This window comes from Capra hircus, chromosome 6 (genome assembly GCF_001704415.2).
Source record: "Capra hircus breed San Clemente chromosome 6, ASM170441v1, whole genome shotgun sequence".
Classification (NCBI taxonomy): domain Eukaryota; kingdom Metazoa; phylum Chordata; class Mammalia; order Artiodactyla; family Bovidae; genus Capra; species Capra hircus.
The window spans coordinates 117159221-117229089 of NC_030813.1; the positions used below are offsets into that span (position 1 = coordinate 117159221).

The 69869-nt window shown below is 54.9% G+C and overlaps 2 protein-coding genes across 2 annotated transcripts; both read left to right on the top strand.

The window, feature by feature from the left end:
* Positions 11612-15190, top strand: SPON2 (spondin 2). The gene is made up of 6 exons (XM_018049875.1): positions 11612-11860; positions 12233-12458; positions 13028-13251; positions 13363-13554; positions 13690-13864; positions 14862-15190. The coding sequence occupies exons 2-6, from the start codon at positions 12236-12238 to the stop codon at positions 15044-15046; spliced, it is 999 nt and encodes a 332-aa protein (XP_017905364.1). The 5' UTR covers positions 11612-11860; positions 12233-12235; the 3' UTR covers positions 15047-15190.
* On the top strand, positions 23249-51878 carry LOC102187580 (transmembrane emp24 domain-containing protein 11). The gene is made up of 5 exons (XM_005682009.3): positions 23249-25446; positions 36741-36841; positions 49914-50039; positions 50730-50876; positions 51649-51878. Exons 1-5 carry the CDS (start codon positions 25323-25325, stop codon positions 51796-51798), a joined length of 648 nt encoding a protein of 215 aa, XP_005682066.2. The 5' UTR covers positions 23249-25322; the 3' UTR covers positions 51799-51878.

Here is a 69869-nt window from a genome sequence, read left to right on the forward strand (position 1 = left end):
CTGCTGGGGGAGCCGGGAAGAGGCGAGGGGCAGCTCACACCCAGGGGGCCCCACCCCGGCACCCTTGTCCTGGGCTGGGCGTGGAGGGGCACAGGTGAGGGTCCTGTGGGTGAACTTCCTCCCGGCCCCTCACCTGCTCTGAAGCGCCCTCCCGGCTTGGTGCACATCAGCCGCCTGGAGACACCCTGGGAGCCCGTGTCCAGCTGGCAGGTTGCACCGGGCCTGGGGGCTGCAAACAGACCTGGGCCCTGGAGCCCCTTCAACAGGCCACGCTTTGGCCCTGGGGCCTGGTGACCGCAGAGCTGGCTTGTCCCTGCGGGGCCTGGAGGCCTGGGTGGCAGCCCCCATTCCCCCAGGGGCCGCCAGCCCCCCATCCCCGTGTCGTCTAGGACCACACCACCCCCGTGAGAGGTGGGGTCTACTCTCCTCCCCGTGACCGGCGCTGTGGCTCCGCGTCTCACGAGGGCAGGTCCCTTCGGCCATGCAGCCTCCCCCGGCTCCTGCTCTCAGGACGCCTGCCCAGGTACCAGCCACCATCCGAGTGGAAGTGTGGGCCGGGCAGAGCCCGCGGGCAAAGGCTCCAGGCCCTGCCAAGGCCCCAGCCCAGCTCAGGCCCCGGCCCTGAGCTAAGGGGCCTCTGGACGACTCCAGCAGTGGCCTTCCTGCTGCCCAGTGACCCCACGGGGAGTGGGATCTGCTGCCCACGGGGCCCTGCCTGTGTGCAGGTGTGTGGGCAGAGCAGACAGTGTGGTGGGTTCCGGGCGCCAGGTCCCCAGTGGCTGGTCAGGCACCAGCCGGGAACCAGAGGCGACCCCAGCGGGGCCCTGGGTGTTCCCTGCTCGTGCCTACGGCTCCCTCTGGACCCTCGGGAGCCTGAGCCGTCCCCGCAGCACTGGGGGTCCAAGGGCTCTCAGGGGCCCAAGAAGGCTTCTTGCCAGGAATCCAAAGCCCCAGGCAGAGTGTCTTCCAGAACATTCTGCAGGGAAGCGTGTGGGCAGTCAGGTCTCCCCCAGAATGGTTGCCCACGGGTCTGCCGGGTTCTCACTTTTCGGAGCCCACGTGCCTCCCCCGTCCTCCACCCCCGAGACGCCCAGATTCTCGGTTACTCCCGCTGGCGGCCCTGTGCGCCCCTGCAGACCAGAGCTGCCTCCACAGGAGGAGCGGTTCTTTCTCTGAGTCTTCCCCGCGTCCTACGCTCTCTGCGAACACCAGCAGTGTTTGCAGAACCCCTGGGGCTGTCTCGCCTCCTCTTGCCTCCTCTCGCCTCCTCTCCGCAGTCTCTTCTCTGCATCTGGTCTTGAAGACCGGGCTCTGCCCTCTGGCCCGTCAGGTGCTGGGGACTCTGGCACGTGGGAGCCGCTGACTGTGCGTGCGGGCTTTTCGTCTCAGTGGTGTCCTCTGAAGCACGAATGTGTCTCATTTTGATGAAGCATAATTCACCGATTTTCCCCTCAGTCGCTTGTGCTTCGGTGTCAAGCCTAAGAAGTCGTTGCCTAGGTCCATGAGCACGGCAGCCACACCAGAGACCCCTCTCTGAGTTCTCGGGCTTCAGCCCTTGTGTTTGGCTCTTGTCTCGGGGTGAGGTGGGAGCGAGCCCTGTCTCCCGGGCACGCCTGCGGCGGGGCTGCCCTCTCCTCCAGGGCCGGCTTTGGCGCAGCTGTGGCGTCGGCGGCCCGCAGTGGGAGGCCCGCTTCCGGGTGTCGGCCGCTTCCCGCCGGCCTCGTCTCAGGACAGCGCCACCGTCCTCTCTCCTGTAGCTTTGTAATAGTTTTGAAATTGAGACGTGGGAGTCCTCCCACTTAGTGCTTCTTTGATAAGGTTATTTTGGTTATCTGGGGCACTTGCAATTCCATATGAATTTCAAGATCAGCCTTTCCATTTCTGGAGGGAAAAAAGTAGTTGGAATTTTGATGGGGGTTGTAGTGAGTCTGTGGGCTTCCCAGGCGGCGCTGGTACTAAAGAACCCACCTGCCAAGGCAGGAGACTCAAGAGAGGTGGGTTCCAGCCCCGGGCCAGGAAGACCCCCTGGAGGAGCGCGTGGCAGCCCACTCCAGTGTTCCTGCCTGAAGAGGCCCAGGGACAGAGGAGCCTGGCGGGCTGCGGTCCCTGGGGTCGCGGAGAGCTGTCTCTGCTGGAGCCGCCGAGCGCCTGCACCGAATGCTCTGCGGGTGGCTGTGGGGAGCGCCTGCGTCTCAGCAGCACTGGCCTCCCAGCCAGTGAGCGCGTCTCTCCACCCGTTTGCGTCTCTGATTCCCAGCCGTGCTCTGCGGCTTGCAGTGTGCACCCTCCCCACTTCTTCGTTTAAACTGATTCCTAAGTAGTTCATCCTTTTGTGATGCTATTGTGAACGGAGCTGTTTCCTTAATTTTACTCTCAGAGTATTCGTTGCTGGTGTATGGAAGGGCTTCCCTGGTGGCCCAGACGGGGAAGAATGTGCCTGCAGCGAAGGAGACCCAGGTCTGATCCCCAGGTCGGGAAGATCCCCTGGAGAAGGGAATGTCAACTCACTCCAGTAGTCTTGCCAGAGGAGCCTGGCAGGATACAGCCCCTGGGACTGCAAAGAGCTGGACATGGCTGAGCAGTTAGCACACAGTGTATAGAAACGCAGCTGATCTTCGAGTACCGACCTTATATCTACGACCTTGCTGAGCTCATTTACTAGTTCCAATATTTTTGTATAGATTTCTTAGGATTTTGTGTACAAGGTCATGTTATCTGCAAACAGAGATAATTTTGCTTCATCTTTGTCAACTTTTGCGTCATTTTCTTGCAGAGTTTTCCTGGCTAGAACCTCCGACATTGAATAGAAGAAACAGGAGTGGGAGTTCTTGTCTTGTTCCTAATTGCAGGGAAAAAGCTTTCTGTTCTCTTTTTTTTTTGCAATGACTTTCTCTAGTTTCAGTATCAGGGTGAAACTAGGCTTATAGAGTGAGTTGGGAAGTAGTCCCTCTTCTTTTGGTTTTGGAAGATTTAGGGAAGGATTGGTGTTAATTTTCCTTTAAATATTTAGTGAAATTCACTGATAAAGGCATATGATCCTGGGCTTTTCTTTATGGTAAGTTTTTTAAATTGTTAATTAAATTTCTTTATTATAATTCTATTCAGATTTTTCTATTTCTTCTTGAGTCAGTATTGGCAGTTTGTATCTTCCCAAGAATACGCAGAAGAACTGTACAAAAAAGATCTTCACGACCAAGAGAATCACGATGGTGTGATCACTCACCTGGAGCCAGACATCCTGGAATGTGAAGTCAAGTGGGCCTTAGAGAGCATCACTACGAACAAAGCTAGTGGAGGTGATGGAATTCCAGTTGAGCTATTTCAAATCCTGAAAGATGATGCTGTGGAAGTGCTGCACTCAATATGCCAGCAAATTTGGAAAACTCAGCAGTGGCCACAGGACCGGAAAAGGTCAGTTTTCATTCCAATCCCAAAGTAAGGCAATGCCAAAAAATGGTCAAACTACTGCACAATTGCACTCATCTCACACGCTAGTAAAGTCATGCTCAAAGTTCTCCAAGCCAGGCTTCATCAGTATGTGAACCGTGAACTTCCAGGTGTTCAAGCTGGTTTTAGAAAAGGCAGAGGAACCAGAGATCAAATTGCCAACATCTGCTGGATCATGGAAAAAGCAAGAGAGTTCCAGAAAAACATCTATTTCTGCTTTATTGACTATGCCAAAGCCTTTGACTGTGTGGATCACAATAAACTGTGGAAAATTCTGAAAGAGATGGGAATACCAGACCACCTAACCTGTCTCTTGAGAAATCTGTATGCAGGTCAGGAAGCAACAGTTAGAACTGGACATGGAACAACAGACTGGTTCCAAATAGGAAAAGGAGTACGTCAAGGCTGTATATTGTCACCCTGCTTATTTAACTTCTATACAGGGGACATCATGAGAAACGCTGGACTGGAAGAAGCACAAGCTGGAATCAAGATTGCCGGGAGAAATATCAATAACCTCAGATATGCAGATGACACCACCCTTATGGCAGAAAGTGAAGAGGAGCTAAAAAGCCTCTTGATGAAAGTGAAAGAGGAGGGTGAAAAAGTTGGCTTTAAGCTCAACATTCAGAAAACGAAGATCACAGCATCTGGTCCCATCACTTCATGGGAAATAGATGGGGAAACAGTGGAAACAGCATCAGACTTTATTTTTGGGGGCTCCAAACTCACTGCAGATGGTGACTGCAGCCATGAAATTAAAAGACGCTTACTCCTTGGAAGAAAAGTTATGACCAACCTAGATAGCATATTCAAAAGCAGAGACATTACTTTGCCAACAAAGGTCCGTCTAGTCAAGGCTATGGTTTTTCCTGTGGTCATGTATGGATGTGAGAGTTGGACTGTGTAGAAGGCTGAGTACCCAAGAATTGATGCTTTTGAACTGTGGTGTTGGAGAAGACTCTGGAGAGTCCCTTGGACTGCAAGGAGATCCAACCAGTCCATCCTAAGGGAGATCAGCCCTGGGATTTCTTTGGAAGGAATGATGCTAAAGCTGAAACTCCAGTACTTTGGGCACCTCATGCGAAGAGTTGACTCATTGGAAAAGACCCTGATGCTGGGAGGGATTGGGGGGCAGGAGAAGGGGACGACCGAGGATGAGATGGCTGGATGGCATCACGGACTCGATGGACGTGAGTCTGAGTGAACTCCGGGAGTTGGTGATGGACAGGGAGGCCTGGCGTGCTGCGGTTCATGGGGTCGCAGAGTCGGACACGACTGAGAGACTGAACTGAACTGGTTTGATATCGGTCTTTTGTAGGCAGCATGTGATAAGATCAGGTTTTATTTTCGTCTGCTCTGCCATTTGCTGTCAATTAACTGGTGTTTAATTCATATTGAATCTTCAGCTGTAAGGCAGGACTTGGCTCTGCCGTTTGCTGTTTGTTTCCCACGTGGGTTGTATCTTTTTTGTTCTTCTGTTTCTCTGTGCTGCCCCCCTCTGCATTGTTCAGAGGCTCAGTCAGGTCTTGACTCTTTGCGACCCCATGAACCATAGCACACCTGGCTTCCCTGTCCCTCACCATCTCCCAAAGCTTGCTCAAACTCACTTCCACTGAGTCGGTGATGCCATCCAACCATTTCATCCTCTATCGTCCCCTTCTCCTTCTGCCTTCAATCTTTCCCAGCATCAGGGTCTTTTCCAATGAGTCAGGTCTTCACATCAGGCGGCCAAAGTATTGGAGTTTCAGCTTCAGCATCAGTCATTCCAATGAATATTCAGGGTTGATTTCCTTTAGGATGGACTGCTTTGATCTCCTTGCTGTCCAAGGGACTCTCAAGAGTCTTCACCAGCACTACAATTTGAAAACATCAATTCTTCAGAGCTCAGCCTTCTCTATGGTCCAACTCTCACATCCGTACATGACTACTGGAAAAATCATAGCTTTAACTATACGGACGTTTGTCGGCAAAATGACGTCTGTGGTTTTTAATACACCGTCTGGGTTATGGAAGAGATCGTGGGGCAAGTGAAATGAACCACCATCAACCGCACCAAAGGCCAGTCTTCATCTAAAGAAAGTGATGTTGTGTATGTGATAGGATTGTAAGGGAATCCTATATTATGAGCTTTTTCTGGAAAACCAAACAATTCCAACAAGTACTGCTCCCAATGAGACCAACTGAAGGCACTCAACAAAAAGCATCTGGAATCAATCAGCAGAAAATGCATAATCTTCCATTAGGATAATGCAAGACAGTGTGTTTCTTTGATGACCAGGCAAAAGCTGTTAGAGCTTGCCTGGGAAGTTCTGATTCATCCAGTGTGTTCACCAGACGTTGCACCTTCGGATGTCTGTTTATTTTGGTCTTTACAAAATTCTCTTAATGGAAAAATTTTCCATTCCCTGGAAGACTGTAAGAGACACCTGGAATAGTTCCTTGCTTAAACTGATAAGAAATTCTGGAAAGATGGAATTATGAAGCAGCCTGAAAAATGGCAGGAGGCAGAGGGGCAAAACGGTGAATACATTGCTCAATAAGGTCCTCGGTGAAGATGAAAACACAGGGACTTCCTTGGCGGTCTTCGCTCTCAATGCAGGGGGCTGGGTTGATCCCTGGTCGGGGAACTAGATCCCATATGCCTCAACTAAAGATCCTGCGTGCCACAGCTAAGACCCGGCACAGCCAAATAAATAAATAAAAATAAACTGAAAAAAGAGAAAATGAAAAGTGTGTCTTTTATCTTTACTTAAAACCAAAGGGAGTTTTTGGCCAACCCAGTCTGTTTTAAGCTATTTTCTTAGCGGCTTCCCTGGGGTTTGTTGCCGCTGCTGCCTGCTGCGGTTTGTTTACTGGTGTTTCTGGATCAATTCTGCAAAGCTGGTATTCTTTGCCGTGTGGTCACTAAGTCTTGCCTCACCAGCTCAATGGTCAGCTCACGACTGGACAGAGAGCTCCCTAAATGCCTGGAGCCGGCGAGCCCCCCAGCTCCAGGGTGTGGCGTGGGACTCCATGGCTCTCGGGCCAGGCTGTCACCCCTCGGCCAGGCAGTCGCCGCCCCTCAGACTTTCCCTCTCAGCTCCCAGCTCGTCTCTTGTTCACCCCCGCGTTCTCCATCACCTCGGGCTACTGCACAGTTCATTAATGGCCTGGAAACATTTTCAGCAATCAGCTGGGAAAGGGCTTTTCATTCCTGGGTGGGCTCTGGATAGAGTCCATTGCAGATGGACTTGAAAGTGGGGTCTTCCAGGAGACCACCAGCTGGTCAGACAAACCAGCCCGTCCTAAAGGAAGCCAGCCCTGAATACTCATCGGAAGGGCTGATGCTGACGCTGAAGCTCCAGTACTTTGGCCACCTGATGCGAAGAGGTGACTCACTGGAAAAGACCCTGATGCTGGGAAGATTGAAGGCGGGAGAAGGGACAACAGAGGACGAGACGGTTGGGTGCTGTTGTTTCAGGGGATGTCGCTCTGAGGCTGCTGGCCCCACTCTTCTCTCCAGTGGGGAGCACGGGTGATTGGTTTGCACCATGAACCTGGGGTGTCGGCTTTCAAGGCTACAGAGCTGGCGAGTGGGGGATGGGTCCGGGGCAACTTAAACCCCTCACGGCTTGGAGAGGGTGTGGAGAAACTGTCCCTGTTAACAGGACTGTGAATTGGCCCAGCAGCTGTGGGAAGCAGAGTGGCAGTTCCTCAAGATATTAAAAATAGAACTACCAACTATACTTCCACAGAAAAATGGGAAAAAAAGAACCTTCATATGATTCAGCAACTCCAGTGGCGCCCAAGAGAACTGAAAGCAGGTGCTGGAGAGATGTCCCTACCCGTGCACACAGCAGCCGTGGTTCACGGCGCTGCTGTCCAGTCACCGAGCTGTGTGAGGCCCTCTGTGGCCCCATGGGCAGCAGCACGCCAGGCTGCCCTGTCCTTCGCCTCTCCTGGAGTTTGCTCAAACTCACGATGCCAACAGCCCACCGTAGAAGCAAACCTGCGTCCACTGTCGGATGGATGGATAAGGAGAATGTGGTCTCCATACAGTGGGACGTATTATTCAGCCATAAAAAGGAAGGGAACTCTATGAAAGAAGCCGAACACCGACAGCAAGTCACGTGACTAGCGTATCAAGCATGAAAAGAGGCCAAAATAATGGACAAATTTGGGAATTGGCTGGTGTTCACTTTGGGGACGGTAGTGACTGGAAATTCTTATATGTTCTCAAATTTCTATTCCTTGGTCCAATTACTGACAACATGAATGCCTTCCATCTCTGAAAATCCACTGGGCCAGATGCAAAGGAAAATGTGAATTTCTCTATGTACATTACACAGTGCAAACGTTACAGGGACATGAAAAAAAGGGAAGGAGACTCTGACACCTGCTACAAGGTGGATGGACCCACGAACATTATGCTCAGTAAAGAAGCCGGAGTCCGAACGGCAAGCCCTGCACGATTCCACACAGATCACATTCCAGGAGTTGTCAGGACGACAGACGGGCTGAGCGAGGGGGCCGGGGAGCTACTGCCGGAAAGGCTGAGTTTCAGATTCGGAAGACGCAAAGGTTCTGGAGTGGATGGCGGTTGCTCGGCCACGTGAATGTACTGGACGCCAGAGCTGTCACCAAGAACTGGCTAAGATGGCGAATAACAAAGCCTCACAGCTGTTCTCACCAAGATTCAGTTAATTTTTTTTGATTGAAAAACAAAGAACAACTCTGCCAAGACTGCTGCAGCCTGTGGTTGGTTTCCAGGGTCTCAGGAGGTCAGTTCGGACCGTCTGGCCCGTTTTCTCGTCGCTCCCATGATGGGGAGCGTTTCCCGAGGCCCTCACTCTGCCTGTCTTGCCGTGGTCCTGGCATCCGAACCAGGGTGAAGACACACGGCAAATGCCGCTGCACAGACAGGCTTGTGTTCAGGGGCCGGGCTGCTGCACAAGGAAAGAACGTCCGTGTTTCCAGCCAGACGGAGGCGGAGGTCTCCTGGGGCCTGCGGGCGGCCACGGGGCCTCCCCCGGGAAGGTGAGGCCTCCTGCAAGGCACGCTTGCTCACAGGGGTGACACCCCCAGAGGCTGAGCAGCGGCAAGGCCCCGCCAGGGCCTCCCTGCAGGAGTGAGGGGAGCCAGCTGCTTTCACGGGCTCAGCTCGCCCAGCACCGGTTCCAGTGCCCCCCTGGGTCCACAGAGGCCCTGAAGTTAAACCCTGGACCCAGCGTTCCCCGACCCAGCACAGGCCCACCAACCAAAAGTGCCGTGAAGTCTGCAGCCAGGATGGAATAGACGGGGGTAGTGCCGGGGAAGGCGGTGGCTAGCTGTGGGATTCTCGAAGCAAATCCCCGCATGTTGGGCAGACTGACCTCTGTGCAGGGGCCCTGGCTATGATCCAGGCAGGCGCCCTGTCAGGAGGGGACGAGCTGCCCAGGCAGAGCGAGCCGCAGAGCAAAGGCCCTGGGGTGCCCAGGCAGGCGTTGCTGGGACAGGAGGGTTGTTGAGGGGCCCCTGGGAGCGCTCAGCCTCAGGGGCTCAAAGCCCGTGTGGCCTCTGGCTGTGGCCTCTGGCAGGAACGCAGCCCTTGGTCAACGTCTGGTGAGTTGGCGACTCAGCAAACAAACGTGCCCCTGTCAGCCGGCCAGGCCCTGGGAGTCAGACTCCACGCTGCGCCTGTGCACTCCCAAGGAGACAGGCGGCCCCGCGGACACCCGGCCGAGCCAGCCTGGTGGCCTGTCCATCCCCAGGGCCCTGCCTGAAGGAGCCCTTGTTACCCTGGCCCCTCAGGGCCACCGGTTTCCGGGCCATGGCAGGGCCCAGCCCGGGCACAGACACGGCCGTAGTGTCCCTGTGTTCTGGCCCACCCTCAGCAGCTCACACTCCTGAGAACCGCAAGCCCCACTGGGGGCAGGACAGACTCGGCCCCGAGTCCACCGTGAGCAGCACCTGGCTGGGAGACACCTTCTAGGACGGGGCGCCTGGGAGGACAGGCCGTCGACGGCTCACCCTGTGCTTAGCACCACGTGAGCTACAGCGGCGCTGGGGTGGGGCTCTGGGGTCGGGGCCCCCGCTGTGGGAAGGGGGTGCAGACAGCGCTCTGCCGCTGGGGTGGGGGTGGGGCAGTCAGGGAGCCTGAGGTCTGCAGAGGCCTGGCCACAGCACAGCCCCGAGCTTCGGCCCCCGAAGCCACCTCAGGAGTGACTGACAACATGGGCTGACTTACAGGAGTGGACCCTGGTGTCAGTGTCCACCAAAAGCCAAGCAGTCACGCGACGACGGAGGGCTCCAGAGTGCTCCCAGCTGCCAAGTGCTCCAGGCCCCCACCCCTGTCCGATGGCTGTGGTCACTCCTGTGATTCTGATGCTGAGGCCTGTGGGGAGGGGAGGCTGGTGGGGGGGACACCGAGACTCAGGGGGGACTGGACACGTGCTGAGTGACAGGTGACTGTACGGGGCGGGTGGGGCTATGTGCAGAGGAACCTGTGTCTGAGGGGCTGCCAAGAGCGTTCCAGGCCTGACCCCAGGGGAGGTCGGAGGAGGAGCCTGAGGGTCAGAGCGTCTGCTGTGCACCCGGGACCCACAGGGTAAGCTGGGCCCCTCAGAACAGGGCTGAGGACCGACCCTCCCGGGCCCCGCTGTGTCCCAGGACCCCAGGTTCTCTCGGGTTCTCTCCACCACTGAAGGAAGGAGCTCCCTGCTCGCCCTCCCTGGGGGAGCCCTGAGCAAACAGGCTCCAGACTTCATTCCCCCACGGGCCGCCCACTGAGGCGGGGGCGGGGTGCGGGGGGCCTGGAGCAGTCCCGTGACTGCTTGGTTCTTTGGTGGACCTGAGACCAGGGTCCACTCCTGTAAGTCAGAGGCTGCCCCCGTGGACAGGTGGCTGGGAGAGGAGCCGCCTGCAAAGAGGGGAAGCCCCTGGGCGACAGCAGGCCGGGGCTGCCTGAGTGCGTCCTCACTTCCCGCACGAGACGGCCTGGCGCCTCAGCTGCCTCCACCTCCCTCCTCAACCCCGAGCCACCACCTCCCTGAAGGCAGGGCGTGAGCAGAGACACCTCTGCCATTCCGCGGGAGTTTGGAAGGGTGTGGGGACGTCCCATCCACGGGACGAGCTGCGTCCATGCACGGCCGGCCTTTCTGTGAGGACGTCAACCAGCACGACACACCCCACGGACGGGCTCGGTCTCCCAGGAAGCCCGGCAGAAAAGCACCCGTACGTCCAGCGGCTTTCTCTTTGAAAGAGCTGTTTCCTAAACCGCTGCTCTGCTAACGTGAAACAGGCTTGCTTCTCAGTGAGTCAGTAGTCTTCTGAGCTTTTCCACTCCAACACTTTGAGCATCTCAAACACGCTGAGCTCAATGGATGTCACTGTGGGGGGGTCTCGGTGACTTTTCAGAGCGTAAAGGGTCCCCAGGCCCAGGGGTGGCAGGCCACTGCCCTGGGTGCTGTCAAGGCCTGAGGACAGGTCGGGTTCACAGCCGCCCCCGTGGTGGGGTCGCTTACTTGAAATACGGGTTAGATTATCTGTTTTTGTTTGCGTTCTATCCTGGGTGATTCTGTTTATTTTTCTCTCTCTGTTTTTGGAGTATGTAAAACATTAACGTGGTTTCAAAACTCAGAATGTTTTCTTTTGAGCTTTGAAGCTTGCTGGGCGGTTCCTAAGAGCGAGACCCCCACACTGCCCTCCGGTTCGGCCCCGTGATGAGGGCTCTGGAAATGTCTTCCTGACGCGGAGCAGAGACAAACTCCAGGACCCGCTGGCGATTCCCTCCCGCCGGGAGTCTTAGCCCCTGGGGGAAAGTGGGGGGCCCCGGGGTCACCTCCCGGCCCCTAGGGGAGGGCAGCCGCGTGGCTCGCACTGCCCCCGGAGGGATGGCGTCCAGAGGCCTGGCCACTCCGTGCACAGGAAGGAGCTGTGTCCACTGAGCCCAGAGCCCCCCCCACCCCTGCCCCGGGAGTGTCCGCAGCGCTGGGCCTGACGTCAGGCCTGACCCCGGCCCCCCACGTCCCGCCCTGTCCCGAAGGCAGCACACGCCCGTGGTCCTGGCCCAGCCCTCCTCTGCGCTGGCTTTGGCAGGCCGCCCCCACCCCCCCGCAGGGACGCACCAGGGAAGGCCTGATGGGAACGGGGTGGGGGGTGGGGGGGTGGGGGAGTGGGGGGGCGGGAAGACAAAGGAAGGGGTGCGGCACGGCGGGCGCCAGGGGAGGAGTGAGCTCAGTGCTGGAGCGGCATCTGCTCCGCGTCAGAGCCGGCGGGCAGCCAGGCCAGCACGGAGGTCCGGCTCTCTCCCCGCGTCCCGTCTGCCGCGGTGCAGGGCCTGGGGCCTCATTGGCCGGCCGGGGGGCCGTCTGTGGCATAAATTGGAGCCCTGGGCTCTTGCTGGGACTTCAGCTGCCCACAGCCCAGCACCAGCCCTTCCGCCTCCTGCTGGGTGAGTATGCACGCCCTCCTGGCCCCCGGCCCCCAGGGCCGCCTGGCGCTGCCCCCCAGAAACTGGCAGTACCCGCCCCCAGGGAGGCCCCTCCATTGAGGCCCGGCCAGCGACCCTCCCGTTCCCGGGGTTCCCTGGGACGGCAGCGCCAGAGGCGCAGCGCTGGGGAAAGCCCCAGGGCACTGAGCCGGCGAGAGCCCCGTGCCAGGCATGACCTGCCAGCACCCTGGGCTCCTGTAACGTGACACGGCCTGGGACTCCAGCCGTGGGGTCTGGCCCAGCCCAAGGCAGAGAGGAAACTCAGAGGGAGGTGCCTGGCGTCCTGGGGGCCCCATGCCGGGGGCTGGGGGTGACACGTGCCCCTTCTCGTAGGTGATGGGAGCCCCGCGTCCGGTGTTCCCCCGGGGGGCCGCCCTCTGGGCCTTCCTCCTGGCCTCGCTGGGCGGCGTGGCCGGCCAGCCGCTGGGGGCAGAGCCCACGTGCACGGCCCAGCCCCTGGCCAGGTACAGCGTCACCTTCACGGGCAAGTGGAGCCAGGCGTCCTTCCCCAAGCAGTACCCGCTGTTCCGCCCACCCGCACAGTGGTCGTCCCTGCTGGGTGAGTGCAGGCCCCGCCCCGCCCCCGGGCGCCCCGTGGGGACCGAAGGGCTGGTCACTCAGCAGAGGCCCCACACTTCACAGTTCGGGGGACACCCTCACCCCTCACTTCACTGCAAGAGATATTCGCTAAGGTCTTCCGCGCACCAGCAGCTGGGCCCAGGCTTCAGGGACGTGGGGGGCAGGATCACACAGCAAGGTGCCGGGGTGGAGGGCGGGACGGTGTCCCCGGGGTGGTGCTCACTCACTCGGGCAGGCGGTGCCTCCCAGGGTGCTGGGTTTAGGGTCCTGACAGCGTCCCCAGGGTGGTGCTCACTGGTGTGGGTGAGAGACACCCCCAGGGAGCCGGGGTTGGGGGGCAGACGGCGTCCCTGAGATGCTCCTCACTCAGGGAGGTGGTGCTTCCCCCCACCCCCCACCCCCGCCCGGGTGCTGGGTTGAGGGTCCAGGAGGCATCCCTGGGGTGGCGCTCACTTAGGCTGGTGGGTGGCACCCCCCGGGATGCTGGGGTGAGGGGCCGGACGGCGTCCCCGGGGTGGCGCTCACCCAGGCTGGCGGCAACACCCCCAGGGGCAGCGCACAGCTCGGACTACAGCCTGTGGCGGAAGGACCAGTACGTGAGCAACGGGCTGCGCGAGTTCGCGGAGAGGGGCGAGGCCTGGGCGCTGGTGCGGGAGATGGAGGCAGCGGGGGAGCGGCTGCAAAGCGTGCACGGCGTGTTTTCCGCCCCCGCCGTGCCCAGCGGCACCGGGCAGACGTCCGCGGAGCTCGAGGCCCACTCCAGGCACTCGCTGGTGAGGGGGCGGCGTGGTGGGCGGGCGGGGGCCTCGGGGGCCCCTGCTGAGCACTTGCTGGTGAGGGGCGGGCGGGGTCCTCAGGGCCCCTGCTGAGCCCTCGGCCCGCAGGTGTCCTTCGTGGTCCGCATTGTGCCCAGCCCCGACTGGTTCGTGGGCGTCGACAGCCTGGACCTGTGTGACAGAGGCAGCTGGCGGGAGCAGGTGGCCGTGGACCTGTACCCCTACGATGCCGGGACCGACAGCGGCTTCACTTTCTCGTCTCCCAATTTTGCCACCGTCCCACAGGACACGGTGACAGAGGTGAGGGCCGGCGGCTCTCTGGGACCCAGGAGGCTCCCCGGGAGGCCCGCGGACGGACGCCCGAGGCGGGGGCCGGCCCCTCGGTGTGCCCCAGGTTCGGTGTGCCCCAGGTTCCGACTCGCCCCTCCCCTGCAGATCACGGCCTCCTCTCCCAGCCACCCCGCCAACTCCTTCTACTACCCGAGGCTGAAGGCGCTGCCCCCCATCGCCAGAGTGGTGCTGGTGCGGCTCCGGCAGAGCCCCAGGGCCTTCAGCCCGCCCGCCCTGGGCCTGGGGGCCGGGGGCAACGAGATCGTGGACAGCCTTCCAGGTGAGCGTGGTGCCCACCCCACCCTTCACACGCGTGATCCCGCTGCCAGGCGCTGGCACTCCAAGCGGACAGGAGCGGCTCTTGGGTGTGGGCATCACTGGAGCGGATGCTCGGACAGCCCCTGGTCCTGGGCCTCCAGCTCTGACCTCCCACCCTTAGAGACCCTTGAAAGGAAGTGTCCGCCCCGCAGACTGACCCCAGGGGGAATGCCTGTGACCTGACAGCTGCCACTGTCACCGAGGTGCCCCGGCCTCCATGTGCGCACCCCAGGGGCAAACCCCCTTCCAGGGCTCAGCTCCACCGCCAGACTTGAGTACCGATCACCAATCTGCACAGCCTGGAGAGGCGATCCGTCCATTCCCAGCCTTCTGGGGGTGGCTTCTGGGGGGCCACGTGGGGCGGGAGGACAGGTCATACCAGATGGGGCTGCTCGGCGCTCAGACGCCCAGGCCCTGGGGGTACCTGACTTCAGAGGGGATCTGGAGGGAAGCAGGTTCTGAGAGGTTTGGGAGCTGGTGCCCTCAGCTCCAAGCTGAGGAGCAGACCGCGCAACGCTTCCAGCAGCTGAAGGCCCTTCAGGCTTCTACTGCCCAGAGCGAGTGCTGAGAGGTCGCAGTGCCCGCCCCGTGTCCCTGCTGACCCGGAGGACGCGCCCAGGGGGCCCCTCTAGGTCTTCCCGGCGCCGGCGCCGGACGCGGAGAAGGGGCGAGGGTGGGGTCGCGGCGGGTCAGCTCCCCCAGGGATGGGCGCCCGAGCAGCGGAGCGGGCGGGGGAGAGCCCGCGGGTCTGCGGTCGTCAGCGCGCGGTTCCCCGCCCCTCCTCCCGCCCCCAGCGCGGATGGGGGGTCTCAGGGCAGAAGCGCCGCCCGTTGCCCCGCTGGCTTTTAGGGGGCCCGCTGCCCAGCGCGCCGAGGAAAGCGCCCGCCCTCAGCGCGTCCGGAGGCGGGCACCCCTCCCGCCCGCGGCCCCGCCCCGCTCACCGCCCCTGTCGCCCCCAGACCCAGAGACGCCGCTGGACTGCGAGGTCTCGCTGTGGTCGTCCTGGGGGCTGTGCGCCGGGCCCTGCGGGCGGCCGGGGGCCAAGAGCAGGACGCGCTACGTGCGCGTGCGGCCGGCCAACCACGGGGCGCCCTGCCCGGCCCTGGAGGAGGAGGCGCCCTGCGACCCCGACAACTGCGTCTGACACCGGCGCCCGCGCCCCCGCGCCCCCCGCGCAGGGACTGGCCCCGGCCCGGCTGCGAAATACCTCAGACCCGGGGACCCGGGCCACCGGCCTCGTCAGGGTCCCGTCCCAGCTCCAGAATAAAGACCGGCGGCTCCCACATCACAGCCGCGCTCTCGTGTGTCCCCGGCGGGGCGGGCGAGCGGGCGGGGCGGGCAGGGCGCACGCGCCACCGGCCTTTCCCCAGGAGCAGCTATCACCCCGCAGGGATGAGCGGGGACCGCTGCGCACACAGGCGCACACACACAGGACACGCTGCACACACACCACACACAGGGCACACACGGTGCACATACACCAGGGTACACGCACATACATGGCGCACACACAGGACACACACAGGACACGCTGCACACACATCGCACATACATGCAGGTTACACGCACATACATCCGCACAGGACACACACATCGCACATCCACACAGGGTACACACACATACATGGCACACACACAGGACACACACAGGACACGCTGCACACACACCACACACAGGGCACACACGGTGCACATACATGCAGGTTACACACCACACAGGGCACACACATCACACATACACCAGGGTACACACACATACATCTGCACAGGAGACACATCGCACATACGCCAGGGTACACGCACATACATGGCACACACGGCACACGCACAGCACACACAGACAGGACACACACACACACGGGGAGCTTGAAGGACCAGCAGCCTGAGGCCTGCTGCACCCCCAGGCCTCCGACCACTGAGGCCCCTGAATTCGTGGTGCTGGGGGGTGGGGGGCGGGCTGTGGCCCTGAGGCCTTACCATTGACCTGTCCCAGCCCTGTCTGAGGTCAGGCCCTGCCCTGACACCCTCTGAGCCGCAACTCCCATGTGCTTATGACCTCCAGGCCCCGCCCTCAAACCCTCTGACGTGTGACCCCCAGGCCCCACCCTCACATCCTCTGACCTGTGACCCCAGGCCCCGCCCTTACACCCTCTGACCCGTCTCCTCCGGGGGCAGCGCCTCTCTTCGCTGACACCTCTTCCGGTGAATGAACTTGACCTCAGACCCCTCACCTTCCTCTCCGCAACAGATTTCTGTCCCCAAAATCGCCCCTGATCTCAGGGACGGAGTTAAAGCAGCCGCCTGTGACCCGTTCCTCCCGGCCCACCCGGCTTGGGGAAGGAAGCCCTCTCGAGCCAGCGCCTCGATAGGCCACGAGTTCCAGGAGGAGACTCACGTGCGCAAGGCAGAGGCGCTCCCCGGGGGGGGGGTGCTGCCACACCCCCAGGGGCTCAGGAAGAACCCGGGCAGGCGCCGCCGCCCCTGCACACCGTGCCGCACCTGCCGGGCCAGGCCCCTCAGCAGGCAGGAGCGCAGACACGTTCCTCCCGCGGGCAGCAGGCTCCCGGCCAGCGCCCTGAGGCACAGGGGCGGCGCGGGGTCACCTTGGAGTGGACAGGGAGCTTGACTCTCCTCCTCTGTTTTGTCCTGACACAGAGCTGCTGGCTGGGCCCAGTGGGTGGCAGGACCCAGGGCCAGCCTGCTGCGAAGGAGGCAGGAGTGGCCAGAATGTCCACTGCTGGGGAAGGGGGGTCCTGAGACAGCAAGCAGCTGGTGCGGGTGGGCGGGCAGCGCGGGCACCGGGGCTGGACTCTGAGGGGTGACGGGAGGGGTCCTCCTTCCGAGCCGATGGCTGAACAGGTCGAACTCTCCTCCCAGTGAAACTCCACTGAAGCCACAGAAAAGGATGTTTGGAGGGCAAAACCCAGACGCCTGCCTTGGGCACCGGGTCCATCCCTCAGCCTGAGGAGACTTCTTCATTCCCGCTGTACAGCCAGACCCCAACTCCGGAGGGACACACTACTGAGACACTGCCTTTTTCATAAGAGGTGGGGCTACTCCCACCTCCTTCCCTACTTCCAAAAATAAGCACACAAGAAAGGGACCTGGGCCTGGAGCAGAGAGGGCTGCGGCGAGGCCGGATGGAGTGAGCGTGAGTCCCACAGGGCTGCGGCTCAGCTCCAGTCAGCAGCAGGGGCGGGGAGACCCGCCTGCACTGAGCTGAACTCCCAAGGTTGGCAGCGACCCTTGAATGAGGGAAGAGGAGAAACTAACCTGTCGAAAGCTTCCTAATCAAAACGAAGCTGTGAGTGCAACTCAAAACCACCAGGTAAACAAGAAAGCAAGTCATTAACATGGCCAGTCAGCAGGGATAGTGAGAAGCAAACAGGTAACCCTGGAAAAGAGGGGTCGTGCGGGATGACAGGCCCCAGCAGGTTGGACAGCTGAGCTGGGCACAGCTGGAGAAAGGACCGGTGAACTGGAAGGTGCATCACCCAGAAGGCAGCACACGTGGTCCCGTGGGTCCTATAAACAGAAACACAAAGAGACAGAATATTCAAAAAGATCGGGGATGTAGATGACAAGCTATAAAATGTTTTACATCAAACTCTGACAGACAGAATTGGGATGATGGGGAAGAGACGACGTTTAGAGGAAGACTGAGAAAGCTGTAGAGCTGGCTGAAATAAAAGGGATCTTCAGAAACAGAAAGCGCAACGTGCCTCAGAGGACAAAGGGATGAAAGCGACCCACGTCCATCGGGGCAAAAAGCCAAACACGAAGCGCCGGGGAGGCTGCTGCCCTTTTAGATCCCCGGAAGTCACTTCAGCCGGAGGGGGAGAGCATCCCAACAATGGCGGAGGCGCAGCAACGATGGCCACCCACCTGTTTGTCTGCTCCTGTTATTAGAAGCAGCGGCGAGGAGAGCACAGTCCCCAGTATCTGCTCAGCTCAGTTCAGTTCAGTCGCTCAGTCGTGTCCGACTCTTTGTGACCCCATGGACTGCAGCACGCCAGGCCTCCCTGTCCATCACCAATCCCGGAGTTCACTCAAACTCATGTCCATCGAGTCGGTGATGCCATCCAACCATCTCATCCTCTGTCATTTCCCTTTCCTCCCACCTTCAATCTTTCCAAACACTAGGGTCCTTTCAAATGAGTCAGCTCTTCGCATCAGGTGGGCAAAGTATTGGCGCTTCAGCTTCAGCATCAGTTCTTCCAGTGAGTATTCAGGGCTGATCTCCTTTAGGATGGACTGGTTGGATCTCCTTGCAGTCCAAGGGGCTCTCAAGAGTCTTCTCCACACCACGGTTCAGAAGCATCAATTCTTCGGGGCTCTGCCTTAACGCTGCAGCTCTCAATCCATACATGGCCACTGGGAAAACCAGAGCTTTGACTAGACAGACCTTTGTCAGCAAAGTAACATCTCTGCTTTTTAATATGCTGACTAGGTTGGTCATAGCTTTTCTTCCAAGGAGCGAGCATATTTTAATTTCATGGCTGCAGCCACCATCTGAAGTGATTTTGGAGCCCAAGAAAAGAAAGTCTGTCACTGTTTCTATTGTTTTGCCATGAAGTGATGGGACCAGATGCCACGATCTTGGTTTTTTGAATGTTCGTTTTAAGCCAGCTTTTTCACTCTCCTCTTTCACTTTCATCAAGAGGCTCTTTAGTTCTTCTTCACTTTCTGCCATAAGGATGGTGTCATCTGCATATCTGAGGTGACTGATATTTCTCCCGGTAATCTTGATTCCAGTTGGTGCTTCATCCAGCCCAGCCTTTCTCATGATGTACTCTGCATATAAGTTAAATAAGCAGGGTGACAGTATACAGCCTTGACGTACTCCTTTCCCAATTTGGAACCAGTTTCTGGTTTTAACTGTTGCTTCTTGACCTGCATACAGATTTCTCAAGAGGCAGGTCAGATGGTCTGGTATTCCCATCTCTTTCAGAATTTTCCACAGTTTATTGTGATCCACACAGTCAAAGGCTTTGGCATAGTCAATAAAGCAGAAATAAATGTTTTTCTGGAACTCTCTTGCTTTTTCCATGATCCAGCAGATGTTGGCAATTTGATCTCTGGTTCCTCTGCCTTTTCTAAAACCAGCTTGAACATCAGGAAGTTCATGGTTCACGTATTGCTGAAGTCTGGCTTGGAAAATTTTGAGCATTACTTTACTAGCGTGTGAGATGAGTGCAATTGTGCGGTAGTTCGAGCGTTCTTTGGCATTGCCTTTCTTTGGGACTGGAATGAAAACTGACCTTTTCCTGTCCTGCTGCCACTGCTGAGTCTTCCAAACTTGCTGGCATATTGAGTGCAGCACTTTCACAGCATCGTCTTTCAGCATTTGAAGTAGCTCAGCTGGAATTCCATCCCCTCCACTAGCTTTGTTCGTGTGCTTCTTCCTAAGGCTCGACTTCACGCTCCAGGATGTCCGGCTCCAATGTCTGTACAGGTCTTTCGTGCCACCCCGGTCCCTGTAAGCTGTGTGTAGGGTGCCAAGTAGCAGGTGTGTGGCCCCCATCTAGTGACTCAGGGTTGAGGGCTGGGTAGCCGCTACCCACTGAGAGTTCAGATTGACCCGAGTTAACTACATGTTGCCATTCAAGGCTTCCCCGGGAAGCTGCAAGCCTCCAGAAGACTCCAGAGTGTCCAGACTGTCACATTAGGGGATTCTGTCCCTGCGGCTGTTGTCCAGCTGGGAGACAAATTCTCACCTGCCAAGTGTTTCCTGCTGCGCCATCTTCCACTGTCTTTCAACTCTCGCGTCTGTTGGGCAGAATAGCATTAGTTTCTTCATATGAAAGCCTGGTGTAAAAAGTGTTTTCTACTGGGCTGCTGTTGCCTTTAAGCCTTTTCAGCAGACAGAGCTAGGAGACACTTTGGTGCTGAAGCACGTCTTTTAAAGTCCCTTGGTGCTAAAGTCTCTCAACTGTTGTCGATCTGAAAATGTATCTAAGCCCTCATTCTTGAAAGATGGTATTGAGGTCACGACTCTGGGTTGCCAGCTCGTTGCTCTCAGTATGTTAGAAGCTCTCTTGGGCTGCCTTCTGACTCCCTTGTTACTGTTGAGAAATTGCTGTCTTTCCCACAAACACCCCTGTATAAGCGATCTCTCCCCCTCCTCTGGGTCCTTGGAAAGTCTTTGCTCAGCACAATGACAGAAGTTCCTCTCTATCAGCCATTACTTTATGTGGAAATGGATTAAATGTTCTAATCAAAAGACAGACACTGGCAGAATGGATAGAAACACATGACCCAACTATATTTTGTCTGCAAGAGACTCACTTTAAATCCAAAGACTCAGAGAAATTGAAATTGAAAGGACAGAAAGACACTCGTGCAAATGGGAACCAAGAGAGAGCAAGGGTGGCTGTGCCAGCATCACACACAAGAGAGGCCTTAAATGAAAAATAGTTATGGGAAACAAAGGACGTTAAATACTAACAAAGCTTTCAATACAGCAAGGAAGTAAGCTACACACATTTACACGCCTAACAACAAGACATCAAGAATATATGAAGCAAAGACAGGGAAAACTGAGGGAAGACAGAGCTTGACAATAACAGACGGAGACTTCAGTATCCCACTCACAATAATGGGCAGAACGACCAGTCAGAGAGAAAGCAAGGAAACAGAGGACTTAACCAACACAGCAAGCTGGGTCTCACGGAGCTACAAGAACGCTCTCCCGACCACACACACACACAGTCTCCTCAAATGCACACAAGGCGCTTCACAGACGAGACCACGCGTCAGGCCACGTGTGTGTGTGTGTGTGTGTGAGTGTGTCAGTCACTCAGTCGTGTGCAGCTGTTGCGATCTTATGGACTGCAGCCCGCCAGGCTCCTCTGTCCGTGGGATTCTCTAGGCAAGAATATTGGAGTGGGATGTTATGCCCTCCTCCAGGGGATCCTCCTGACCCAGGGATCGAACCCACATCTCCTGCGTTGCAGGCGGATTCTTTACCACTGAGCCACCAGGGAAGTTGGAAATGAAATACAGCACCCCAAACCTCGGAATGCGCTGAACGCGGGGCTGACGCGGGAAACTGCAGCTGGAGACAGGGCTTCCCCAGCCCGCGAGGGGTAGAGTCTGCGTGCCAGTGCGGAAGAGGCAGGAAACGCGGGCCCGGCCCCTGCGCTGGGAGGACCCCTGGAGAAGGAGACGGCAGCCCACTCCAGTATTTCTTCTCTGGAGAACTCCATGAACAGAGGAGCCTGGTGGGCTACAGCCACAGGGCCACAAGAGTCGGACACACACACACAGCTATAAACACATTTAAAATAGGAAAGATGTCAAGTCAACAACATGTCTTTAAAATCTAAGGAACTAGAAAAAGAAGAAAGAACTACGCGCAAGGCTAGCAGAAGGAAGGAAATAATAAAGATTAGAGCCGAGATAAACAGAACCGAGAACAGAGAAACAGCAAAGAAAACCAATGAAACCGAAAGCTTACTTTTTGAAAACATCAGCAAAACTGACAAACCTTCACCCAGACGGAAGAAAAGAGACAGGAGACTGAGCTTACCAAAGTCAGGGATGGAAGCCGGAACGTCAAAATCCACATGCAGAAGAGAAAGGAGCACAAGAGTACGCGAGCAGCCGCACACAGACAGGTCAGATGGTCCCGTTGAAATGGACGAATTCCTGGAAATACAAACCCTCCCAGGACTGGATCACGCAGAAATAGAAAATAAGACTAGAAATATAACTAGTAAGGAAATTGAGTCAGTACTAAAACCAATAATAAATCTCTCAACAAAGAAACTGGACCTAATAGCTTCACCTGTGAATTCCATGAAACATTTAATGAGGAACTAATATCAACCCTTCTCAAACTTTTCATAAACACTTAAGAGGCAGGGACACTTCCTGACTCATTATTTGAGGCATTACCCTGAACCGAAACCAAACAAGGGCGCTACGGGGAAACTACACATGAATGTCTTTTATGAGCACTGATGCAAAATCATCAGCAAAACATTTGCAAACTGAATTCAGCAGCATATGAAAAGGCTTGTACACCGTGACCTCAGCAGGACCGCGAGTATCTTGGCCTGCATTGCTAGGCAACAGGACGCCCGCGCCTGTTCCTCCCAATGTGGTTCTCGGCCCAGATCGGGTGGAGCGTCTAGGAGTCAATCCTTGCCCTCAGAGCTAGTCCACAGGGCAGCAGCATCCCACTGGTCCAAGATGCCATTGAAAACTGATGTGGTGACCAACCTCGGATCTAGAATCTGCTTTAAAATACTCCAGGGAAAGTGTGAGTGTGCATGTGTTGGTTAAATGAAATGAGATTGGGGCTCATTACACAGTTCCCTGGTTTTATGTGCTTGAAATTCCATAATGAAAGTTCGGGGGAAGTGCAAGGGGTTGGAGTAGAGGTGCCTCGTTGGGATCAGTCTTCCAGGGGTCAGGCTGTGGCACAGTAACAGCAGACATTCTGGAGGGTCCCCACAACCCAGGGGTCCTACTCTAAGCACGTCACACCGGTATCACGTGGGCTTTACAGAGCCCCAGGAGGCAGAGACTACTATCACCCCAGCCCTGCGGGTGAGGAGACTGAGCCGCCTCAGTCTCAGAGAAGGCATGTGTGGACGGGGCAGCCCAGACCGGCCCGTGTCAGGCTGTGGACCCCCTCTGTAGTGCTGTCCGCAGGCCTGTGTTCAGGCTGTGAGCACCCCCTGTAGCGCTGTTCACCGGCCCGTGTTCAGGCTGTGGTCACCCCGTTTCGCTGTTCACAGGCCCGTGTTCAGGCTGTGGTCACCCCCTGTAGCGCTGTTCACAGGCCCGTGTTCAGGCTGTGGTCACCCCCCCCCTGTAGCGCTGTTCACAGGCCGGCAGGCCGACACCCCCTGTAGTGCCTGTTCACAGGCCCGTGTTCAGGCTGTGGTCACACCGTTCGCTGTTCACAGCCCGTGTTCAGGGGGGGGGGGGGGGGGCGGTGAGGGCTGTTCACAGGCCCCCGTGTCCAGGCCCCCTGCACCCCCTGTGCGCTGTTCACAGGCCCGTGTCAGGCTGGTCACCCCGTTTCGCTGTTCACAGGCCCGTGTTCAGGCTGTGGTCACCCCCTGTAGCGCTGTTCACAGGCCCGTGTTCAGGCTGTGGTCACCCCCTTGCGCTGTTCACAGGCCCGTGTCAGGCTGTGGTCACCCCCTGTAGTAGTGCTGTTCACAGGCCCGTGTCAGGCTGTGGTCACCCCCCTTGTAGCGCTGTTCACAGGCCCGTGTCAGGCTCTGAACACCCCCTGTAGCGCTGTTCACCCGCCCGACACCCCCTGTAGTGCTGTTCACAGGCCCGTGTCAGATTGTGGACACCCCCTGTAGCACTTCTCAGAGGGACAGCCTGGTGGCTGCTACGGTCTGAATCTGTATGCTAGAATCCCAACGGCCCCAGTGATGGTATCAGGACGGGACCCTGGGAGGTTTCAGCTGGGACCACTGCCGTCACTGGACGCCCCTCAGAGCTCCCTCGTCCCTCCTGCCGTGTGAAGACCCGGTGCGAGGGCAGCCATCTGTGGATGGAAGCAGGCCCTCACCAGACACCATCAGCCTCCAGGACCGTGAGAAACCAGCGTCTGTGGTGTTCAGCTGTAACGGCCCAAACAGACTGAGACAAAGGCCCGGGAGGGGCCGGGGTGCTGCGGAGGCCGGCAGGGAGCACCCAGCATGGTCCCTGAGCACAGGCGAGGACGGGCCCCAGGGCCGGGAGGGCCGGGGCCGGTCATGGTGGAGATGCTGCGGAGGACCTGTGCTCAGCAGCTGCAGCCCGCACCAGGCCCGCGTGCACCCCGCCCAGCCGCGCGCACCTCCTCCTGGAGGCCCCTGCGTGCCTGGTGCGGAGCCAGGGCCTCACCTGCACTCTGCGCTGCGGAGAGAGCCGCCCCGCCCCGCCGGACAGAAGGGGGCCTGCTGCCGGCCAGCGGCCGGCGTTCTCACGGCTCAAAGGCCCGTCAGAGAAACAACCCCATCACAGGACCTGTCTCTTAACCCAAAAGCAACGCTGCGTTTCCTCCCGTTTCTCCTGGTTTCAAGTGCTCATACGTACGTGATGTGTTCTTTCGATGATATACTCGCATTTTTAACAAACAATGCGTGTGTGCAGAAGCGGGTGAGATCCCGCGGGTGAGCCCATAGTCGCAGTGCAGCGCACTCTGCCAAGGCTGGAGTCCCGTCTCCTGGGGGCAGTGCCATCCCCTGGCCGTGGAAGAGGTCACCGCTGGGGGCTCAGGGGATGGGACTGTTTCTGCAACTTCTCGCGTCTATAACCCCTCAAAACCAAAGACAAAGAAAGAGAACGCTGGGCAGGGTCTGGGGAAGGGCAGCAGGCGCGCCAGTCGGCTGCGAAGGTGGCCAGAAGCAGCCCCTGAGGCAGCCCCAAAAGCAAGCCGGGGAGGCGGATGGAAGGCGAGGAGGAAGGAGGCAAGTGCCGGAGACACTCAGGAGCTGACAGCGTGGGCGGCGGAGAAAGGCCCCCAGCCCCAGGCGGAATTCAGAAACCTGGCAAAGAGTGAGCTGTGCTTTGAGCCTCATGACCCTTGGTTCCATGCCTCTTTAAACATCTGGATTCCCTGCCATAACATCTGTTGCTGCCTATAGCTACAATGAAGTGTCGTCTTGGAACCTAGTGTATGTTTAAGAATGTGTTGCGCTAAGTTGCTCAGTTATGTCCAACTCTGCGATCCCGTCGCCTGTGGCCTGCGAGGCTCCACTGTGCGTGGGATTCTCCAGGCAAGAGGGCTGGACCAGGCTGCATTTCCTCCTCCAGGGGACCTTCCCAGCTCAGGGACTGAACGCACGCCTCCTGCGTCTCTTGCCTCTCGCATTAGCAGGTGGGCTCTTTAGCACTAGGGCCACCTGGGAATAAACTTCTGCAAAAAAAGAAAAGGGAAAACATCGGCTGCGGAGCCGAGATGTAGGAAGTCACACCGGGTGACTGACTGTTTTAGTGAGGAAGCGGATCCTTGGAGGTGAGGACTGAAGCCCCAGGCGGGAAGCTCTCCCTTCAGCACCTGCGTCTTCCTCCACCCTGCGCGCTCACCAGCCTCCCTCCCCGACCTCCCGGCAAGCGGAAACGACACTGCTGCACAGCTCAGGCCGCCACTGGGCATGCGTTGGGTGTGGCGCTCTGGGGAGTCCTCCTCGGCCTGCCCCTTGGCCTCACTGCCTTTCATTCCCTCGGAGCACTTCAAAATCCTTAAAACTAACAGGTGCCAAGGAATTCTGATGTCGAACTGAGCGCGGCCCTGGGGCTGCCTGGGACTTGCAATCACCTGCCCAGGTGCAGCCACCACGTGCCACTTCTCACAGAAATCAATTTACAAAGAACAAACCAGTGAAATACAGACACTCCGCAGGCAGCACCGCCTGCAGTCGATCCGTTTCCAGAGCAGAACAGGGGCGGCTAAAGCAGCAGAAATGCACAAGGCGGCGTTTCTGTTGAGCTTTTGTTTTTCGCTTTCAACTGCTTTTTACTTCCACGCGGGGGAACGAGAGGAGAAATGCATAATAGAAGACATTCCGAGCGACACCCTGATAACAGGTGGGTTAAATGAGTCGCTGAACATTGAGCTCAGGATGCTGTCTTAAGGCTATTAAGGTTATTACGCTAACTTCTTGATGTACAAGTTAGTTGGCAGACTCACCCTGTACAGTTTTCTCGTGGTGTTTTTTGCATATCAAATTATACAAAACTGCCGCGAAAACAGGCTCAAGACTAAATTGCGTAATTCATGAAACAGGAAAGCCAGACGCAAGGGCACAGAACCCAGGCTTGATTTGTTTTCCGGTTGTCAGGTCTCCTTCAGTTAAACAGGCTCTGAGGCCGTGAGTCATGCTGACTGTGGCTGAGTTCTTGCGAGATGACCAAGGTCTCTAGGCTGGTTCCGTGACACAAGGCAGAGCAGCAGAGGTCAGGGTGCCCTCTGAACTTCAGCCTCAGGATCAGGAGGCCGCGTTTCCGACATAGAAAGAGAAGCAGGGGCCCAATCTAGCAGCATTTCTCACACGTGCTGATGAGGTGTTTTCACATACAACGCAACCTTACACTGAACGTTGTTGAATTCTCCTCTCAGTTTATCTTGGCCATCACACCTGAGTGTTCTGTTGCGAGGTGTCATAACTCATCCTGCAAAAGCCGCAGGAGACACAGCAAGCGTGGATGCAGAGAGAGAGACTGCAGAGTGAGAGCCTGGGGTGAGGGATGGGGAGAAGGCAGGTGAAGGCCTCTCCTGCGTCTGCAGCCGCAGTGGGCAGAAGCTGTGTCTGTGGCTGCAGGGAGTTAAAATCGCCCGGATCTAACCCCAGAGCTGCTGGGAATCGCCATCTGCCCTGGGCAAGCTCCTAGCCTCTCTGCCGCTTTTCAAAGTGGGATAAAAAATAACCACACCAATTCCTTTCTGTTGTGATGAGGACAGAACTGATACTTGTAAGGCTCCTGGAGCCCAGCAGACACACAGAAGGCACCGTGTTCGCTACTGTCCCCCGGCCCGGACTCTCTCGCCTCCGGGACGCTCTGAGCCCCTGGCTCTCCAGCAGCTGGCTGTTCTCCTAGTAACCTGGGGGGGTTCCAACCTGCACTCGCAAGGGCAGAGGAGGAGACGGACAGGAGCAGCCTGCCCACCTGCCGGCTGGCAGTCCGCCAGCTGTGTGGACTTGGCCTGGACGTGCCCGCAACACAAGTCAAGAGACAGCCGGCTCAGGTGAGGGTCTGAGGCAGGAAGGCAGGTGCGGCAGGATGGCGTCTGGCAGCTGTGTGGGAACAGGCCCGAGTCAGGGACTCCCGAGCATCCCTGTGCCCACGGACATGGCTGCTTGCACCCCTCCTTGTCCTGCCCTGCCCCCCTCCCGCCACCCGCCTCGGTCTCTGCCCCCCGCCCCGATGTCCCCTCAGCCACCACCCCCAGCAGTCACACAGAGTTAGAGTCAGCTACTCGGCGTCCACTGCAACTACAGGGAAAATGCGCAAACATGTCAGGACATATGTTTCAGTTTTTCTCTAAAACAGAATATGGTCCCAGGGTCCTAGAACATATAATATGGTAAAAGAGGAAAATGGAAAAAATACTCAATATTTTTAAAAGGCAAACAAGGGGAAGAGGAAGGAGAAACAAATAGGACAAATGAAAAGCAGACAGCATATGGAAGGGACAGCATATGGAGGGAACAGCAACATGGAGGGAACAGCAACATGGAGGGGACAGCAAGATGGAGGGGACAGCAAGATGGAGGGGACAGCAACATGGTGGGGACAGCAACATGGAGGGGACAGCAACATGGAGGGGACAGCAACATGGAGGGGACAGCAACATGGTGGGGACAGCAACATGGAGGGGACAGCAACATGGAGGGGACAGCAACATGGAGCGGACAGCAACATGGAGGGGACAGCAACATGGAGGGGACAGCAACATGGAGGGGACAGCAACACGGAGGGGACAGCAACACGGAGGGGACAGCAACACGGAGGGGACAGCAACACGGAGGGGACAGCAAGATGGAGGGGACAGCAACATGGTGGGGACAGCAACATGGTGGGAACAGCAAGATGGAGGGGACAGCAATATGGTGGGAACAGCAACATGGAGGGAACAGCAATATGGAGGGGACAGCAATATGGAGGGGACAGCAATATGGAGGGGACAGCAAGATGGAGGGAACAGCAAGATGGAGGGGACAGCAATATGGTGGGAACAGCAACATGGAGGGAACAGCAATATGGAGGGGACAGCAATATGGAGGGGACAGCAACATGGAGGGGACAGCAACATGGAGGGCTTAAACCCAACTGCACTTCACGTTACGTTAAAGATGGCTCAGCTGGTAAAGAATCTGCTTACAATGCAGGAAACCCCGGTCTGATCCCTAGCTTGGGAAGATCCCCTGGAGAAGGGAAAGGCTACCCGCCCCAATGTTCTGGCCTGGAGAACTCCATGGACTGCATAGTCCACGGGGTCACAAAGCGTCAGACACGACTGAGCAACTTCAACTTTCACTTTCAAGTGTAAATGGGCAAAACTCTCCAATGAAAAGACAGAGACTGTCATACTAAACTTAGAAAAAAAAAAACACATGGGACTTCCCTGGTGGCGCAGTGAGTACGAAGCCGCCTGCCCGTGCAGGGGAGATGGGTCCGATCCCTGGTCTGGGAAGATCCCATGTGCCGCGGTGCAGCCGAAGCTCTAGGGCTGCAGCTGCTGACCCCAGCCTGAGGGCTGTGCGCTGCAACGAGAGAGCCCCTGGGCAGCAATGAAGGCCCGGCACAGCCAAACACAAACAGGCAGCTAATTTTCCTTAAAAAAAAAAAACCAACTATACGCTGTTTCCAAACAAACCACTTTAAATACAGGGAAAGGTTGAAAGTAAGCGAATGGGAAAAGACATGCCTTGCAAATATAAACCAAACCGAAGTTGGTGTAATCAAAGGAGATTTTAAGAAAAAAAATATTACCAGAGTTAAAGAGACACAAAAATCAGAGGCCAGGTTTGGTAATAGATGCTTTGGAGGTGTTTCCTACTCTTATGATCTTCTTTTATAAGAATTTTGAAAAAATTTAAAAAAAAAGAATTTTGAACATGATGGACCATCACTTAAGTCTCTGTTCTTGTCATTATTTTCCCTTTAATTATGATCAGATCTTTCATCATCAGCCCACCTCTTTGATGCACTAAATAGTATAACAGCATACCCCCAGATACAATTCTTAAGACATCTCCCTTAAAAATCCCTTTTATAACAAACTTTGCTGCACTTTTACTGTGCTTTTGTGTTGCAAGCCCCTTCGTCTACACCTCAGCCGTCTGCTGGCCGTGTTGCCTGCTCCGCAGACGACTGTCTCCACTCCCTGCCTCGCTGACCTAGCGCCAAACCTTTGCTGCCTGTCACGTCCTGACTTTCGCTCAGCGACACTGGATCATAAGCGCACGGGTCAGGTCCTACTCAGTTACGAAGTGCCAACCAAGAACACGCTATAATTAATGCTTAGATCACCAAAGTGGAAAAACAGATGTTAAGACTTTCTGGGGATCTGTGGGGACCTGAGAACACGTCAAGACACCCCGTGGCCAGGAAGAGCCCGCGGCAGCTCTGCCTTCTCTCCTACCAACTTGCAGTTCCAAAGGGGTCCAGGGCAACACACCTTCCAGACGCCGAAGACAGGTGGCCTCGGGGCCATCTGGTCAGATCCAGACCTCAAAGTGTGTTTTGCTCCTGGGGCTAAGAATAGGCCGCAGGGCATCCGGGCAGTCAGCAGCCAGGTGCCCAGGGGAGGCCGCGAAGGGCACTGCAGGCGGGCAGCGGTGCGCAGGCGGTGACTCTGTCGCCGATGTTTGTTGACTCTGAGCCCCGTCTCCTCACCTGTGAGCTGGAGCAGCTGGCGGGCCCGACAGCCACAGGTGTGCGCGCGGGCTTCCTCCCACCCTCCTGGACTCTGTCTCCAACCTGGCCAGCTTGGCCTCCCAGGGTCTGTCAGAAGCTTCCTGGGAAGCAGGGTGGCCTCGACTCTGGCTCCAGCCCCTCCCTGAAAGGGAGGAAATTTCTGAGAAGAGCCTGGAATTCCTGTGTTGAATGTTAAAAGGGAAAGGGCTCAGAGCACCCCCGGTGTGGGGTGCAGGGTCTGAGAGCCGCCCACACCCCCGGTGTCCTCTGAGCTCCGAGCCGGGGCCTCACCTGCTCGCTCCCCCCACCTGGCCTCTCTCTCTCTCCGGGGCAGGCGCCCCTGTAATGAATCACTTGTGCTTGAGTCCTTGGCTCGGGCGGGGGTGAGGCTTCAGAGGCTCCCAGGCCTCACGCTCCCGTGCAGTGAGGAGTGACGGTCCTCCTCCTCCTCGACTCCCTCCTCCTCCACCTCCTGGTCTCCGGGAAGCTTTGCACTTGGAGGAAAGAAGCTGAAGAACCCCGGGAGCTGGCCCAGGGCCAGAGTCACGTCCAGGGACATTCCAGAAGGGAGTGACCAGGACCCAGACTTCAGTGCTTCTGAATTCTAATTCTCTTTTCTTGGCCGGGCCACGGGGCACGCAGGGTCTTTGTTCCTCGACCAAGGACTGCCCCCGGCAGTGGAAGTGGAGGCCTAAGGGCTGGACCTCTAAGGAGTTCCCTCCTTGCTTTCCTCTTAATGAATTCTCCCGCACGTGGTCACTGCGCTGCATGGCACCTCTCCCCTCGCTTGGCGCCTGCCTTTGTAGAAACTCACAGCCTGCTTTAAAGTGTCCGCAGGGACCAGCAAGTAGGTGGCCACACTGCCTGTCAGGCGGTCACGGAGCTGATGCTCCCTGGAGTCCCTCGTCCCTCTCCTCTCTCTCCCCTGAGACACCTTGCTGCCCGAGTTCACCAAAAAACCTAGAGCTTGTTTTTAAAGAGCATCGCTGGACGGCATCACTGACTCAGTGGACGCGAGTCTGAGTGAACTCCAGGAGATGGTGATGGACAGGGAGGCCTGGCGTGCTGCGGTTCATGGGGTTGCAAAGAGTCGGACACGACTGGGCGACTGAACTGAACTGAACTGAAAAATAACTGAGAGAAGCAGAGCAAAGGGACACGACAGGTTTGACTGAAGTTTCCAAACAAGCCTCTGGGGCCAGGGTTTTGTGCCGTGTGGGCTGCAGTGCCCACCTGCCTCAGGCCCCTCCAGACGCCAGGGATCCGAGGACCTAGGTCCCAGAGAAGTTCTCTGCTCCCCCGGCCTCTCCTGGGAACACCGTGATTCTGCCAGCAGAGCGGGTGTGCAAGGAAGACCACGCCTCTGCTCCCAAGGGGCCAGCACAGAGGACTGTCCCGCGGTCAGGGGAGGAGGCCTGGAATGGCCAGGGGCGGGCGGAAAGGCTCTGACTCCACGCCCGGCGGGCAACTCAAAGCCCAGCCCTAGACGCGGCTGCACACCCACGGGTCAGAAAACAGGAAGTAGCTGGGGTGTCGGCAGGTGTAGGCCCCCAGCTCCAGGCCTAGCCCTCACCCCGACACATGTGGCGCCCCCAAAAGATGAACACACGCCCAGCCTGGATCCAGGTACACGCAGGACTCGCCCAACAGAAACGCACAGGAGCTCAGGAGACCCTTAAGAGCAGCGCGACACGAAAGGGCCCACACCAGGTCCCTGGAGTGCCCAGGCTGGCGAGGGGGAGAGTCAGTCATCCGTTCACGGGACGGGACACTGCACGGCAGTGACGGGGCGGTGGGCACCTGGACCACACGGGAGGACCCTGCACGCAGGCTGAGTGCGCTCACAGGGGGACACGCACGGGACGGAGAATAGGCACAACACGCTGCGTCTTCACAGGTCGGAGGGCTGGGCGTGGTGCTGAGGGGCACCGGGCGTCTGGAGGCTGGCTGTGATCTGGCCGCAGACTTGGTGGTGACTGCTGGTTGGCTGGGCCGGACGGGGCGTGGGGCTCCCTCCCTCCCTCTGCACAGAAAGAACCTCAGCCAGCTTCACAGGCTGGAAGGAAGCCAAGGCACCTGGGAGCCTGGGGCACCTGGAAAGGGCCGCTCTGCGTCCTCGGTGACCTCGAAAGCACCTGCCTTCGGGCCAGGCTGCTCCCGGGCCGCGTGGACGGCTGGTCTGAGCAACCCCGCACAGCGGCCATCCTGGCTGCTGCCCTGCCCCCCGACACGGTGGGGCCAGTCCCTGTCTGCAGAGCTCTGGGCTCAGCGCTGGACATGACATGGTTCTCTCTTCAGCTCTCTGAACAGACCTCAGTCAAGCTACAGAAGAGCATTTAAGGACATACAAGGATGGCTGCAAAAAGCTGGTGGAAAAATCAAATCAGAGTTGTGCAGTATGACCTCATTTTTTATGAAATATACTGTGTGTCCCCGTGGGGAAAGGCTAGAAGGGTAAAACTGAGCACCAGAAGCCTGTGGTGGGGGCTTTTACTTTCTGAAATTCCCACCACGGCTGCGTCTCACTTGTCCAGCTCAAATGGCCCTGGGTGCCAGCCTCCAGGACTTGAGTCTGGAGCAGAAGACACAGCTGCCTTGGGGCAGGGAGGGAGAGCTGAGAGCCTCAGCAGGCGTACCTTGGCGGGGGTGGGGTGCGGTGTGGGGGAGGGCAGCCTGGCTCCCCGCCAGGGCTGCTGACTAGAGCACCAGGAGGAGGGGCGCCTGGAGGGCAAGGTCAGCACAGAAGGTCTGCAGGCGGGGTTAGCACCCGCCACATGGCTGGGGCCAGGAGGCTTGCGACAAGGGCCGAGCCTGAGAGAATCAGCCTGTGCCGGTTTCCCTCATTTTCAGGGCTTCCCTGGGGGCTCAGTGGTAAAGAACGCACGTGTCAATACAGGAGAGTCAAGCTTGATCCTTGGGTCAGGAAGATCCCCTGGAGAAGGGCATTGCACCCCACTCTAGAATTCTTGCCTGGCAAATCCCATGGATGGAGCAGCCTGGTGGGCTGCAGTCCATGGAGTCTCAGAGTCGGGCACGATGCAGTGATTGAGCGCACACGCTCCTGTTGCGGGCTGGAGGGCGTTGATAAGTCAGTAAGCTCTCCAGCTCACGCCCTCCTCCGCTGTAAACGTGGGTATTATTATACCGACTTTGCAGGGTTGCAGGACCTAACGGGAGTTGACAGGAAACACCGCATGTGAAAAGCCCAACAACTAAGGAATAGTTCATCGAGGGCTTGCGTCAGGCTCACCATGTGTTACGCTCGGCATTAAGCCGTGTGCCAAGGGCCGCTGGGTCGTCACACCGCAGGGGGTTGCGTCATCGAGGCGGCACGCCGCGCCCGGCTCTGCGCGCCCCCCAGCGGTGCTGCTCTCCTGCCACCTGGCGGCGGCCGCGGGGCATGACGCCTCCCGGGGCCAGGAACCCCGGGCCGTGGGCTCACGGCCGCTCAGAGTCCTTCCCTGAACACGTACCAGGGACACGTCCAGTTCAGTTCAGTTCAGTCGCTCAGTCGTGTCCGACTTTTTGAGACCCCACGGACTGCAGCAAGCCAGGCCTCCCTGTCCATCACCAACTCCCAGAGCTTGCTCAAACTCATCCATCGAGGCGGTGATGCCATCCAGCCATCTCATCCTCTGTCGTCCCCTTCTCCTCCCGCCTTCAGTCTTTCCCAGCATCAGGCTCTTCTCAAATGAGTCAGCTCTTCACACCAGGCGGCCAGAGTATTGGAGTTTCAGCTTCAGCGTCAGTCCTTCCAATGAATATTCAGGACAGACTTCCAGTCACCCCACAGACCTCACCAAGCTTCGACCTCCCTCTGCGCCAGGCAGGGGGCCTGCGGAAGAGGACACGGCGTGTCTCCAGGCCCGGGGTGGGGGCGGCTCGCAGACAGGACGAGCATGGGTGGCGAGTGTGGTAACGGTGGCCACAGCAGGGCCCTGGGGGCAGGAGGGCGGCTGCTGACGGGCCCGGGGGCAGGCGGTGGGCAGCCAGGGGCCAGGGTGCTCCTGGTGAAAGTGGGAGACCCTGAGCGGGTCGTGTGGGCGAGGTGCGAGGCACGGAAGGAGGCCCCCAGGAGACCCAGGCGCCCTGGTCCTCTGGGAGGACAGGAGCCACGAGGCAGACATATCCAGGTGCCCGGGGGCCAGGAAAGCCACCTGCCTGGCGGTGTGCTCCTCCAGGAGCACTCAGCAGCTTCAGCAAAGGTGCCAGGGCAGGCTCGGGGCTTTGTTGCCCAACTTGGTGAGATGCCCATGCACACCTGAAGCGCAATGTGTACCCTGCTGTCTGGGGAGACGCATGGGGACGCCAAGCAGGCACGGGGACGGTGCGAGTCAGCTCCTCCACGGCCAGCAGCCCCACCACGCCGAGGAGTGCCGGCAGCCCTCAGGGTGCGGTGGACTTATCTACGCCTCTTTCAGTGGTTTTGCTTCAGGTTATTTTGATGCATTTAGGATGGTTGTCTTCGTACTGAAATGACCCCTTTGTCATCACATAAGGCCCCTCTGTGTCCTTGGTGACTCTCTTTGCTGTGGGGTCTTATTTGGTATTTATGGAGCCACACGAGCTTTCTTTTGATTGTTGCAATGATACATCTTTTTTATCCTTTTACTTTTAACCTATCTCCCTTCAACTGTCCAATAACTTTTTTTTTTTTTAACACAGAAGAGAAAATTCTATTGTGGTTTCCCTTCCCTGGGGTTGACCTGCCCGTTTTTCCTCCTTCATTCCTGCTATTCCAAATTCTCTTACTATTTTCTCTGTTTTAAGAAGTTCCTTTGGCAATCTTTTTTTACAGCAGGTGTTCTTGTGAAAAGTCTTCCTAGTTTTCCTTGACCTTAAGAATACTCTGCCTTCATTCTGAAGGGTATCTTTGGTGGGAATAGAATTGTTTGACAATTTCCTCTCCTTTCAGCACTTGGAAACATGCCCCTTCCTTCTGGCTTCCATGTTCTGATGAGAGGCCTGCTGTTACTCAGGTCGTTTTCCCTCAGCAATGAAGTTTCTCTCTGGCTATTTTCCATAGGTCTTTTTTTTTCCCTTTGGTCCTAAGAAGTTTAATCTTGCCATGTCTGGTGGTGAATCTGGGAAGTCTTGCCTTGCAGGGTTGTTTAGCCTCTTGAGTCTGTGGGCGTCTCTCACCCAGTTTGGGGAGTGCTCACCCTCACTTCTCATGTGTTCACTCAGTCCCTCACTCTCTCTTCTCCTCCCGACTCACAAATCCTAGACCTTCGGCTCTTGCCCCGCGGGCTCATGGGCTCGTTTGAGGTTCTTCTCTGTCCCCATGTCTTCTCTATCCATTGACCAGATTTGATTATTTCATTGATCTAGTTTCAAGCTCGCCAAGTCTTCCCTCTCATCTCTCTTTTATTGAGTCCATTCACTTGCAGATACTGTGCTTTTTCTAAGGTTCCTTTTTTCCCTTTATGTCTCTGCTCTTTTTCTGAGACTCCCTACTTTTCCATTCAAGGGTGTTTAAGCTCACGGATGTGTTTTCATGCTGACTTTAAAACTCTTGTCAGATAATTTCAACTCTGTGTCATTTTGATGCCGGGTCTATGAGCTGTCTTTTCTCATGCAAGCTGAAGTTCTCTCAGTTCTTCGTATGGTATATAATTTTGTAGTGTACCCTAGACGTTTTGAGTATTATGCTATGACATTGGTTCCTATTTAGACATTATGTTAGCAAGTGGTCAACCCATTTACGGCTTCTCAGGCGGCACTAGTGGTGAAGAACCTGGCTCCCACGAAGGAGCTGGAGAGACAGGGGTTCAGCCCCTAGGCTCGGAAGATGCCCTGGAGGAGGAAATGGCAACCCACTCCACTATTCTTGCCTGGAGAAGCCCACGGACAGAGGAGCCTGGAGGGCTACAGTCCACGGGGTCACAGAGAGTCAGACACGACCGAGCGGCTAAACGCGCACAGCCCACTTCGATTCGTGTGACGCACCCCGACGTCGGTCTCCGGAGGCTCTCTACCACTTTCCGGGCCTGCCCTGCTCGTGTGCTGCCCAGAGGCCAACCTGAAACCCGGGTGTTTCCCACAGCATGGTTGGGTTTGCAAAGGTTTTGCTACGTTTGTTCTGGTTTGTGGCAAGCACAGGCTGCTCAGAGAGGGTGCCCAGAACACCCCATGCACAGATTAAAGATTGCTTCCTCTTGCTCCTGACTCTCTGTAACCCTCCCCTTCAAAGAGGACACGGCCCTTTACAGAGCCGGCGGGGCGCTGGCCCTCTAAGCAGTTAGAAAGCGACGTGCAACCTGCAGGGGGCCCCCCACGTCTGCGCGTCCACAGCCCCAGGTTCAGGAGCCGCGAGTCGTGCAGCAATGTAGCGTTCCCTGCACTGAAGAAATCCCGCAGAGAACACAAGCTGACCTGCATGGCTCAACCCCGTGCTGCCGGGGGTCAGCTGTCCTTTAGGCCAGTGGCTCAGCCGACAGCTGCATGACGGGCAGCCCCCTTCAAGGGCGTGACAGTGGCTGGAGGAGCTGAGGGCGGACGAGCGGCATGGACAGCATCTTCATTCTCACAGAGGACAGACAGCAAGGAAACGTAGAGCGTCGAAGACGCCACGTATGCTGTGAGAGGAAGCAAGTGGCAGGGCAGGGGCGTGGGGACGTGCACGGAGCCTGTGGGGAAGTCAGGCAAGTCTCCTCCGACACTGCGCCGGAAGCAGGTAGGCGAAGCTACAGGAGGAGGGCAGAGGCAGGAGGCCCGTCCGCAAGGGGCGGTCCTGCCACAGGACACTCACCCTTGAGGGGCAAAGCTCCTGTGGGCTCGCTTTCCTCAGCAGACCTCGGAGATGCAATGCTGAGGTCCGGAGTGGCGAAGTGACTGGTGAGCAACGATGAGAACCGCACCCCAAACTCTACATTCCAGAATCTTCCGACACCTCTACAAGAGCTGATCGCTAAGATAAGTTGCTGTTCAGTCGCTCAGTTGTGTCTGACTCTTTGTGACCCCATGGACTTCAGCATGCCAGGCTTCCCTGTCCTTCACTATCTCCTGGAGCTTGTTCAAATGCATGTCCACTGAGTCGGTGATGCGATCCAACCATCGTAACCTCTGCCACCCCCTTCTATCCCCACCTTCAATCTTTCCCAGCATCAGGGTCTTTTCCAATGAGTCAGCTCTTTGCATCAGGTGGCCAAAGTACTGGAGCTTCAGCTTCAGCATCAGTCCTTCCAATGAGTACTCAGGACTGATCTCCTTTAGGATGGACTGGGTGGATCTCCTTGCAGCCCAAGGGACTCTCAAGAGTCTCCTGCAGCACCACAGTTCAAAAGCATCAATTCTTTGGCACTCAGCCCTCTTTATGGTCCAACTCTCACATCTGTACATGACTAAGCTGTTCAAAACAGCAGCATTTTTCTGATTTGGATAATTTGAAAACTTCATTTCTCAGTAATCATGTATAACTATTAAATTATTTTATAATAAATGTCATATCTTTGAAACAGGGAGTTTCAAGATACAACAATGGGACTTAGGCAGACACGACTTCCTTGAATCTGCTCCTGGTCTGGGAATGTTTGTGACCGTTACAACTTACAGCGATGAGGTAAAACACACTTTCTGTCTTGTTACTGAAATTATTTTCTAAAAAGTCATGTGTCATGTATGCCCACAGACTTTTTAAATCTCTACACAAGTGCTCAACACCCACCATTTCATTTTTAATGAGTGTGATCCTGACAAAGCACCACACCAAAACGTGGGACGTGCCCACAGTCGAGCTGAGCAGCAGGGACTACTCAGAGTGGAAGCTCAAAGCAATACAGAGGGTGGGCCCCACGCTCATGGCCCTGAGGTTCTGCCACTCTTGCCGGGCAGAAGGAACCCACAGGCCGCATGCACCTCTGGTCTTGCAGGAGCTGCAGCCTCACCCAGACACAAGGACCACTCAGGCCACCCATCCCCCCTCCCATCCGGCGGGGTCTCTGCAGGGACGTGGCAGCCTCTGCGTCTGTCTCGCCTCCTAGGGCGCTTCCTTGCTGGGAGTCGGCAGGGGAGAAAAGGCACCAAGGTCAAAAGGGAAGAAGGTGGGCCTTGGGGTCAGGGCCAGGTGTCACTGCAGACGGCCACCTACAGGCTGGCTCTCGAGCAGCTGCCTCACTGCTTTAAGCCCCCGTTTCCTCCTGGTCCGACACTGTAGCGGACGTTATTCCCCACCAGGCCAGCTCAAGGCACAGCACTGTGGCCTGCCCTTCCAATAATTCCAGCGGGATTGTGGGAGGCACTTCCCCTTGGATTTATCTTGGGAATGCGCTCACGAGGTGGCAGGTTAGTGGTGGAGCAGGGCCCCGCAGAACAGATGGGCAAGAAGAGGAGGGTACTTGACACGGACGGGCCCAGGCTCCAGTCCTCAGGATAGCTGTGCTCAAGCCAGACCTGTGAGGTCCCCACGCACGTGGAGACCGGGAGAGTCAATCCAGCTGGACCACTGGACACCCGACTCCTGCCGGCTGTAGCAGCCTTCTCCTGGTGCCCCGGGCACCCTGTGACGAGAGTTCCCCTGGGTCCATTCTCCCAGTTCTAGCACAGCTGCCTTCTCCACCTGATACCCCCCTCCTTCACTTCCTGCCCAGTTAAACCAAAACACAAATCTCTGCTGTCCTTTTCTGTCATTTTTCGTGCTGCTCAGATGCTCAGTCGTATCTGACTCTGCAACCACACAGACCATAGCTCACCAGGTTCCTCTGCCCATGGGGTTTTCCTGCCAAGAATACTAGAGTGGGTTGCCATCCCCTTCACCTGAGGATCTTCCCGACCCAGGAATCGAACCCGAGTCTCCTGCCTACCCTGCAATGGCAGGCGGGCTCTTCACCACTAGCGCCACCAATAGCTCCACATTTGGCATGGCCTAGGAGAGAAATGCCTGGAATGTGGGAGACCCGAGTTCGATCCCTGGGTTGGGAAGAGCCCCTGGAGAAGGAAAATGGCAACCCCCTCCAGTACTGTTGCCTGGAGAATCCCATGGACAGAGGAGCCTGGTAGGCTACAGTCCATGGGGTCGCAAAGAGTCTGACACGACTGAGCGATTTCACTTCACAGGAGAGAAAACCCTTACTGCACAGCCCTGGTGGTCAGGAAGGCTCTCTCCATCGGGCAGTATGAGGACAAGACACAGATCCGGCTTTAGTATTTCTCACATGCTGCTGCTGCTGAGTCGCTTCAGTCGTGTCTGACTCTGTGTGACCCCACAGACGGCAGCCCACCAGGCTCCCCCGTCCTTGGGATTCTCTAGGCAAGAACACTGGAGTGGGTTGCCATTTCCTTCTCCAATGCATGAAAGTGAAAAGTGAAAGGGAAGTCACTCAGTTGTGTCCGACTCCTACTGACCCCATGGACTGCAGCCTACCAGGCTCCTCCACCCATGGGATTTGCCAGGCAAGAGTACTGGAGTGGGTGCCACTGCCTTCTCTGTGCTAGTACCCCCTAAAAGATGATGCTGTGAAAGTGCTGCACTCAATGTGCCAGCACATTTGGAAAACTCAGCAGTGGCCACAGGACTAGAAAAGGTCAGTTTCCATTCCAATTCCAAAGAAAGGCAATGCCAAAGAATGCTCATACTACTGCACAATTGCACTCATCTCACACGCTAGCAAAGTAACGCTCAAAATTCTCCAAGCCACGCTTCAGCAATACGTGAACCATGAACTTCCAGGTGTTCAAGCTGGATTTAGAAAGGGCAGAGGAACCAGAGATCAAATCCCCAACATCCATTGGATCATCGAAAAAGCAAGAGAGCTCCAGAAAAACATCTATTTCTACTTTATTGACTATGCCAAAGCCTTTGACTGTGTGGGTCACAACAAACTGGAAAATTCTTCAAGAGATGGGAATACTAGACCACCTTACCTGCCTCCTGAGAAATCTGTATGCAGGTCAAGAAGCAACAGTTAGAACTAGACATGTAACAACAGACTGGTTCCAAATCAGGAAAGGAGTACATCAAGGCTATGTACTGTCACCCTGCTCATTTAACTTCTATGCAGAGTACATCATGTGAAATGCTGGGCTGAATGAAGCACAAGCTGGAATAAAGATTGCTGGGAGAAATATCAATAACCTCAGATACACAGATGACACCACCCTTATGGCAGAAAGCAAAGAACCACTAAAGAGCCTCTTGATGAAAGTGAAAGAGGAGAGCAAAAACATTGGTTTAAAATTCAACATTCGGAAAACTAAGATCATGGCATCTGGTCCCATCACTTCATGGCAAATAGATGGGGAAACAATGGAAACAGTGACAGACTTTCTTTTCTTGGGCTCCAAAATCACTGCAGGTGGTAACTGCAGCCATGAAATTAAAAGACGCTTGCTCCTTGGAAGAAAAGCTATGACCAACCTAGACAGCATATTAAAAAGCAGAGACATTACTTGGCTGACAAAGGTCCATCTAGTCAAACTTTGGTTTTTCCAGTAGTCATGTATGGATTGAGAGTTGGACCATAAAAAATGCTGAGTGCCAAAGAATTGATGCTTTTGAACTGTGTTGGAGAAAACTCTTGAGAGTCCCTTGGACAGCAAGGAAATCAAACCAGTCAATCCTAAAGAAAATCAGTCCTGATTATTCATTGGAAGGACTGATGCTGAAGCTGAAACTCCAATACTTTGGCCACCTGATGTGACGAACTCACTCACTGGAAAAGACCCTGATGCTGGGAAAGATTGAAGGCAGGAGGAGAAGGGGACGACAGAGGATGAGATGGTTGGATGGCATCACTGACTCAATGGACATGAGTCTGAGCCAGCTCCGTGAGATGGTGATGGACAGGGAAGCCTGGCGTGCTGCAGTCCATGGGGTTGCAAAGAGCCGGACACGTCTGAGTGACTGAACTGAACTGAGCACCCCCTTAGGGTGTGCCTGGTACAGGGTGCTCTCGGGTGCTCACCTGATCGCATGTCCTCTCCTGTGGCACTGTGATTTTCAGGCTGGTGAGGCCGTCGGGGCAGACGATGACAAGACACACGCGTCACTCAGACTGTGCCTTGATATTCTGTTTCCCATTATTCTGTATCCAGTATTTCTACTCCATTTTGTAGAAGGGAAACCTGAGGTCCTGAGAGGTGAAATGACCTATACCAGATCACGTCATCAGCAAGCAGAAAAACCGCTTGAGGTTTAAATTCAAGCCTGTCTTTCCTCAACACGCCAAACTAACAGGGACTCAAAACATGTTTGCTGTCTTGAACATTCATTGGAAGCAGAACCCTGACATGACACTGAGGCTCAGAAATTGAAGTTAACAGGTGATGAATCATCCCTGAATGTTTTTTTCAGGAAAGAGTGCTCTGTTATTCATAAAAAATTAGAAATCAATTGGAAAATCTGACTTTTGAGTGCAGATTTAACAAAATATCCTATCAACAATCTGTTAAGTGAAATGAAGTACATGGCAAGATGCTTTAATTTTCTCCAAATCAAAATGGAAAGACTTAAAAAAGGAGAATCTTGGGTGCACTTTGCTATGTGCAACATACACCCGTTCTTGAAGTGATTTAACAGTCTTCTCAAGCAGCTTTAGGTTCACAGCAGAATCCTGCAGAAAGCACCGCATTCCCATGTGCCCTCCTCTCCCACCAGGAGCACCGCATGCTGCAGTGTTATAGCGGACAAGCTGCATGGAGGCATCCTCTTCACCAAAGCCTGGAGTTCATGTCAGGTTTCATCCTTGGGGTCATACATCTACACGTGTGACAAATGTGTCCATCACCGCTGTATCAACACGGAGCAGTTTCACTCCCATGCAAATCCTCTGGAACTGTCTCTTCATACCCTCCCCCCCCGCGCCACCCCCAACCTTTGGTGACCACTATACTGTCAGACTTTATCTTTTGGGGCTCCAAAATCACTGCAGATGGTGACTGCAGCCATGAAATTAAAAGACGCTTACTCCTTGGAAGAAAAGTTATGACCAACCTAGATAGCATATTCAAAAGCAGAGACATTACTTTGCCGACTAAGGTCCATCTAGTCAAGGCTATGGTTTTTCCTGTGGTCATGTATGGATGTGAGAGTTGGACTGTGAAGAAGGCTGAGCGCCGAAGAATTGATGTGTTTGAACTGTGGTGTTGGAGAAGACTCTTGAGAGTCCCTTGGACTCCAAGGAGATCCGACCAGTCCATCCTAAAGGACATCAGCCCTGGGTGTTCTTTGGAAGGAATGATGCTAAAGCTGAAACTCCAGTACTTTGGCCACCTCACGTGAAGAACTGACTCATTGGAAAAAAGACTCTGATGCTGGGAGGGATTGGGGGCAGGAGGAGAAGGGATGACAGACGATAAGATGGGTGGATGGCATCACTGACTCGATAAACGTGAGTCTGAGTGAACTCCGGGAGATGGTGATGGACAGGGAGGCCTGGAGTGCTGCGATTCATGGGGTCGCAAAGAGTCGGACTCAACTGAGCGACTGAACTGAACTGAGCTGAATCTCTTAATTGTCTCCATAGTTATGCCTTTCTCAGAGTGTCATATAGCTGGAGCCGTACAGGAGGCAGACTTCCCAAGCTGGCGCCCTTCACTTAGGATACGCACTCAAGCCGCCTCCATGTTTTCATGACTTGAGATCTCGTTTCTTTTCGGCGCTGAATATTATCCCATTGTCAAGATGCAAACCGTGGTTGCCTGGCGCATTCGCATGCAGCAGGACATCTTGACAGCTCCCTAATTTTGGCTATTATAATAAAGGTGCCATAAGCATGTGTGCAGGGTTCCGTGTGGACGTAAGTCTCCACCTCACTTCGGTAAATAAACAGCACAATGGCAGGTCTGCATGGGAAATGTATGTCTAGTTTTCTAAGAAACCAGCAGACTCTGCCATTTTGCATTCCCACTAGCCATGATGAGAGTCCCTGTCGCTCTACATTCTTGCCAGCATTTAGTGTTGTGGGTTGTGTTGTATTTTTGCCATTCCCATAGGTGTGAAGCATCTCGTCGTTGTTTTTAAACGGCAAGTCCCTAACGACAAGTGATGCTTGTTTGATGGCAAATATGGCGTATTTGCCATCTGTATGTCTTCTTTGGTGTGTTGTCTATTCAGATCTTTTGCCCATTTTTCAACTGATTGGTTCATTTTCTTGCTGTTTTCAGAATTCTTTGTAGATTCTAGATAGCAGTACATTATCAGATATGTCTTTTACAAATAGTTTCTCCCAGTCTGTGGCTCGTCTTGACAGAGAGATGGTGCTCTCTTTTGCAAAGCAGAACGCTTTAATTTTAATGAAATTCAATGTTTAAACAATAATGCTAAATGTTTAATGAAGTTTAATTTTAATGAATTCCAGCTTCTCAATTCTTCCATGCATCGTGCCTTTGGTGTTGTACCTAAAAAGTCGCAACCAAACCCAAGGTCATCTAGACTTGCTCCTATGCCACCTTCTAGTCTGGTCTTCGTTTTGCCTTTGGATATGCGCTCCACTTTGAGCTAATTTTTGTGAAAGCTGTAAGGCCTGCATCTACATTCATTTCTTTGCCTGTGGACGTCCAATTGTTTCAGCACCATCTGTTGGAAAGACTGCCCTTTCCCACTGAACTGCGTTTGCTCCTTGTCAAAGACCAGCTACCGCTTTTGTGTTGGTGTTTCTGGGCTCCCTGTTCTGGTTCATTGGTCTTTCTGCTTTTCACCAACAAAACCCACTTGGTTATTGCAGCTTTACAGAAAGTCTTGAAATCAAGAGTGTCAAGCCCCTGCCTTTATTCTTCTTCAGTACCATGTTGGCTATTTTGGATCTTTGGCCTCTCCATAGAAACTTTAGAATCAGCTTGTAGATATTCACAAAATTACTTGCTGACATTTTCAGTGGGATTGTTGAATCTACGGATTGAGTTGGGAACAACTGAGATTTTCACAACGTTAAGTCTTCCTGGCATGAACACATAGTATCTCTCCATGTGTTTTGCCTTCTTTGATATCTTTCATCAGGTTTAAAAATTTTCCTCATGTATCTTTCACATATTTTGTTTATATCCAAGTACTTCATTTGGGTGGATGCTAAAGTAAATGGTATTGTTTTTGATTTCACATTCTATTTGTCCATTGCAGATACATAGAAACTGATTCACTTAACATATTAACGTTGTATCCTATAACCTTGCTATAATCATTTATTAGTTTGGTAAGTTTTTTATTATTTTGAATTTTCTACATAGACAATCCTGGCATCTGTGAACAAACACAGCTTCATTTCTTCCTTCCCAACTTATATATCATTTTTTCTCTTCTTCTCTTAATGAATTAGCTAGGGATTGAACCGTGATGTTGAAAAGGGATAGTGAGTGGGGAAATGCTAGTCTTCTTTCTGATCTTAGTGGGAAAGCCTCTAGTTGTTCACTATTAAGTATGTTAGTTGTAAGGTTTTTGTAGATTTTTAAATCAAACTGACAAAGTCCCCTACTCTTAGTCTGCTGAGTTTTTACTGTGATGGATGGATGTTGGATTTTGTCAAATGCCTTTTTTGCATCTATTGATATGATCATATCCTGTTCTTTAAGCTGCTGATGTGATGAATTACATTAATTGATTTAAAAATATCAAACTAGCCTTGCATATTTGGAATAAATCTGACTTGGCCATGGTGTATAATTCTTTTTATACATTTCTGGGTTCAGTTTGCTGATATTTTGTTGAGTATATTTGTGTCTAGGTCCATGAGAGATAATGGTCCATAGTTTTTTTGTGTCTTTCTCAGGCTTTGGCATTAGGCTAGTGTTGGCCCCAGAAAACAGTGCAAAAAGTATTCTCTCTACCTCTGTCTTCTGGAAGATTGCAGAGAATATGTTGGATTCCTTACTTAAATCTTTGGTGAAATTGACCAGTGAACCCATCCTGGCTTGGGGCTTCCTGCTTGGAAGTTATTATCAATTCAATTTCTTTACTAGGTGTAGGCTGTCTATTTCTTTTTGTGTGACTGGTGACAAATCGCATCTTTCAAGGAATTGGGCTATTTCATCTAGATTACCAACTCTGTGGGCACAGCATGGTTCATAGTATTCCTCTGTGACCTCGTTCCCTAGTATTTCTCAACGACCCTATTGATGCCCATGAAACCTGTAGTAACACTCTTCTTTCATTTCTGATATTATTAATTTGGGTCTCTTTTTTTCTTCATTAGCTGAGCTAGAGGTTTATTGATTGTACTGATACTTTCAAAGAACTAGCTTTTGTTTTCTTGGTTTTCTCTACTTTATTTCCTGTTTTCATTGATTTCGGCGTTCAGTTCAGTTCAGTCGCTCAGTCGTGTCTGACTCTTTGAGACCCCATGAATCGCAGCATGCCACGCCTCCCTGTCCATCACCAACTCCTGGAGTTCACTCAGACTCACATCCATTGAGTCCGTGATGCCATCCAGCCATCCCATCCTCGGTCGTCCCCTTCTCCTCCTGCCACCAGTCCCTCCCAGCATCAGAGTCTTTTCCAATGAGTCAACTCTTCGCATGAGGTGCCCAAAGTACTGGAGTTTCAGCTTCAGCATCAATCCTTCCAAAGAACACCCAGGGCTGATCTCCTTTAGGATGGACTGGTTGGATCTCCTTGCAGTCCAAGGGACTCTCAAGAGTCTTCTCCAACACCACAGTTCAAAAACATCAATTCTTCGGCGCTCAGCCTTCTTCACAGTCCAACTCTCACATCCATACATGACCACAGGAAAAACCATAGCCTTGACTAGGCGGACCTTAGTCGGCAAAGTAATGTCTCTGCTTTTGAATATGCTATCTAGGTTGGTCATAACTTTTCTTCCAAGGAGTAAGTGTCTTTTAATTTCATGGCTGCAGTCACCATCTGCAGTGATTTTGGAGCCCCCAAAAATAAAGTCTGACACTGTTTCCACTGTTTCCGCAACTATTTCCCATGAAGTGATGGGACCGGATGCCATGATCTTCGTTTTCTGAATGTTGAGCTTTAAACCAACCTTTTCGCTCTCCTCTTTCATTGTCATCAAGAGGCTTTTTAGCTCCTCTTCACTTTCTGCCATAAGGGTGGCTTCATCTACATATCTGAGGTGATTGATATTTCTCCCGGCAATCTTGATTCCAGCTCGTGTTTCTTCCAGCCCAGTGTTTCTCATGATTTCTGCATTAGCGGGATCTTATTTCTCCTCTTATGCTTGGTTTGGATTTAGTTTGCTCTTCTTTTTTCTGGCTTCCTAGGCTTAGATGATAGTGCATTTTAGGACCTTCTTGTTAATACACGCGCTCAGTATTATAATTCCCCCTTTCAATACTTCTATCACTGTGACTCGCAAACTTTGATTATGTTGTATTTTCATTTTAGTTCAAATATTTTTTGAGATTTTTAAAATACATAAAGTTCACCTTAATAATTACTTAGTACATGGTTCAGTGATAGTAAATATATTCATGTTGTATAATCATCACCCTCATAACTCTACAGTCTTGGAAGTGAAACTCTACATCCATTAAACAATAACTCCATGCTTTTAACTACTCTAAGTATCTCAAAACGTTGACCCACATAGTGTTTGTCTTATGATTGGTTTATTTCATTTATCATAATGCGCTCAAGATCTATCCATGTTGTAGCACACATAGGAATTTTCTTCCTTTTTAAGGCTGAATAATATTTCATTGCATGCATATACCACATATACCATATACTTTGCTTATTCATTCACCTGTCAACGGACATTTGAGTTGCTTCCACATTTTAGCTATTGTGAATAATGCCGTGGGAACATGAGTGTACAGATACCTCTTTGAGACCCTGCTTTGAATTCTTTGGGTAGACATCCAGAAGCAGAGTTACTGGATCGCACAGCAATCCTACTTTCGTATTCTTGAGGAACCACCATACTATCTTCCACAGTGGCTGCACCGTCTTACATCCCCACCACCAATGCACAAGGGCTGCACTTTCTCCACATTCTTGCCAGTACTTACTGTCTTTTATAGCAGCCATTCTAATGTATGTGAGGTAGGCTCTTTGTAGTTTTGATTTGCATTCCCTTAAGGACCAGTGAAGTTGAGCTTTTTTTCTCATGTGCTTATTGGCTTTTTTTTTTTTTAAGCACTTTGAATATATCTGCCCACTGCTTCTGTTCTCCAAAGTTCTGATGAGAAATCTGCTGGTAATTTTATTGAGATTCCTTTCTATATAATGACCTCAAAAGTCCCTGACATTTGGAGGACAGGGTCTGTTATGCCTACCCTGGCTTCTAAAGGATGTGCGCAGGCTGCCCCAGGAAAACCTGCACAGCTGCCAGCCATGTGGCTGGGGCAGGGGTGGGGGGAGCGGGGAGTGGCTGCTACTGTCTGAGAACTGAAACTGACCAAAATCAACCACAGTTTACCCTCCAAGTCTTCCCCCTGGAAGTGGCAAGGCTTCAACAGACTCCAGAGCGCCGACAAAGCTCCAACACAGCTCCATCAAAGCCTCCCAGGATAGCTGTTGTCTCAACGTAGATTCCTGTTGCCTCCTGGACCACCACCTTCCCAGGATCTTCGTGTTGATGACTCAAAATACTTTTTCTCTTGAGATGTTTTCCTTGACTCATGAGCCATTTAGAAGTGTGCTGTTTAATCTCTAAATATCTGGGGACTTTCCGGCTATCTTTTAGTTATTGATTTCTACTTTAATTTCATTATGGTCTAAGAGCACACATTGTATGGTTTCTATTATTTTGAATGTGTTAAGGTGTGTTTTGTGGCCCAGGATGTGGTCTGTCTTGGTGAGTGTTCCATGTGAGTTTGAAAAGAATGTGTATTCTGCTTTGTTGGATGAAGTAGCCCATGGATACTGATTATACAGTTGGTTGACCGTGCTGTTGAGCTCAACTGTGTCCTTATTCATCTTCTGCTAGACCTGTCCACCTCTGATGGGGGGATCAATGTCTCTGATTGTAACACTGAGCTCCTCCATTGATGCTTGCAGTTCTATCAGTTTTTGCTTCATATATTTTGACACTCTGTTATGCATACCCATTAAGGTTTGTCTTCCTGGAGACAGGACCTCTTCATTGTTACCTAGTGCTCCGTTACACATCATTCCTGGTAATGTCCCTTGTTTTGAAGTCTACTCTGTCTGAAGTTAACATAATGACTCCAGCTGTCTCTCGATTAAAGTTGGCTAAAAGTTAACATATACATTTTTCTCTGTCCCTTAACTTTTAATCTATATGTGTCTTTACATTTAAAGTGGGGGTTCTTAGAGACAATACGTAGATAGTTGTTTTTGGTTTTTTTAATCTACTCTGACGACCTGTTTTAAATGGTGCATTTAGACCACTGACTTTCAAAGTGACTACTGATGCAGCTGGGCTAATATCATCGTGGTTATTTCTGGTTTCTGGTTGCTACTCTCGTTATCTGTTCCTATTTTTGTTTTCCACTTTTTCTGTCTTTTGTGGTTTTGATTGTTTTATGATTCCTTTCATCTCTTTTCTTGGTTATCAACTACACTTCTTTTAACTTTCTGTCAGTGCTTGCAATAAACCTTCACGACCAGTCCAAGTCCACTTCCAAATAAAAACTGTTCACTTCACAGGTAGCACAAGTGCCTTATGATAACAAAGCAGTCCTAATCCCTATCTCCCATCCCTTGCATCTTTGCTGTTACTAATTTCATTTATACATGGACTGTAAACATCAAATACATTGCTATGATTTTGAAAGAAGTATCTACTAACTCAGTTAACAACAAGAAAAATAAAAGTTTTAATTTCACCTCCACTTATTCCTCCTCTAACGCATTTACAGCTTCCACGTAGATCCAAGTTTCCGACCAGCACCGCCATGCTTGTGCCTGAAGAGCCTTCATCGTCCCTTGTGAGGCAGGTCTATGGGTGACAAGTCCTCTCGTCTTTTGTTTGAGAAAAGCTTTCTCTATCACTTTTGAAGGAGAGTTTTGCAGGATACAGCATTTCTAGATTGATGGTTTTTCTTCTCTCAACACCTTAAATGTTTACTCTCCTGCTTGCATGGTTTCTGAGCACTTGTGCACGACTCTCGTCTCCCCTAACCAGAAGGGCCTTTTCTGGCCCTTCCCAGGCTTCGCCTCTGGCGGGTGGCCTCCGTGACTCTCCGCGGGGCGGCTCTATCGGTGCTCCTCCTGCTCGGTGCTCCTCCTGCTCGGCGCTCTCTGCGGCTCCCAGCTCTGCCGCTCGGTGTCTGACACTGACTCGAAATCCTGCTATTACTGTCCTCAGTGTCTGTTCCGTTACTTTCTCTCGTCACCTTCTGGTGCGCCCAGTGCACGTGTGGTACATCCTTACCTGTCATCCTGTGATCCCTGCTTATCCTTCCATTTCACTCCCAGTCTTTCTCTGCTTTGTAGCTTTAAATGTTTCTGTGGACGTATCCTCAAGCTCAGAGTCTTTCCTCAGCCCTGTCCAGTCCACCGAGCCCACCAAAGGCACTCTTCATTTCTGCTAGTGTTTTTCATTTCTGACACTTCTTTTTTATTCTTTCATAGAATTTCAACCCTTCTCCTCACATTTGTTCTTGCATGTTGTCTTTTTCCATTACAGACCACAGAATATTAATCACAGATTTTCTAAATTCCCAACGTGATCATTCCAATATCCCTGCCGTATCTGAATCTAGTTTTGACACTTGTTCTGTCTCTTCAAACTATGGTTTTCGCCTTTTTCGGATGCCTTGCTGTTTTTCTGTTGCTGCTGGAAGCTAGACACGACATGCTGGGTAAAGGAACCCGGTACTGGTCCCCACAAGCTTTCACTCTCGTACGTTGTGACTGCCTGCGTTTGTCTATGTCTCCAATTTTGAGGGAAGGAGCCTGCCCTGGGACCTCAATTCTCTAACATATCTAAGAACTGACTTTCTTTTCATGCACCTTTTTACTTGTTAAGACAAAGCAACAACTTCCAAGCTCCTTATGTACCAGACTGAAAGTCCTATACTGTTTTTAAAGTATCAAACAATATACAAATGTACTAAGCAGAAAAGTCAAAGTCCCCAACAAACACCTAATAGCTTGCAATCTTTAGAATATTTGAAACCTTTATAATCTTCTTCTATGCACATGTACTTTTACAAATAATATGTTTCACAAAAATAGGACCCTATACGGCCTACCCCTAATATCGTGGACACCTTTAGTACAGATACAGGTGTTGTAACAGTCTCTCTTACTAGCAATTTTTCATTTGTCTTCACCTAAACTTAATCAGTCCCTACTGAAATCTATTAGTTATTTCAGAAATGCAAACTTTAAAATAAGTACCATTACACCGAATAGCTTTACATATAACTTTGTCTACTTGAGCATTTCCATAGGATAAGCTTCCATAGGTAGCCCTGCTGGGTCAATGGATAGATACGCTCTAACTTTTCATATGTACTACCAAACCATTCTCTAAAATGGCTGTTCAATGTACATTCTCAAAACAGTGTTCAGAGGTAGCATTTCCCAATACTATCCCCACCCCAGGTACTTTTAAGTCTTTGCCAATCTGATAACAAAGAATATCTAACTGTGGTTTGTACTTTATTGATTGGCAGCAAGACTGAATATTTTTCATGTTATCGGTAATGTGATTTCTTCTTTAAGAACTGCACAAATTTCACTAGACTACATAGGGATGGTTTATGTTTTCAATGGAATATAGAGAGTAATGAACTTAAACTATGGAAATCCTTAATCCTAGGTATTACTGTCAAAGTTATATGGCCCACAAGGAACGTTCTATTTCACTTCACATTCACCTGGTGAACACATCATTTGCTTACAATCTAATTCTACAAGGCTTGTGTCATTCGGAGGGAGTAAGCTGGTAAGTAAATGCCCCCGTGTCCTTGCAGATGAACAGCGTCAGCATTACTCGGGCGTGACAATGATATGCAGAACCATTATGCCCAGGCCGTATTAAAGTCCTGCACCCAGATCTCAGCACAGCGACTAAAGAGGGAGCTGGAGAGCTTGGAAGAGGTTCAAAGCAGAGCCACAAAGTTGATTAAAGGGCTTGAAAAATGAGAACTGGGAGGGAAGGTTGAGAGAACTGTGATTATTCAGGCTTGAAAACAATTGAAGGCTGAAGGGTGAATTAATAATGGAATTTCAATCAATGAAACTCTTACACAGTAGATGGTGATTGGATACTTTCTAAAGGTTCTGAGGCATCAGAAATTTAGTTATATGCAGAGAACCTTTTCCTGAAAGTAATCAAACTGTCTCAGGGCCAAAGGCATGTGCCCGGAAGTCTAGAGGACACAGCTCAGGAAGCTGCAGTTGCCCTTTCAGGGCGGCAGGTGCCACTTAACGCACGCTTGTGACAATGAAAGACTGTATAACGTGGAATGGAGCGGCGGCGAGGCAGAAAGAGAACGGAGTGTTTCCTCTCAGAAAGGTGGCGGGGGTTGGAGGGTGGAGGAAAAGGAGGGACTGGTAGGACACAACGAGGGAAAGCAGGGACAATGAGCGAGCCACATGAAAGCGCGTTTCTTCCCTTTTACTGTGTGCACAGCGGATCCACTTAGATATTCGAGTCGGAGAACACGACCTTGACGCAGCCATTACTCAAGCAAAGGACAAAGTCAATGAAGTCAGCTTCAAGCTTGAACATCTCATCGAGCAAATTGAGCAAATAGTCAAAGAACAGAACTATCAAAGGGTCAGTCTCCCTAATCAGCTTACACCCTCTCTTCCTGCCAGGAAAAGAATTCTTGACTAAGCCCCCGAACCAGGGAAAGACTAAACTGCCTGTTTCCTGGGTTTCTCCAGGACTGTGTGGATGCGCAGGGTTGGTGGGGGTGCCCTTCTGCTGTCTGCTGGACCGCGAGCTCCTCTAGGAGAGGGGCTGCGGCTCGCTTGCTGCAGGGCTGTGAGCTCACAGATGAGTAAATGAGGGCTTCCCACACACCCTGTGCATCTGCAGCTGAGGGTGCCCACCTTCTGCAGCACTGTTTTGCTCCTGAGACGTCGTGTGTCTCCCGGGCCACTGCGCTCGGCGGACCCTGGCTACATGTAGGCCTGAGTCCACCCCAACTCACTAGCCTTCTGCTGTCTCTAAGCTTCAGCTTCCTTATCCGGAAAATAAAATGAGCAGCGCCCAGCTTGGAGTAAAGTAAGAACTGGAATGATAAAAAAAAAAAAAAGTGTCAATTAGGTAACACACACTTTGATGCTAACAAATAAAACATATAAAGTAACAGGTCAAACACTTGATATTTTACACCAAAATGTGAAAGTATGTTTTATAAGGTTGACACCTCCTCATCTTTGGCTAAAAACACACCTTAACTTAGAAAAATCAGACAGTGCTCTTTGGCATAAGACATTACCTGAGCGACATTAAGCACCTTGAATGTGTACAGTACCTTCCCCTCAAATTCACGCATGAGGCACCTTAAGAAGCCTAACCTGCAGACTTCTCTTCTCTATAGGACCGTGAAGAAAAGTTCCGAATGACCAGTGAAGACACAAACAGCAACGTCTTATGGTGGGCATTTACACAAACACTAATCTTTATCTCAGTTGGAATTTTCCAAATGAAGTCCCTTAAAAACTTCTTCATAGCTAAGAAACTTGTATAAAAATAAATTTAAAAACAAAGGCAAATAATTACCTTCTACCTTGCACGATGTTTGAGTTAATAAAATATATTCATAAGTGTCATTATTTTCTGATTTCAAAGGCACTAAGGTTGGAATTGATGTTATAGCATTGTAACACTGATAAAATGTCCAACTGTCAAGTACAAATGTGAGAGGTGGACTACAAAGAAGGCTGAGTGCTGAAGAATTGATGCTTTTGAACTGTGGTATTGGAGAAGACTCTTGAGAGTCCCTTGGACAGCAAGGAGATCAAACCAGTCCATCCTAAAGGAGATCAGCCCTGAATATTCAGTGGAAGGACAGATGCTGAAGCTGAAGCTCCACTACTGTGGCCACCTGAAGTGAAGAGCCGACTCACTGGAAGCCTCTGAGGCTGGGAAAGACTGAAGGCAGGAGAAGGGGACAACAGTGGATGAGATGGTTGGATGGCATCACCGACTCCATGGACATGAGTTTGAACAAGCTCTGGGAGTTGATAAAGGTCAGGGAAGCCTGGGGTGCTGCAGCCATGGGGTCACAGAGTCCAGACACAACCACAGACTAGACAACAACACTGACAGAATGTCACTCTAACCACAGCTTCTGAGCTTGACAGAATGAACACACAATCCTGTTCTTAAATCTGGGCTAGATCAGCCCTGTCCAACAGAAATAAAACATAAGCCACATACGTAAACTTAAATTTTTCTGGTTGCCACATTAAACAAGGTTTTTAAAGAATAAAATTAACCCTAGTGACATGTACTTACCCAATACATCACCATTTTAACATGTAATCAATACAAAGTTACTAATGAGATAGTTTGCTTTTCTTTCTTGATAAGAAGTCTTGGAAACTCAGGTGCATTTTGCAATCAAAGCACGTCTGAACTTGGACCCAGTCCCACTTCAAGGTCCAATGGCCACAGGACGCTCCCAGCTGCAGCCTGGGGTACGTATTTTCCCTAACACACTCCAGAGTCATCCCAAATCGCTGAGTCTTCCTGTTTCCCTGAACGCCACTTGGCTCCTTTTGCACAGAGACTTCCTCTGAACTAGGTTTGCTCTGCAGGTCCTACGTGATCCCCCTCCACCTGGATCAGGGCGATCGAAACAGCTCTTCCCCAGAGAGCTTGGGGCATTCCATGAGGCGTCAAACAATATGAAGGCAGCTCCCCTTCATTTTCTCTAACTTTCTTTTTCCTTTGGACTGCACAGGATGTGGAGTCTTGGTTCCCCAGCTGGGCATGGAGCCCACGTCACCTGCACTGGAGGCCCAGAGTCGCAACCACTAGGCGCTCAGGGAAGTCCTTCCCTAAACTCTAATCACAAGTCCTTTAGAAACTACAAAAAATAGAGCAGTCCTTTCCACCAGCTTGCCTATCTCTTTGTAAACGGGAAACAATCTTCTCTAGGTCAAGACTTTTCATATGCTCACGGCAGAGGCAAGCAAGGCCCTGGCTCCGCCGGGCCCACCTTGGCCATGTGACCAGGTCAGCTGGTCCTGGGCCCCAGTGACACCCCACCCTAATCCACCAAGCCCTCCTGGCCCCCCGTCCTGGCCCACCGATCTCCTAGAACCCCACGCCAGGGTTTCCCGCCCCTCCACCTCCTGTTCCTCTGACCCCACTGGTCCCCCAATGGCCCAGGGCCCCTTCGTCTCCCACCTCCAGCCTGCAGCCCTGAAGGCCCCTCACCCTTCCCCCCACCACCGCAGAACAGGGGCCTCCTGGCCGGTCAGCCCAGCGCAGTGCGCTCAGGGCTGGCACACGTCCTGTCCCCCTGTGGCCGCCTCCACCCTTCGCCCGGGCACTGCCTCCTGTGAGGCCGCGGCCCCCGGGAGGGTCCCTGAGACTCGGCGGCCTCAGCGCACCCACCTCGGCGCCGCCCGGGGGTCCACATGGGTCCGGGAGTACCACGCGCCGCAGCGCTGGAGCGAGTGAGGCCGGAACGCCTAAACGCTCCTGCTCCCTGACGTCCGGCCGAGACGACCCGCAGAAGCGGCAGAGTGTAATCCTGCCCCCGCCCCCGTCCCTTCCCGCCTTGGTACCTTCCGCGCGCCTTTTGGCGGGAGCGGCAGGCCCTGGCGCGCAGGCGCGGCGTCACGCCCTCGGGCCAGGCTCAGATCCCGCGCGCGGCTCTCGTGCAGGTCTCGCGCGGCTTTCGCGCGGCTCTCGCGCCGGTCTCCCGTGCGGCTCTCGCGCGGCTCTCGCGCGGCTCTCGTGCAGGTCTCGCGCGGCTCTCGCGCGGCTCTCGCGCAGGTCTCGCGTGGCTCTCGCGCGGCTCTCGCGCGACTCTCGTGCGGCTCTCGCGCAGGTCTCCCGTGGCTCTCGCGCGGCTCTCGCGCGACTCTCGCGTGGCTCTCGCGCAGGTCTCGCGCGGCTCTCGCGCGGCTCTCGCGCGGCTCTCGCGCGGCTCTCGCGCAGGTCTCGCGCGGCTTCGCGCGGCTCTCGCGCCGGTCTCGCGCGGCTCTCGCGCGGCTCTCGCGCGGCCCTGGGCCCGACATGGCCAGCTGGGTGTTCTGTAACCGCTGCTTCCAGCCGCCGCGGGCGACGTCGAGCTTCAGCCTGACCAGCTGCGGCCACGTGTACTGTGACGCGTGCCTGCGCAAAGGTCAGCGCGGGGCGGGCGGCGCTGCCGGCGGCCGGGCCCCTGGGCGGCGGCCTCGCGGGGCGGCGGCGCCCTGAGGAGGCGCCCTGGGGCGGGCGCGAGGGCCTCGGGAGCCGCGCTTCCTGGGGGAGCGCTGGCGGCGCCGGGCGCGGCCTCCGGGCTGGGGCAACGGGGCCCGCGCCTCGGCACCGCCTGCCGCCTGGAGCCCGGCGGGCGAGGGGCGGGAAGCGGGGTCCGCAGAGGAGACGGGGGTGTGAGGCCCGCAGCCGGCGCAGGGGGACCCCGGGCGGGCTGCGGGCCGCGGGGTGACCGGCCGCCACCGCAGCCGCGCGCGCCCAGCACCCGCGCGCCTCCGGCGCCACCTGGACAGACGTTCTCTGTCTCTGAGGTGCTTCCGTTGACCTAGAGAGCTCAGGCAGGAGGGAAGCCCAAACGAACACGCAGTGAGCTCTCGCAGGGTGACTGGCCTGCGATACCAGCTCGAAGACCCTCTGGCGGAAGTGGCGCCCGTCTCCTTGGGCAGCCCTGAGCAGGGCGTGCAGCCGGCGCCAGGCTCACGCCGCCCCGCGCGGGCCCGCGTCTGGACCTCTCTCTCAGGACCCTGGGTGCACGCTTGCCCCTCGCGCCCCTGCCCCAGCGCGCCTGCTCCGGCCTGGCGTGTTTCCCAGCTCGCTGCTTCCCTCGCGCTCCTCCAGCCTCTGTCTGCCGTGGTGGTGCCACAGGTGCGCTGGTGCTGGGCTCGCAGGTTCTGGGGTTCGGGGTGCCACAGGCGCGTGCCCAGGTGGGCTGGCCGAGTCTGGATCCTGGCAGACGAGGGGGCAGGCAGCACTCTGGGAGGAAGCGGAGCCCAGCACAGGGAGGTGTGTCCGAGCAGGGCAGCCACCAGGGCAGGACAGAAGCAGGGCTCATGTTGGGCAGACGAGTCTGGGCGGCAGCTGGCCGGACTGGGGGTGAGGCTCCCCTGGCCATCCAGAGCGCCAGGGGAGATAGCAGGTTTGAGGTAAGGCTCAGGACTTCACGGTGTGGAACAGAGGTGCCAGGGACCGCCGTGCAGGGAGACCTCAAAGGGCTGTGAGCGCACAAGGGTCTGGTGGTCTAGACAGTGGAGGGCTGTGGGGAGGGGACTGCAGGGGCCGGAGTGAGGCGGGGGGGGGCGGGAGGCAGGAGACCCACATGCCTGTTCTCACCTGGGGAAGAGCCTTTCCTAAAGAAGCTGGGTGAGGGCCGGAGGAGGCTGGGGTGGGGAGGGACCGCCAAAATGTCAAACCAGGCCTCCCAGGGCAGTCAGGGCGCCGGCCTTGGTGTGAGGATTACCTGCCTAAGTGCCCTGCGGAGAGGAGAGAGGGTCTGACTGGGTGCTGGGAGGAGAGAGCGAGGGCTGGGGTGGAGCTTAGGGGGTCTGTGGGAAGGCAAGAGCCCTCTTGGAGGCAGTGGGTGGGAGAGGAGGTGAGCCCTCCCTTGGAAGACTAGGCCTGGGATGGGGAAGGGGAGGCGTCCCCTAAGACAGGAAAGGGGCCGAGCCCATCAGCCCTGGTGTGGGCAAGGGGAGCGAGGCACGCCTAATGGGGCCTCCTTCTCAGGCGATGACTGTGGAGGGGACAGCCCTGGGACTGGGCTGTTGATGCTGCCTAGGAGGACCTGGGCCAGTCGGGTGTGGATGCCTCGCCTCCGAGCTGCCTGGTGGAGAAACCAAGATCAGAGGCTGTGAGGACTGGGCAGGGCCAGAGAGGAGCTGGAAGTGAGGGGGCTGAGGAGCGACCGCTGCGGCGTCCAGGGCCAGGCGGTGGAGGATGGGCAGGAGGGAGTGAGTGGGAGGAGGCTGAGCACGGGCGGGGCGGCAGGGTGGCCAGCGGTCCAGCCGCCTCTACTCTCAGCTCCCAGTGCGGCCTGGCCCTCACAGGAGTGCTGCTGCCAAGGCCGAGGGGAGAGCAGAACCCTGGAACTGTCAGGTGGGGGTGGGGGGGGCTTTCATTTCGTAGTGTTTAAAATTTTCAGCCAAGTTATCCCCGTTTTATTCCTGTAAAATATGCTTGTGGGAGATAATCTGGGCTGAGCTAAGATTAAGTGTTGTTGATCTGTGTGACCACTGTTTGGAGCATATTTGGAAAATAAGAAAAAATGAATTGTTAGTATATAATTCTTTTTCAACTGTGTGCATGCCCCCAGGCTTGTCCCCGGCAAGGCCTGTAGTCCTGTACGCTTACGAGAAGTGCTGTAATTTAAGGTCTGCGTTTGCGTGTGTTTAAAGGTACTGTTCACTATAATCGAGTTTGCTTTCTTTTGCAGGTGAAAGGGATGAATGCTTGATTTGTAAAGTTGCTTGTCGTACAGTTCTACTTTCGAAACACGTGAGTTGAAGTCTGTAGTATGTTAATGTTAATCGGTGGTTCTTTCTAAGTGTGACATTCAGTTTTTACTCAGTTGTGGTGTCTACAACTTTTGTCGATTTGCTTGGTGTGCTAGGAGATCGCGCAGACTTTCTGTATAAAGTCTACTAGTGGTTCTGAATCCCTCACACAGCTGTCTCCTCACCAGAGCCCGTGTACTGCTGGGGACAGGCGTGGGGCGCCGGGGACAGGCGTGGGGCGCCGGCCCCTGCAGCTCCTCATGGTGGTGGGGTTGGTCTCCCTGGGGTCCATTCTAGTTAAGAGCGTCGAGGGAGTAAAGTTGATCCTTTCAAGTTTAGGTCCCAAGATGTGTATTTGATCTGATGTTTAATCTGTAAAAGTTCTTCTTCTGATTACAAACATAAAATTACCTCAAACCTCAAACATAACAGAAAACCATAACAGAATGTGAAAGTCCCCAACTCCTGCTTCCCAAGGACAACAAGCAGGAGTGTGGGCCCTGCTCTGGGTGTCGGTGGGACTTTGACAAAGCGGTGTTTCTCAGTTGGCACTACGTGTCCACACACTCACATTCTCTGAAGGTGGCTGCTGGTGTGACAGGAAAGCCTTTTGGTTTTTCAGTTTTTACTGCTGCAGTCTTAAAATGAACTTTTTTTTTTACCATAGTTCTGCATACTTGTAAGAGTATTTCTGGAGCATAAATTCCTAGAAGTAGGGAAAAGAGAGGCCTGGTGGGATGGGAGGGTAGGGTGGTGGCGCAAAATGTCTCCCTAATCATCACAAACAAAAAAAAGAGAGAGACAGAGGGGCACTGAGAACCCAAGTCTGACTGATTCCAAAGCCAGCCAGGGCTCTTAGCCACCACACTGCCCTCAAAATAGAAAGAAGGCATCATTTCGTTAAACCTTCTCCACCGAGCGCTACTCAAATGCGTTTGCGACAGAATCCTTTTTCAAGGAACACGTATTAATACCCCACAGTCCACACTTGGAGGAACTGTTCTCCCGTATAAGCTTCTAGGGAGTAACCAGCGTGTCTTAGCGTGAGCCCAGCTCTGGAGTCTAGCAGACCCAGAGCAGATTCTCATCCTAGCTGTGGGCTTCTGGAAGAGTCTCTTTCCCATCTGCTCTGGGGCCCTCATTACATTGTTGAAAAGATTAAATGAAATGACACTCAGAATTTTTCTATTAATATTTCCTTCTCCGTACATAGGGCTTGCAGTTGTCCCTTCTGTGCCATTGGGGGTGCCCATCCCTGTTTCCCCAGGGAAGCCCTGGGCCCCGGCAGGTCAGCACTGACACCCTCGCCTCCCCCAGGGCCTGGGAAGGACTCCTTGTGGGGCCTGGTCCTCCGTGGGCATCAGTCCAGTCTTCATCATTGGGGTCCCTGCCGCTGTGTGTAGGGCTCACTGGGGCCCTTGGAGGTGGGGGCAGACTTCTGTCCTGTTTTCTTCAAAGTACGGGGCTCGGGGCGTCGGGTGCTGTCCAGGGTCTCAGATGGAGATCCGAGTGGGGGGCTTGCATGTACTCGGAGCGCCTGCAGCAGGCCCCTGCCCTGCCGGCGCCCTTCCCAGCCCCTGCCTTGAGCAGAGTCTGGGGCCGTTTCCTCTGTAGCTGCCCCCACCTGCAAAGCAGCTGCCCCCGTCTCCAATGAAGCGGCCACCCCCTCCCCTCCACAAGGTCCTCCAGCAGCTCCTGGGGCCCTGGCCCCTCGAGTGTTTCCCGACTGCTGCTGCGGGCCTCTCTCCCTGAGTGCAGCACGACCGTCGCTCCACCGTGCATGGGCCCGCGTGTGTCCTTGTCTGCGCCCCTGTGTCCCTGGTGCTGCCGGGGGGTGGGTGGGGAGGAGAGGCAGGCGTGCCTGCAGGCGGTGTGCCGGTGGGCAGGTGCCGGTTCATGCACCCTCTTTTGTCATGTTTACACCGAAGTAACTCAACACATCTTGTGAGAGTTAGAGACTGTGCCCGTTGCTCTTCCTGCTTCTGATTCCACCTTTGTACCCAGCTGCCCCAACCCCAGCCGCCCGAAACTCCTCAGCGCCACCCTTGGTCCCCTAGGAGGTGGCGCTGCCCTGCACCCACACCCCGCGTCCTCGGTGTCCCTGGAAGCCGCTGTGATGGTGTCCTGGCCCGTCTCGGCCCTGAAGCGCCGCGGCCCTCTGGGCCTGGAGGCAGTGTCGGCAGAAGCAGCCTTTTCTCTTTCAGACGGACTCCGACATTCAGGCGCTCTTCATGGGCATAGACGGCCTGTGTAGGAAGTACGCCAAGGAGACCTCCCAGGTAAGTCCCCAGGCCCTGGAGGTGGGGTGGGAGTCCAGTCTGCGCCCACCCCCACTTTGGGAAGGCCGGGCACCGCTCCCGTGTCTGAAGGCGAGAGACACAGCGGCTGCTCGGGCAGGACGCCCACGCTGCCTCGGGGATTGAGGGCTGGGCCGCAGCTCTGGGTCTGGAAGGTGGGATGGGGGCGTCCAGACACTGGGCAGGGGGCTGCATCTCCTGACACCCTCTCCTGACCCCTCCCCGTGCCTGCGCATCCTCTCCTGACCCCTCCTCATGCCTGCGCGTCCTCTCCTGACCCCTCAGTACAGACGCCCTTGGCCTGTGCTGCTCCCAGACCATAACCTGGCCCAAGGACATGTGTCCTCCCACCATCCCGGGCTCCAGGGGGCGTGGCCATGGCCAGCTCCTCAGCTCCCTTCGCGACCCCTGGTGGGCTGCTGGCGGCATAGCCTGCAGCCTCTGTGCGAGTCTCTTCAGGCTCACTTCTGTCTCGCTCCAGCTGGGGCTCAAGCCCTGTTTTGTTTTGTTTCTGTCGGTCAGGCCAACACTGAATCCCGAGGCTGGCCCCCACCCAGGGCAGGTGGTGCATGGCTACGCCCGAGCACACCCGAAGCCCTTGCCCTCAGTGGGGCTGCTCCCACCTGCTGCTCAGGGACCACCCGCTCCCCGGCCTCTTGCCCACGGTCAGCTTTGCCCATGGCCCTGTTCCTGCTGTGGCCTCTCCTGTCCTGATGGATCTGAATCTCAGAGCCCTGCATGCTTGTCCTCACCAAGGTCCCCCTTGGAAGCTGCCTGTCCACGGGCCTTGCTGGGCCCAGTGCCTCAGGTGGGGTTCCCCATGACGGTCTCCCAGACGCTGCTGAGCAGGAGACCAGGGCCACGCCCAGAGGCGGTGCTGCTCCTGTTTGGGCCCTGCCCCAAGGCATGCGTTCAGAGGTCAGCTTAGGACATCGGTCTCTCTTGCCCTGAGCGTGGGGCCCTCGGAGGAGTGAGCTGAGAGAGGTGACTGTCACCTTGTCTTGCTTCAGTGACGGGAAGGGCACTTTAGACCTGTTCAGGCCCCTCCCGGGGGCACGGCCCTCACCTCCAGTCCCGGCCAGGGGAGGCAGAGGGAGACACAGAAACAGTCCCCGGCTGATGAGTGAGGACTCAGAGCCTGCCTGCGAGGGCCCTGGCGGGGGCAGCAGGCGTGAAGGCTCTCGGTGCGATGCGGAGCCTTCGGGCGGGGCCTCGGGAGCAGTGAGGACTCCTGCAGCAGCAGCCCTGGGCACCCTCCCGTCACCGTCTCCACGGGCGGGCGCTCCAGGCAGAGCTGGTGTCCACTGCCGCACCTCTCGGTGGAGACGCGCGCCCTTGTCCTGTGGGGTGGGTCCCCGACGGTGAGGGCTCTGAGCCCCCTGACGAGGCAGCAGCCAGAGCAGCAGGGGCCCCGGGAGGGTGTGTGCCGCCCACCTGCGGCGGCCCACCCTGAGGCGGGCAGGAGGGCCTCTTCGCCCCGTCTGGCCCGGACCAGGGAGCCTTGGGAGCATGCCCTGCCGTCTGCGCGCCTAGGGGCAGCGCCCTGGTGGCAGGCAGTGCCTGGGAGGCGCTTAGCTGATGTTGCCCCAGCCAGCTTGCTCAGTATCGTCTCCGCTGTCTCTCAGCTCTGCACAGATGACAGCAAGAATTAGGCCTAAACGGTTCAGTGTTTCAAGAGGGTGGTTGTCGTCCGAAAAGCCCAAGGTTGCAGAATAGCTCTCCCTGGTGGTCCAGTGGCCGAGACTCTGTGATCCCGGTGCAAGCGCCCGGGTTCTGTCCCTGGTCAGGGAACTAGATCCCGCATGCTGTCACTGCGGATTCTGCACTCTGTAAAGAAGGTGGAAAAACCCTGCACGCCACAACCAGGACTGAGCACAGCCAGATAACTACATGGATGAACAGCTCTCTCTTCCCACAAGTGTCCGTCATTCCCTCCTGACGTCCGTTGGCGCGTCCAGGAACAGTCCAGGCTCTGCTCCATAGACGTGGAGGTTGGGGCTCATAATTGGAGACCAAAGGTGGTGGTGATTTCAGGCACTGCTGGCCTTGACCGGCTAGTAAAGTTCACTGGGCTCAGAGCAGCGTGGCCCTGGCAGCCTACCTGGTGGCATCCCTGCCCAGTGAAGTTCTGGTCAGGGGGCTCCTGTGATCCAGTGGCTGCTACCTGAGGGGCAGCACGTGGTGACTGGCCCATGTGGGTCGTGTCCCGTCCTGTGTCCTGAGCACCACTGAAGCACGTGGAAGGGAGGCAGAGCAGCCGCCACGCCCACGTGGTCTCCACGTGGAACCCATGGTGCTCACCACCTCTGGGTAGAGCTCGTCCGGCCAGGGCTGCCCACTGAGCCTGGGGTCTTCGGCTTCCGCTCTGGCTGCTGGGCAGCAGGGGGGCAGTGTCTGGGGAGGAGCTGGGGCTTCAGGAAGCCCCCAGCCTCAGCCTCTGCAGCAGCTGACACATGCTGTCTTCTCAGATCTCAGAATTTCAAGAAAAGCACAGAAGAAGACTGTTAGCCTTCTACGGAGAAAAGGTAACTCCAGTCAGCGGGCCACAGGGAGCGAGGTGGCTGTGTTACCCCTCCTGGCATAGGCCGCTGGGTGGTGTCTGCCTACAAACGCTCAGCCCGCTGCACGGTTCCTCTCTGAGGTCAGCCATGCAGCCACCTGGGGACCCAAGCGTGGTTTCGCCTCCACTTTGGGCATCAGTACAGACCCATGGTCACCCCATGGTTTCTGTGGTGCTTTTTGATAAATGTGAGCATAAAGTTGTTCTGACCGAGCTTCACAAAAGGAGGTTTAGTACGCATTTGCTTATCCCCAGAGCATCCTCCTCGCTTGGTTTTGAAACTCTAAAGAAGAAAAAGCTTTAGGGAAAACAAATATGGCACTTCAGCTGTAACTTGGGTTGAAGCCCCCTGTTGGGCCGTGCGGGTGGAGAGGGCAGTGGGTGGGCACCAGGGGCGCTCTGCCCGAAGGCTGCTCCGCGGGGCAGGGTGGTGCCAGGCCGGGCTGTGCACTTCCCAAGAGGTTCCTGCAGCCGGTTTCCAACACACCTGGTGACCTGCTGCTGCTGCTGGGTCACTTCAGTTGTGTCTGACCCTGCGCGATCTCAGAGACGGCAGCCCACCAAGCTCTGCCGTCCCTGGGATTCTCCAGGCAAGAACACTGTAGTGGGTTACCAAAAAAAGTGAAGTGGACTTGGTGCAAATTCTCACAAAAAGTGCGAGGGCCTCGGCCACGTCACCTGCATTCTGATTCCTGGTTTAAGAACTTGAGAATTCACTTGTTCCCGCTAAACTCTCACCCGGCCTGTGTGGTGATAGGAAGTCATTCAATTGTGTTTAGATTTCTCAGTTGGAGGAGTCCCTCAGGAAGTCGACACTGCGGGTGGAGCAGCTGCAGAGGTGAGTCCTGGGGGCACGCGGAAGGGAGGGGATGCAGCGTGGGTGGGAAGGCCTGGTGTCTCCAGATTCGAGTCTGCCTGTTTCCCTCCATCTCCGGGTGGGCGGCTTGTGGCGCGGGGGGTTCTGGGCCAGGCCCCCCCACTGACCACTTCACTCCGCTTGCACTGGTGTGGCTTACATCTCCCTCCAGGAAGAACCTGTGCCCCCAGCCCCCATAGCTGGCACCCTCGCCCCAGACCACGCGCGCCGGGGTCTTCCCACCTGCCCCGGTGGTGTCTCTGCTTCTGGCTCTGTCTCGGGGACCATGGACACTTGTCCACCCCACACACCAGCACCCAGCTTGTTTCACGAGGTCACCTGGAAGCAGGCACGAGTGTCCTTTGGGAGCTGGGCCCAGCAGCCGGTCCTGCTCAGCAGGCTTCTAGGGAGCGCCCACTGTGTTCTCAGCGCTGTCTGCTGTGTGTTCTGGGGACTCGGGAGCCCCTCTGGGGTGGACCAGGCCCGTGCAGGTTCCCGAGGTGAGGAGGGGCCAGAGCGTGTCATGGAGAAATGGGTCCTTTCTGTTTTCTTTACTTCAGGTTGGAAGGAATTATCTGGATGTAAACGTTTGTGATTCAATAACGCCTTTTCTCCGTCTATTTAGGGTGAGGTCATCACAACAAACAGCTTTCAGCACAGTAAAAACTGCAGCTTCAAGTAAGTGAAGTGATGCCTGGAAGGGGGGAGGGTGGCAGAGGTGCTGGGTCCGCCCGTGGCTCCAGCACCGGGTCTCTCCTCACAGCACCTTCTGCAAGGCCGAGTGGACCTCTTCTGTTCCAGCCCCGTGGCTCACCAGCCTCTGAGAGGTCTGCGTCCTCAGCCCCCACCCCCAGCGTAGGCACTGGGCGCAGGCGCCCCATCCTCGCCGCTCGCGCCCATCTCCAAGCAGAGGGGTGGGCCCTTCCTTGACTGGGATGGGAGGGGTGAGCCGGTGGCAACCTCTGGGACCTAGAGCCCCTGGTGAAGTGCTTTTCTTGGAGATGTGCACTTGGGCCCGTGGGCAGCAAGGCTGATGGGGGTGCCCTGGCCGTGCCCGGCAGGCCACACCCCTGTCCCCAGCTCTTCAGAAAGTGGAGAGCGAGGCCCCCCTCCTAGCTGCCCTGTGCTCCTGCGAGAAGGCCTGGCCTGTCCCCGCCAGCCTGGAGCAGGTTTATTAGGGAGCTGGTGTGACTGAGTGCTGCACGCGTGAAACATGTGGGCCGGGCCATAGGGTGGACAGAGGTAGTGGTCCCGCCCCAGACGTCCAGCAGGAGGTGGGGGAGCCCAGGGACGGTGCAGGTGGCGAGGAGGAGCCAAGCGGCCCTTCCTGGGATGGACGGGGGCTGGAGACAGGAGGGCCGTTCTAGCCGCACAGTGGGCGCCTCCGTGTCTTGGGCAAGTGTGTCTGCTTTATGGGCCTTGCTGGGCGGGGCGGGGCTGCGATCACCACACTCTGGGAGTGCTGAGCAGCTGTAGGGAGGGGGCCCACAGGGCCTCGTGCGTGCACATTTGTGCGCGTGTGCATATGTGTTTCTGTCACTTCAGTGCAGTCACCCGTGGCTGTCTCGCTGTCTGTGTAACAGGGCAGAGTCCATGGAAGTCGACTTCACGCCCTCTCCGAGGAGAAAGGTGAGCATACTGACTTCACGTGTGTGGCCCCAGGCGCTTTGCACGGGTGGTCTTTCCCGGCGTGGATAGCTGTCCCATGGCACACGCGCAGAGGCAGCCGGTCGCCAGGCAGCTCCAAGGAGAGGCCTGATGGGCAGGCTGGGGTGCGGCCTGGGTGGGGGTACCCCCTCTCTTGCTGGCCCGGTGGCCTCGTGACGCCTCAGTTCCTGCTGCTGCTGCGCTCACGCCCTCTCCAGCCTGGGCACTGGACGCCCCGCGCCTGCAAAGTCTTCCTGTGTACCATCACGGACCCTCCCGCGAACAGAGGGCCTGGGCCTATGAGGAGAGAGGACGCTCGGATTCTGCCCGACAGGAGCAATCTTGTCCCCGTACTGTGACTAACTTCTCAGAGTCGGCCCGTGCCGGACACGGGGCACCAAGTACAGGACAGGCCAGAGGTGGGGGTGGGAGCAGGGGGCAGAGAGGGCCCAGGAGGGGGCCCAAACCGGAGGGGCTCTGAGCGCAGCGGCCGTGGGAAGGCTGTGGGGTGGGGTCTGCTCACAGCCAGCCTTGCTGCAGCCTCGGCGGTGAGTGAGGGTCACGTGGAGCCAGCCCCGTCCTCCCCTCGGGCTCTGTGAGGTGTCAGCCTGTGCTGGGTGGGCAGGGGCTGGAGCCCAGAGGCGGGGAGCTGCTCCCGTGGGTGGACACCGGGTTGCTGGGCAGTGTGACCCCACTTGCAGTGTTGGGGGTCTCTCCGAGGCTGTCATCCTGCCAGCAGAGGTGAGGCCGGGGTGGGGCTGTTGGCAGAGGGGGTCCTGGACTGAGGCCGCCACAGCTGGTGCTCACCGCGTGACGCTGGAGCAAAGGAGCACTGTGGTGCCAGGCACGGGGGCGGGGCGAGGGCACGTTGGCGTCACGGGGCTGGTGGCTGGCGGGCAGCAGCAGCAGTGCCAGGCCCAGGCTCCTGGCCCCCAGCAGGTGTGTGCCCCCCGCCAGGCCCTCCCGCTCAGTGGGAGGGCTCCGGGCAGCAGGGTGGGCTGGGGCCCCGCCTGGCCGGTGCGCAGTGCAGAGCGGGCCTGCCCTCGCCACCGCCTGCCAGTGTCTGCCAGCATCTGGATTTCAAGGTGATGAGACGCTCCCAAAGTGAGGATTACTCAGGATTTTCGAATTCCTAATGCCAGCCAAGAACTTGGTTTACTTTTCCTCTTGTGAGATCCTTAAAGTCACCGGTGGAGCCTTCATCCACTCACCACCTGGGCCCCAGGGGCGGCGGGCGCAACGCCGCCAGCGGCCGCGTTCCCACACACAGCGTTGCCGTGTGTCAGGCAGATGCGACTGAGGATCTGTGTTCTTAGCAAACGGACAGTCTCTGCTCCTGAGCCAGTCTGGAGCGTCAGCGGTCACTTTCTCTTTATGAGGCAGCCTGAGGTCGCCACTGGCCCGCCGCGGATCTCGCTGCTCAGCCCACCTCGGGATGGACGCATGGGTAAGTGGAGACGCCTCGCCCCGCCCAGACCTCACCTGCTGCAAGGCCTACCCTGCCCCCAACGCGGGCCGCTCCTGCCTCACTGCCGGTTCCTCTGCGCCTCCTGGTGGCTGTCGGCGTGGCCGCGGGTGAGCGCCCGGCCCTTCCTGGGGTCAGCATGAGCACCAGGCTCAGGCTCAGGCTCACGCTGTCCTCCCCGAGTCCCTCCCCGGAAGATCCCTCGGTGTCGTTGTGGAAGCGCACACGCGTGAGCCGAGCGCTGACTCCTCTCCAGCCTCAGCGCCTTAGCTCGCTCTCTCCGCTGCTGCCGCACGTTTGCCCTTGGCTTCCTGTCCTCTTGCTGAGGCTGAGGTCCTGAGCGTCACCCGAGGTGTGGGTGTTCTGCGCTGCCTCGTCCAGGGCCTGTTGGTGCCCCCTTGGCACCTGAGCACCTGGTTGGCACTTGATTTCCTTCTGCCCAGCCTCAGAAGGAAACCGTGGGTGCAGGTCAGGCCTGCGCCTTCCTGTCTCCCTGCCCGTGCTCCTGGGATCTCAGGCTGGCAGTTGCTCCCAGGCGCTTCCTCGCCTCCTGCCCACCTCCGTCCTGTGCAGCTGGCATGTCCACCAGTCAGGGTTCCAGCTGCTTGTTCCGTGGACGCAGCACCTCTCAGCCCCTGTGAAGCCTCCTCTCCCCGTCGTCAAGCACTGCCTGCTTCCTGCTGACCCATTCCATTGGCGACGGAGGCGGCCTGCCTTCTGGGCACTGGGCATTCTGGGCCCCCACCTTGGTACTTCCCTGCAGGGGTCGGTCTCATATCAGTGTCTGCGGGCCCAAGGCACCAAGCCTGCTGCTAGCAGCACCTTCCCCTTAGGAGCCTGGGGTCTGGCCGATGGTGATCGCAGTTCCCCGTGCTGTCGCAGCAGGACCTTGTTGCCTCTTTGTTCTGTCAGCATCTTGTAAGAGCCCGTGATGGAAAAGAACAGATTAACGTGTAACTGGAACACGTAGTTACACGCTTACAACTAGACAACATTGCGAGTAAACCGTACTTCAGCTTTTAAAAAACAAAAAAGGAAAGGACCGTTTTAAATCTGGAGGAATGGAAGCAGTTATATTAAAAAGCATTTAGAAGGCAACAGAAGCCGACGGGCAGAGAGCACTGAGGCAGAGAGAGCAGACGGCATGGTGGCGGGAGCAGGCCGACGCCGGCCCCTCTGATCCCACGCTGAGCGGCCGGCCTGCCAGTGAAGAGGCGACCCCACCCCTGAGACGTGCTCCAGCGGCAGCGCAGATGCGGTCAGGGTGAAAGGAGTGACCCCACACTGGATGACGCCCGAGAAACCCACCAGCAGTGCGGGGAGCCTCGTGGTGACAGGGCGCAGTGCTCACCAAGGTGTGCACACCAGACCACGGTGCAGGTGCCCGAAGCAGAGGCTGACAGGTGCTGGGAGGAGCCAAGTGCGTTCTGGGAGCACGCGCTCCCGCTCAGAGGCAGAAACAAGCAGTGAAGTGGACACGCAGCGTCGGCCTTGGACAGTGTCTGGTGTGAGTGCCCACCAGGGCAGAGACCTCCGCCTGCTATGTGCTGTCTGCGGGGGACCTGCCTCATGCCCGGAGGTGCAGACTGGCTGAGACACAACTCAGGTGCCTCTGCGAGCAGTGGGTCAGGTGGGGGAGCAGAGGAAGGCTTTCCAAGGTCAGATTGGACGTTCTGTGAAGAGGACCTTGCAGTGGGGTATAAGACAGGCCCTGACACTTGGGAAGAACTAGTTACACAGAGGGTATTTTGGGGCCAAAGTGGAATTAAGTTGGAAATCAGCAAAAGAAAAAAAAATCTAAGAATAAAATATTTGAAAACACAATTATAACTACCTTATGGATCAAAGGAAAAACACAAAGCCTTTGACTGTGGATCACAACAAACTGGAAAATTCTTCAGGAGATGGGAATGCCAGACTACCTTACTTGTCTCCTGAGAAACCTGCATGCAAGTCCAGAAGCAACAGCACTGGACATAAAACCATGGACTGGCTCAAAATTGGGAAAGGAGTACACCAAGGCTGTATATTGTTACCCTGCTTATTTAACTTCTGTGCAGAGCACATCATGTGAAATGCCGGGCTGGACGAAGCAAAAGCTGAAGTCACGATTGCTGGGAGAAATAGTAGTAACCTTAGATATGCCGCCCTAATGGCAGAACTATAATGACTATACCGTGGAAGCGAAAAATAGATTTAAGGGACTAGATCTGATAGAGTGTCTGATGAACTATGGACGGAGGTTCGTGACATTGTACAGGAGACAGGAATCAAGACCATCCCCAAGAAAAAGATATGCAAAAAAAGAAAAATGGCTGGCTGAGGAGGCCTTACAAATAGCTGTGAAAAGAACAGAAGTGAAAAGCAAAGGAGAAAAGGAAAGATATACCCATTTGAATGCAGAGTTCCAAAGAATAGCAAGGAGAGATGAGATAAGGAGATAAAGAAGTAAGGAGAGATCGCTTCCTCAGTTATCAAAGCAAAGAAATAGAGGGAAACAGTAGAATGGAAAAGACCAGAGATATCTTCAAGAAAATTCGAGATACCAAGGGAACATTTCATGCAAAGGTGGGCTCAATAAAGGACAGGAATGGTAGGGACCTAACAGCAGAAGATACTAAGAAGAGGTGGCAGGAATATACAGAAGAACTCTACAGAAAAGATCTTGACGACTGAGAGAATCACGATGGTGTGATCACTGACTTGGAGCCAGACATCCTGGAATGTGAAGTCAGGTGGGCCTTAGAAAGCATCACAACAAACAAAGCTAGTGGAGGTGATGGAATTCCAGTTGAGCTGTTTCAAATCCTGAAAGATGAGGCTGTGAAAATGCTGCCAATATGCCAGCAAATTTGGAAAACTCAGCAATGGCCACAGGACTGGAAAAGGTCAGTTTTCATTCCAATCCCAAAGAAAGGCAATGCCAAAGAATGCTCAAACTACCACACAATTGCACACTCATCTCACACGCTAGTAAAGTAATGCTCCAAATTCTCCAAGCCAGGCTTCAGCAGTACGGCAGTACGTGAACCGTGAACTTCCAGATGTTCAAGCTGGATTTAGAAAAGGCAGAGGAACCAGAGATCAAGTTGCCAACATCTGTTGGATCATGGAAAAAGCAAGAGAGTTCCAGAAAAACATCTATTTCTGCCTTATTGACTATGCCAAAGCCTTTGACTATGTGGATCACAATAAACTGTGGAAAATTCTGAGAGAGATGGGAATACCAGACCACCTGACCTGCCTCTTGAGAAATGTGTATGCAGGTCAGGAAGCAACAATTAGAACTGGACATGAAACAAGACTGGTTCCAAATAGGAAAAGGAGTACGTCAAGGCTGGATATTGTCACCCTGCTTATTTAACTTTTATGCAGAGTACATCATGAGAAACGCTGGGCTGGATGAAGCACAAGCTGGAATCAGGATTGCCAGGAGAAATATCAGTCACCTCAGATATGCAGATGACACCATCCTTATGGCAGAAAGTGAAGAAGAACTAAAGAGCCTCTTGATGAAAATTAAAGAGGAGAGGTAAAAAGTTGGCTTAAAGCTCAGCATTCAGAAAACTTAAGATTATGGCATCCGGTCCCATCACTTCATGGCAGATAGATGGGGAAACAGTGGAAACAGTGTCAGACTTCATTTTTCTGGGCTCCAAAATCACTGCAGATGGTGATTGCAGCCATGAAATTAAAGGACACTTACCCCTTGGAAGGAAAGTTATGACCAACCTAGACGACAAATTGAAAAGCAGAGACATTATTTTGTCAACAAAGGTCTGTCTAGTCAAGGCTATGGTTTTTCCAGTGGTCATGTATGGATGTGAGAGTTGGACTATAAAGAAAGCTGAGCGCCGAAGAATTGATGCTTTTGAACTGTGGTGTTGGAGAAAAGTCTTGAGAGTCCCTTGGACTGCAAGGAGATACAACCAGTCCTTCCTAAAGGAGATCATTCCTGGGTGTTCATTGGAAGGACTGATGCTGAAGCTGAAACTCCAATACTTTCGCCACCTCATGCGAAGAGTTGACTCATTGGAAAAGACCCTGATGCTGGGAAAGATTGGAGGCAGGAGGAGAAGGGGGCGACAGAGGATGAGATGGTTGGATGGCATCACCAACTCAATGGACATGGGTTTGGGTAGACTCTGGGAGTTGGTGATGGACAGGGAGGCCTGGCATGGTACAGTTCGTGGGGTTGCAAAGTGTCGGACATGCCTGAGCGCCTGAACTGACCTGACCTGACCTGAACGGCAGAAAGTGAAGAGGAACTAAAGAGCCTACTAATGAGG

Coding starts and splice junctions, on each gene's coding strand:
- LOC102187580 (XM_005682009.3), top strand. CDS start 25,323: ATGCACAAGGCGGCGTTTCTGTTGAGCTTTTGTTTTTCGCTTTCAACT. Junction 36,842..49,913: donor TTACAACTTACAGCGATGAG/GTAAAACACACT, acceptor CCTTAATCCTAG/GTATTACTGTCAAAGTTATA. Junction 50,040..50,729: donor CATTCGGAGGGAGTAAGCTG/GTAAGTAAATGC, acceptor CTGTGTGCACAG/CGGATCCACTTAGATATTCG.
- SPON2 (XM_018049875.1), top strand. CDS start 12,236: ATGGGAGCCCCGCGTCCGGTGTTCCCCCGGGGGGCCGCCCTCTGGGCC. Junction 12,459..13,027: donor ACAGTGGTCGTCCCTGCTGG/GTGAGTGCAGGC, acceptor CAACACCCCCAG/GGGCAGCGCACAGCTCGGAC. Junction 13,252..13,362: donor CCCACTCCAGGCACTCGCTG/GTGAGGGGGCGG, acceptor CTCGGCCCGCAG/GTGTCCTTCGTGGTCCGCAT.